A 72,089-nucleotide genomic window follows, 5' to 3' on the forward strand; every position below is an offset into this window, starting at 1 on the left:
GCTTGCCTGATGTCCTTGTCAGCGACAATGGGCCGTGCTTCATCAGTGCTGAATTCAAGGATTCATGACCCGCAATGGGATCAAACACGTCACATGTGCCCCGTTCAAGCCCGCATTCAACAGCCAGGCAGAACAGGCAGTTCAGACCATCAAGCAAAGCTTGAAACGCGTGTCGGAAGTCTCCCTGCAGACCCAGTTGTCCCGAGTGCTGCTCAGCTACCGCACCAGACCCCACTCACTCACCGGGCTTCTCCCAGCCGAGCTGCTCATGAAAAGGGTGCTTAAAACAAGGTTCTCTCTTGTCCACCCTGATCTCCATGATCATGTGGAGTGCAAGCGGCATCAACAAAGTGCGTACCATGACCGCGCAAATTTGTCACGCGATATTGAGATCAATGATCCTGTGTTTGTGCTCAATTATGGACATGGTCCCAAATGGCTCACTGGCACAGTCACAACCAAAGAGGGGAGTAGGGTGTTTCAGGTCAAATTGGCCAATAGACAAAGGTACAGAAAACATTTGGACCAAATCAAATTGCGGTTCACCAACAGTTACGAACAACCTGAAGAAGACACCACCAACTTTGACCCTCTTACACACACACAAGTGGCAACTGACAACATGGTTGACCACGAAGCTGAACTCACCATCCCCAGCAGCCTGGCAAGGCCGGCTGCCAAGCAGCCTAGTGAAGAACTAACCAACTCATCTACACCCGCATTTGTACCGAGACGATCGACAAGGGAGCAAAAAGCCCCAGATCGTCTCACCTTGTAAATAAGTGTACTATTGACTTCACGGGGGAGTGATGTTATGTATTTTATCCCTTGTAACCTGTAATACCCTATCACCAGAGGGCCTACCTGTTGGAGTCCCAAGGGATCGCAGCATTTCTTGGGAGCATGGTATATAAGCAGGCCACCCTCAAGATACCTGCACTCTGGAGTCTTATTAAAGGAGCTAAGGTCACACTTGCTCATTGTACATAGTACTCAGTTTCATCCTTTATTAGGAGTGTACCAGGAGTCACATTCATAATGAATAGAATTAATATAAACTGTTTCCCTTAAAATGTAGTACAGCATATAAATTCGGTCAATGGGTCTGTCTCTCTTTGCTTGCCTTTCTTTTCATATGCTCTCGTGCATAATCTGCGCTGATATTTCAGAGCAGCACCGAAAGAGTGCTGCAATATCTAAGGGTTTTCAGGTGCTAAAGCAAGACCTTGTCTGCTTGCTTTGAAGAAGAGCAGGAAGTTCTCCTGATGTTTTGGCCAACATTCCTTCCACAACCTTCCTTCAAGGAATATGGAGATAGGGCAGGAAAGTGGAGTTGAGGTCGAAGATCAGCGATTATCTTATTGAATGGGCTGAGCAGGCTCGATGTGCTACTCCTGCTCCTAATTCTTATGTTCTTAAATTCTTAACCAGTACTGCCAAAAACAGAATAACTGGCCATTCATTCATTTGCTGTTTGTGGAATCTTGGTATATGCAATTGACTATTGTATTGGGCTATTTATAGTGATTGTGCTTCAAATGTGATCCATTAGTTATAAAGTGATTTGGGGTGTCCTGAAGAAATGATAAGTCACTATGTAAGTCCTCTCTTTCTTATCATGTGTTTGTATGTTCATACCTGACCTGCACTATACTGATCTGGATGTGATGATTCTGATGAAAAGAAGTTCCTCAATATTGACATATTTGCGCTTGATTAGTACGAGAATTACATTACACATTTCGGGAAGTTTTACAAATATCAGTACCTAATGATACTTTGCACAGCCAGGTTGAGGTCTTCTTGCTCTAGCTAGTACTTCTTTCATTCTTGATTTGGCTTGGAATCTCCATCAAACTGGTTATCCTACTCAATGTTGACCCCCAGAATAGTTGCTTGTATTACTTGTAACAGGAATTAAAACCAGAAGCAAAATTTGTCTACAAATAATTATTTTAGAAAGCTAAAGTGACTAAGACTTTTTGGAGGGAAGCGACTAAACTGTTGACTTTGGCATTACATCAATTTGGTTGCTGGGAAATGTTCTTGTTCTTCCCATGTGTGCTGGCCTTGCTTATAAATTCCTTTATTGGTCAATAATACCATAAAAGCTGAGAATGCATTGTTTTGACAAAAAAGTCATCGATCTCAAATGTTAACTCTGTTCCTCTCTCCACAGATGCCGCCTGACTTGCTGAGTATTTCCAGCATTTTATGTTTTTATTTTAGTACTGGTGGGAAATGAATTCATAAAGAATATTTACTCTTTTTCTAGCAAATGTCCTTGAAATTTCGAGTGTATAAAGTGTGGGAAGGAAAGAGATTACAGTATCCAATTGGATAAATTGACTTAACCAGTTTAAAATAGAAACGGTCAATACAAATGATATATAGAGTGCTGGCGCTGAACTTGCTCCATTAAAAGGGAAACTGTATTTTATTGTGATTTTTGTTTTCAACCCTTCTAAAGATTTTATTAAAGAATGCAACTTTAGTGATACAAAGTGCTATTTCCTCCTGATTTTCTTCCACTAAACATTAATCACTGCCAGATGAAAAAATAAAAATCTGATACAATTGGCTCGAGCCAAACAAACACTGATCCAAATTTAATTTTGATGCATTCACTCCCATGCACAGAATTTCTAATCCAACTGAGAGATGGGAAGGATGAGTGGAGGTTTGGGATGAGACACTTAAAGTAAAACATATTATAAAGTGGTGTAATATATTTTGAGCTATGCAAAGTATTTTGATGAATACCAAAGCAAGCAACATTTTTCAATTTGTACCATATTCTATGTTTATGATGATGTCAACTTGTTTTTAGTGTATCAACAGATCTGTTCATGAGACACACAATTTAATTATGTTCCTTAAAAGTTACTTCAGCTTGAGTCTTTATTCCGCTCTGTAGTGAAACAAATATTGGTGCACAATATAAATAGCTGCCATTTTTTTTTGCCAATTTAAAAGAGTTTATAGTCATTGGTATTATGAATTTGTCATAACTGTGCAGAGAGAGACATCCATTAGGTACATGGAACATCAAATTAGTTTTATTGATTATCTGACACACGCTGTTTTCACAGGAATACATTTAATGAGCAAATGCTGTGTGGTTCATACGATGAATTAAAATTAGATTGGAATGTCTAGCTCATACTTGCCTGTGCCAGTGAAGGTGACCGCAGTGTTCACTTTCTAAGCCACCTAGTTTTCAGACCCATGCTGGAGAAACTGTGGACATCAGGCAATCCAGTTATTTTTCAACTCTAACTGCTTGACTCATGATGGCACTATGCCATGAGGTTTCTAACATCTCTGCAGCAGTTGATATTTCTCATATGCTCAACATCAAAGGCCAATTTCATAAGCAAGTCTCGCTGCGTATGGACCAAAGTGTAACTTTAATTGCACAATGTGCGGTAAAATATCATTGTCCAGAATTGAATAGAACACCCCTGTTATTGTAATTTGCTGAGTGGAATTGATTTGAATCCTCTCATGTCTTTTCATAATAAGAATAATCAATCTGGCAGACTATGGGCTTGATTTTCGAGGGGCATGTGACCAGTTTTTCGTCGCGTTTTGACGATCCGTGGTGAAAAACCAGGCGCTCAGCTGTTTCTCGGCCGGTCGTGATCCTTGACTCGGTTTTTGCGGCAGGACTTGGAAGCACCACCGGGGAGAGCTGCGCCGGGGTGTAAAGACTCGGATTGCGACAACGTCTGAGTTTCGAGACTCACCCGATCCGTCCGCTGTGCCTGATGACCGCCAGGGAAAACACGGCAGTCCAGCCCTGCCGGCAGCAGTAAGTTGGAAAACCTGAAAAAAAGGTAAGTTATAGTTTTTTAAAATATTTTTGCAGCAATTTGTTAGGTAAGGGTGTTGGTAATATTTTTTGAATTTTTTTGTTTGTTTCCCCCTCCCAAGGCCTCTCTCGGAGTACTCCTGGCCCTGCACTAAAGGTAGCGAGGATCCCGTTTTTGCGCCCAGAAAATAGTGCAACGCCTCCCTTAGCGCTGTGCCTCTGGCGCAGACCCCAAATGCTGAAATTTAAGCAATTAATCGCTAATGCTAATTGGGTGGTAATTTTCACGCATCGCCTCCGTTTTCGCCCCAAAATGGAGAAAGCTGAAAATCTAGTCCAATGTGCCTTAGATTATAATCGATGAATCAGGATTATTAAAAGTAAAATGAAACAGCAGAAAGGTTTCATTAACTCACAACAAAGCACACAGTTCCTAGTTGAAAATCTACTGACTAAATCTCCCAGTAAAACTGCATCTGGATGAGTGCCCCAACACTAAACTCATACATGAGGTTGAGTTCACCTAAGTGAGAAAGTAAGATAATGGGATTAAAGGCAGATAAATCCCCTGGACCTGATGGCTTGCATCCTCGGGTCTTAAGAGAAGTAACGGCAGGGATAGTGGATGCATTGGTTGTAATTTATGAAAATTACCTGGATTCTGGAGAGGTCCCAGCAGATTGGAAAACTGCAAATGTAACGCCCTATTTAAAAAAGGAGACAGACAAAAAGCAGGATACTATAGACTAGTTAGCTTAATATCTGTGGTTGGGAAACTGTTGGAGTCCATTATTAAAGAAGCAGTAGCAGGACATTTGGAAAAGCAAAATTTAATCAGGCAGAGTCAGTATGGATTTATGAAGGGGAAGTCATTTTTGACAAATTTGCTGGAGTTCTTCGGGGATGTAACGAACAGGGTGGATAAAGGGGAACCAATGGATGTGGTGTATTTGGACTTCAGAAGGCATTTGACAAGGTGCCACATAAAAGGTTACTGCACAGGATAAAAGTTCACGGGGTTAGGGATAATATATTAGCATGGATAGAGGATTGGCTAACTAACAGAAAACAGAGAGTCGGGATAAATGGTTCATTCTCAGGTTGGCAACCAGTAACTAGTGGGGTGCCGCAGGGAGTAGTGCTGGGACCCCAACTATTTACAATCTATATTAACGACTTGGAAGAAGGGACTGAGTGTAACGTAGCCAAGTTTGCTGATGATACAAAGATGGGAGGAAAAGCAATGTGTGAGGAGGACATACAAAATCTGCAAAAGGACAAAGATAGGCTAAATGAGGGGGCAAAAATTTGGCAGATATAATGTTGGAAAGTGTGAGGTCTTGCACTTTGGCAGAAAAAAAATCAAAGAGCAAGTTATTATTTAAATGGAGAAAGATTGCAAAGTGCTGCAGTACAGCAGGACCTGGGGGTAATTGTGCATGAAATGCAAAAGGATAGTATGCAGGTACAGTAAGTGACCGGGGAAGGCCAACGGTATCTTGGCCTTTATTGCAAAGGGGATGCAGTATAAAAGCAGGGAAGTCTTGCGACAGCTATATAAGGTATTGGTGAGGCCACACCAGGAATACTGCGTGCAGTTTTGGTTTCCATATTTACGAAAGGATATACTTGCTTTGGAGGCAGTTCAGAGAAGGTTCACCTAGGTTGATTCCGGGGATGAGGGGATTGACTTATGAGGAAAGGTTAAGTAGGTTGGGCCTCTATTCATTGGAATTCAGAAGAATGAGAGGTGGTCTTATCGAAACGTATAAGATTATGAGGGTGCTTGTCAAGGTGGATGCAGAGAGAATGTTTCCACTGATGGACGAGTCTAGAACGAGAGGGCATGATCTTAGAATAAGGGGATGCCCATTTAAAACAGAGATGAAGAGAAATTTCTTCTCTGAGGGTTGTAAATCTGTGGAATTCGCTGCCTCAGAGATCTGTGGAAGCTGGGACATAGAATTAATTTAAGAGAGAAATAGACAGTTTCTTAAACGATAAGGGGATAAGGGGTTATCGGGACTGAGTGGGGAAATGGAGCTGAGTCCATGATCATATCAGCCATGATCTTAGTGAATGGCGAAGCAGGCTCGAGGGGCCGTATGGCCTCCTCCTGTTCCTATTTCTTATGTTCTTAAGTCTTCATGTATTCATTTTCAAATCAAAGAACACGAAGGTCTGCAGGTTATATTCCTCTCCCTAAGCATGAAGATGAATCAAGAATCAAATGATACAATGTCACCTGGCTGGCTGAATTATCTGCTAAAAGCATATTCACCTTTCCCAAAGGATCAGTTCAGAAACTGTTATGTATGGAGAAAGAGTCAGACTGAACACTGTGAACTCAAAGTCAAGTGTGACGTTAGTCTTTTATTGCAGATCTCCAGAGTGCCTCTCCAACCTTTGAGGCCTCCTTAAATACCTGTGCTCCCAAGGGATTTTGGGATTCCAGGGGATGGGCCCTCTGGTGGCTGTACAGAGTAAATACAAGTTTACATATATAAGAACACTCCCCGTCAAAGTCAATAGTGTAACTATTTACATTGTGAGTCGATCTGGGACCCTTCTTGCCCTGGTTGATCGTCTCAGTGTGAAAGCTGGTTTTGTTGATTCATTTGGTGGGCCCTTGCTGAGCTGCCTGGTGTGTTGGGTCCTGCTGGGCTGCTGTGGATGATGGGTTCTGCTTTGTGGTCAACCGTGGTGCCGGTTGCCACTGGTGTGTATGTTGGGGGATGAAAAAAGGTAGGGTCCAAGGTGGGTTGCTCCAGACAGTCTGTGAATCTGAGTTTGATTTGGTCCAAGTATTTCCAGTGAATGAGTCTATTTGAAAGTTTGACCTGAAACACTCTGCTCCCCTCTTTGGCCACGACAGTGCCGGGAAGCCACTTGGGACCTTGTCCATAATTCAATACAGGATCATTGATTTCAATCTCGCGTGATACATTTGCTCTATCATGGTATGCACTTTGTTGAAGCCGCCTGCTCTCTACCTGTTCATGTAGATCAGGATGAACTGACGAGAGCCTTGTCTTAAGTGCTCTTTTCATGAGCAGTTCAGCAGATGGGATCCCAGTGAGCGAGTGGGGTCTCGTGCTGTAGCTAAGCAGGACTCGGGATAGGCGAGTCTGCAGTGAGCCTTCAGTTATTCTCTTCAAGCCTTGCTTGATGGTTTGCACTGCTCTCTCTGCCTGACCATTGGATGCTGGTTTAAACGAGACAGATGTGACATGTTTGATCCCGTTACGGGTCATGAATTCTTGAACTCAGCACTGGTGAAACATGACCCATTGTCACTCACCAGAACATCGGGCAGGCTGTGTGTGGCAAACATGGCCCGCAGGCTTTCAGTAGTGGCAGTGGACATGCTAGCCGACATTATCTCACATTCAATCTACTGGAGCACGCGTCTACAAGCACAAGGAACATTTTACCCAAGAATGGGCCTGCATAGTTGACGTGTACCCTAGATCATGGTTTGGAGGGCCAAGACCATAAACTTAGCGGCGCCTCCCTGGGTACATTGCTTAACTGCGAGCATGTATTACATCTGTGAACGCAGTACTCTAAGTCCGCATCGATACCGGGCCACCACACGTGGGATCTGGCTATTGCTTTCATCATTACGATGCCTGGGTGGGTACTGTGGAGGTTATTGATGAAGGTGTCTCAGCCCTTCTTGGGAACCACTACACGATTGCCCCCCAGAAGTCAGTCTGCCTGTATAGACATTTCATCTTTGCGCCGCTGGAATGGCTTTACCTCTTCCTGCATTTCCACTGGGACACTGAACCAGCTCCAGTGAAGCATACAGCTTTTGACTAGGGATAATAAGGGGTCCTGGCTCGTCCAGGTTTTGATCTGTCGGGCAGTGACGGGTGATTGCTCACTCTCAAATGCTTCCATAAGCATGGCTAAATCTGCGGGCTGCGCCATTTCCACCCCCGTGGTGGGCAATGGCAGCCTACTGAGAGCATCGGCGCAGTTTTCTGTGACTGGCCTGTGGCGGATGGCATAGTTGTATACGGACAACGTGAGCGCCCATCTCTGGATGCGCACCGATGCATTGTTAGTTATCCCTTTACTCTCAGAAAACAGGGATATGAGTGGCTTATGGTCAGTTTCCAATTCAAATTTTAGCCAAAACAGGTATTGATGCATTTTCTTTACCCCATAGACACACGCTAACGCTTCTTTCTCAATCGTGCTGTAGGTTCTCTCAGCCTTAGACAGACTCCTGGATGCATAAGCAACCAGTTGCAGTTTCCCGAAATCATTAGCTTGTTGCAATACACACCCGACGCCATATGACGATGCATCACATGCTGGTACCAAACGCTTACATGGATCATACAACACAAGAAATTTGTTTGAGCATTACAATTTTCTTGCTTTTACAAAGGCATTTTCTTGGCTTTTGCCCCAAACCCATTTGTCCCCTTTTCATAGTAAGACATTCAGTGGTTCTAACAGTGTGCTGAGACCCGGTAAGAAGTTAGCAAAGTAGTTCAGGAGCCCCAGAAACAACCGCAGCTCCATCACGTTCTGTGGCCTCTGTGCCTTCTCGATTGCCTCCATCTTCGCGTTGGTGGGCCTGATATCGTCCGCTGCAATCTTCCTTCCCAAGAACTCCACTTCAGGTGCCAGGAAAACGCACTTCGAGCGTTTTAACCTGAGCCCCACGCGGTGAGTCGACCTAGTACCCCCTACAGGTTCTGCAGATGCTCGACTGTGTTCCGACCTGTGACCAAGATGTCGTTCTGGAAGACCACGGTGTGCGGGACCGACTTCAGTAAGCTTCCCATGTTTCTCTGGAATATCGGCGCTGCTGTTTGAATTCCAAACAGGCATCTGTTATAAATAAAAAGAACCTTTGTGCGTGTTGATGCAGGTGAGACCCTTCGATGATTCCTCCAGTTCCTGCGTCGTGTAGGCTGAAGTCAGATCCAGCTTCGTGAACGTCTTTCCTCCCGCCAGTGTTGCAAAGAGGTCGTCGGCCTTTGGTTATGGGTATTGATCCTGCAGGGAGAAATGATTGATAGTTACTTTCTAATTGTTACAGATTCTGATGGTGCCGTCTCCCTTGAAGACAGGAACGATCGGGCTGGCCCACTCGTTGAACTCCATTGGTGAAATGATGCCCCCTCTTTGCAGCCGGTGTAGCTCGATCTCTGCCCTTTCTCTCATCATATACGGAACTGCTCTCGCCTTGTGATGAATGGGTTGCGTCCCCGGAATTAGGTGGATCTGCACTTCTGCTCCTTGGAATTTCCCGATGCCTGGTTCGAACAGCGACGGAAATTTGTTTAAGACCTGGGCACACGAAGTGTCGTCAGCAGGCGAAAGCGCTCGGACATCGCTCTAGTTCCAGCGTATCTTTCCCAGCCAGCTCCTGCTGAGCAGCGTGGGACCATCGCCCGGTACCACCCAGAGTGCTAGCTTGTGCACCGCTCCATCATAGGAGACTTTTACAGTAGCACTGCCGATTACGGGAGTCAGTTCTTTCGTGTAAGTTCTTAGTTTCGTATGAATTGGAGTTAAGACTGGCCTTGAGGCCTTGTTGCACCACAATCTTTCGAAAGTCTTTTTGCCCATGATAGACTGGCTCGTGCCCGTGTCCAGCTCCATTGACATCGGGAGTCCATTTAGTTCAACATTCAGCATTATTGGGGGACAATTCTTAGTAAATGTGTGCACCCCATATACCTCTGCCTCCTTGGTCTGAGGTTCTGGTTTGTTGTGATCCTCCGTGGACCTGTCCTCTTCTGCAACATGGTGGTTTGCATGTTTAACAGGATTAGCAGCTCGCCTGCACATACGCTGGAGGTGTCCCATTGCTCCACAGCCCTTTCAAACATACCCTTTGAATTGGCATGAATGGAAACGATGATCACCCCTGCAGCGCCAACAAGGTGTTAATGGCCTTGCATTCATCACCCTTGATAGTGGACTCTGAGAAATGTGCGGAAGTGCAGCTGCAGGCATATGTGACCTGCCCTGTATGTTGCGATTCGAAAACAACATCACTTTGTTCACAATACTTGGAGCAGCACTTGTGTGCTGAGAGATTTGCTTAGTATTGTCACTGGTGGCAATGAATGCCTGGGCTATCGCTATGGCCTTACTTAAGGTTACGGTCTCTACAGTCAAAAGTTTGCGAAGTATGGTTTTGTGGCCAATGCCAAGTACGAAAAAGTCTCGAGCATGTGCTCCAAATGTCTTTCAAATTCGCCTGCAAGACGTCTTAGCTCGACGACATAACTTGCCACTTCCTGGCCTTCAGACGTTTTGTAGGTGTAGAACCGATACCTCGCCATCAGAATGCTTTCCTTCAGGTTCAAATGCTCTCGGAGTGTGCACAAATCATCGTATGATTTCTCTGTAGCTTTCTTTGGAGTGAGCAGATTCTTCATGAGGCCATATGTTGGTGCCCCACAGATGGTGAGGAGGATCGCCCTTCGTTTGGCAGCGTTCTCTTCTCCATCTAGCTCGTTGGCCACAAAGTATTGGTCGAGTCGCTCCACAAAAGTTTCCCAATCATCTCCTTCCGAAAATTTCTCCAGGATGCCCATTGTGATAGGGAATTTGGATTCGCTATCTGTATCTCGTCACCAGTTGTTATGTGTGGTGAAAGAGTCAGACTGAACACTGTGAGCTCAAAGTAAAGTGTGACCGTAGTTTTTTATTGCAGGTCTCCAGAGTACCTCTCCAACCTGTGAGGCCTCCTTAAATATCTGTGCTCCCAAGGGATTGTGGGATCCCTTGGGACTCCAGGAGATGAGCCCTCTGGTGGCTGTAGAGAGTAAATACAAGTTTACATAATTAACAGAAGCAGCAACCACTTCAGGGCCCTAATGAGTATCAAATGCTAATTGTGATACCTGCTTATTCTAACTCTTAGTCAAGCACTTTGCTGCATTGTTGGAACTGGTCAGTTTTCACAGCAGGTGACTGAGGCATCTGATCTGTCTTTAAACTCCAGCCAGATATGTGAATGTGGATTCTCTACCAACACAGATAAGCCAGGTCTGAAATAATCAATTTAAAGAGATACTTTCATAAGCTTCAGAATAAAAAAGTAAAGACTCTTATGATATTAAACAAGATAAGTGTCAAATTTGTCATAAACTTATCTAATTGTTGACTTTCCAAATTGACTTACATACTTGCATATATAATATAAAAAGTGCAGTTACAGCACATGTTTATTTGAAAGTGTAATATTCTTGTGCGAGTTAATCTTGCATAACTCTCTTGTGACATGACAAGGATGGAGGGTGGTGATTGGTTCTTCCATATTAATTGAATCACTGGACAGGGAATGAATTTTAAAGAAAGCTAATAACGAATTTAATTTGCTTCAATTGTTGATTTTCTCATTTTAACTGAATTTATAATTATGGTATATATTATTTAATTTTGTTTAATTATAATGAATCTTTATTATACTGATTTTACTATTGTATACTCCTTATTGTATTATTTACAATGAGGCCGAAATTGGTGGCCATACCGCCGCAGGAGTATTGTGTGCAGTTTTGGTCTCCTTACCTAAGAAAGGATATACTTGCCATAGAGGGAGTGCAGTGAAGGTTCACCAGACTGATTCCTGGGATGGCAGGACTGTCTTATGAGGAGAGATTGGGTCGACTAGGCCTGTATTCACTAGAGTTTAGAAGAATGAGAGGGGATCTCATTGAAACAAATTAAATTCTGACTGGGTTGGATAGACTGGATGCGGGGAGGATGTTTCCCCTGGCTGGGAAGTCTCGAACAAGGGGTCACAGCCTCAGGATACGGGGTAGGAAATTTAGGACCGAGATGAGGAGAAATTTTTTCACTGAGGGTGGTAAACCTGTGGAATTCTCTACCACAGGAGGCTGTAGAGGCCAAGTCACTGAATATATTTAAGAGGGATATAGATAGATTTCTAGCAACAAAAGGCATCAAGGGGTATGAGAAAAAAGAAGGAATATGGTGTTGAGATAGAGAATCAGTCATGATTATATTGAATGGCGGTGCAGACTCAAAGGGCCGAATGACCTACTACTGCTCCTATTTTCTATGTTTCTATGTGAGTGCAATCAAAGGTGCAGAACTGAGCCAGGCAGACCAGAAAGTTCCGAGTGTGAGTATGGTCTTTGCCAAATTTGCTGATCTCAGCTGGGACAGTAGCAGAGGTCCTAGAGTTAGCCTTAGTGCCCTGAGTTGGAAAGCAACAACTTTCATCTATATACCATCTTTAACATAGTAAAGGATCCCAAGACGCTTTACAGGCTCGTAATCAGACAAAAATTGACACCGAGTCAAAGGAGATATTACCTCTGGTGAAGTAGATGTTAAGGACATCTTAATGGAGGAGAGAGAGGCAACGAGATTTAGAGAAGGATTTGCAGAGCTTAGGACCTAGACAGCTGAAGGTATGGCCGCCAATGTAGGGGGAAGGAAATCGGGGATACACAAAAGGCCGGAGTTGGAGTAACACAGAGTTCTCAGGATTGTAGGGCTGGCGGAGGTAGGGAGGGGCAAAGTCATGGAATGAGCTCAGGAGAGGAGAAAATCATAGGCAAAAAATGAGAAGAAAAATAAATTCAATTGCAACTTATCTTTCTTTGTTACGCTTTGCCTCTTACCCAAACAGGATGCTGAAATTAAAAATGTATTTAAGTAGTGCACAGAATTACCATCAGTGATTATTGAACTAATTTCTATATGAACCAGTATGCATTAAATAAAAGTTTATTTTTTCTGAAAAAGTAGCAGTGATCAATAGAGGAGGAAAATCCGTGACTACACAGTTTGTGAAAGTTTCAAAACTAAAGAGGATTGTTCTGTATTATTTATAATTATGAAAATGCAAGGGCACATTCGACTGTACAAATGTGTTGCTTTTGTTATTTGGTATTAAAAAGAGAATAAGAGCTTGCTTTTTAAAAATTTGTCTTAATCAGGCCCCTTCTGGATCTGTGCCACACTGGTGTTTGCAATCGCAAGAAGTGGCAACCTTGCCAATTTCCTCAGTCACCGTGGCCTGATTTAGGACCGAGATGAGGAGAAATTTTTTCACTGAGGGTGGTGAACCTGTGGAATTCTCTACCACAGAAGGCTGTAGAGGCCAAATCACTGAATATATTTAAGAGGGCGATAGATAGATTTCTAGAAACAAAAAGCATCAAGGGGTATGGGGAAAAAGCAGGAATATGGTGTTGAGATAGAGGATCAGTCATGATCATATTGAATGGTGGTGCAGACTCGGAGGGCCAAATGGCCTACTACTGCACCTATTTTCTATGTTTCTATACCACCCGCGGACTGCCAACATACCGCCCAAAATCGCAAAATTCATCAAAAAATACCTTCATACCGCCCAGTGGGAAATTCATCAGCGACATACCGCCGGGCGGTATGCATACCGTCCTCCCACACGTAGCACCCTACAGACCACCCAAAAGTCCGACATTGGTAGCACACCATCGACATACCACCGGAGCTGCATACCGTCTGAAGAAAGGTGGTTTTATGCCGATGGTGTGTCGGCGGTATGTAAACTACAATGTTCCTCCCCCACCACCCCCCAGTGATCTACTCCTCCTCCCAGCAATCTATTTCTCTTCCCCCTCCTTCCCCCCGGCGATCTAGTCCTCCCCCAGAGATCTAATCCCCTCTAGAGAGATCTAACCCCCCCAGAGAGATCTAATCCCCCCCAGAGAGATCTAATCCCCCCCAGAGAGATCTAATCCCCCCAGAGAGATCTAATCCCCCCAGAGAGATCTAATATCCCTGAGAGCTCTACTCCCCCCGGAGATCTAATACTCCCCCCAGAGAGATCTGATTCCCCCCAGAGAGATCTGATTCCCCCCAGAGAGATCTGATTCCCCCCAGAGAGATCTAATCCCCCCAGAGAGATCTAATCCCCCCAGAGAGATCTAATCTCCCCAGAGAGATTGACCCCCCAGAGATCTAATCCCCACAGAGAGATCGACCTCCCAGAGATCTAATCCCCACAGAAATCTAATCCCACCCCCAGAGATCTAGTGCCCGGGGCGGGGGCCGGAGGTCGATAGAAGAGCGCGCCTGCACAGAACTCTGGGCCCAAAGAGTCCCGAGTCACAGACACCTTATCCTGCACCGCTGGAGCAGACCATCCATCGCACTCCGCTGATGCACCGCTCAGGACCGCCCGGACCAATGTTGCCAGCACTCCATCCCAGCGGTACCGAGTGGTGAAGATTGACCGACCACCATGAGCCCGCCGAGAATTGGGTGGTCCACCAATTTCGGACCTAACTTAATTTGGCTTACTTTAAAAAAAAAAAATTGGTCTGTGTCTATCTGCGTGTGCATTTTGGCTGCTGCTTCAGACCTGAGCCTTTAACCTCTTTTTACACTTCATTCTCCCGCTTTTTCTCTCTTTCCCTCAATGGTCAATATCTAACGTGTTGTAAAATTGTTGTGACGTGCCTTGGGACGTTTTACTATGTTAAAGGCGCTATATAAATGAGAGTTATTATTGGCAGTTTCGAGAAAGAATTGACTGTTAGGTAATATATGAATCTACTCTGTAATCTGTAGGTGTCTGTGCTCTTTTTTATGAGTACCATTCTCTCTTAGGCAGGTGACAAAGACAATAATTTAGGCTGTGGTTCATGACTGCAATGTTATGGGCTAAACTTTCCTATTATTTTCGGCGGGTTCTCGGTGATTTTCTCGGCGGCACAGCTATTTTTCTGCCCGGCGAAAGTTTTCCCATTATTTTTTTAGTGGTATCGCTCAAATCTGAAACCGCCCACCGGGACCAAACTGCCGACGTGCAACAGCGAAAAAATTGCCAGGGCATAAGTTTGACTTCAACGGAAGCCCGTGCAGTTCGCCGAGGGAACCGTCCTGTAAAAGCTGCTTAAACAGGGCAGTAGGTGAGTATTCTGCAAAGAAAGGTAAGTTAAAGGTTCTTTATTTATTTATTTTTTATTTTAAAACGGCGATTGGTGTGAAAGTGTCTTGGGAATGCTTTTTACGTATTTATTTTTTTAGTGAAATTTAAAAAAAAAGTTTTCCTCCCTCCCTAGGCCCAACCGCAGCCTCAGACTAAATTTTAAAAAAAAAGTTTTACTTAGTTTTCCCTTAACCGCCGAGAAAACCACCGAGAATAAAGGTGCAACGCTCATTTTCTTGCCTGGCGATTAGTTTTAATTAGTTTTAACATAAGCGTGTAAATTTTCGCCAGCGTTACTTACCAAACGTTAGCAGTTTTTCTGAGTGGGCAATCGGGCATTGAGGGGCTCTCAGGAAAGTCTTGCCCTAAGTCTTTAAATTGGGCTTGCACTACCATCAGAATAGTAATGGAATGCACATGTGACACCTTGAAATAGGATTTCAATGCTTACACTGGCCTCAGACACTGTGCACTTCTGTAAATACTTTGATCCTTGTTGTATCTTACCTCTTGTGAAAATACTGCAAATTCTTGACACATTGGAGACTAATAATGACAGCAGGATGATGGAATTGTGGAGCATGGTGGTGCACATGAACAAGATTATGTGGCTATTCTTAAATATCATTGGGAACTACAGTCCATGCCAATATACAATGCACTATAATGGGTATGCATAATGTAAATTTGATGTTTCTTGACAGGGTAAGTGTTAGATATGGGAATGTATTGAAGCATTTTAATGGTTCACAGCGGTGAGGGATTGCGTATGATATACAAGAAGACAACAAAAAAAAATAGATCCTTCTATGAACAAAAAATAAATGGATTGCAGTTTGAAACAAATTTCAAATGATAACTTTTAAAATCTGCATAGTTTAAGTACTACTTTTGATGGGTGAAAGAAAAGATGGGGTGGAGAAGAAGGGGAAGATCCTATCGACTTTTGGAGGAAGTAACTTCTCAAAGAATATGGAAAGTCCTATGATGTAGTAGACCTAGGACGGTGGATGGCTGTTGGTATTCAAAGGCTGTGCTGTACCTCTATGCTCTATAAAGTGAAAGTATAATAAGTTACACCAATTGTACAAATTGAGATATTTAATTAAAAAAATATATTTAAAATATATATAAAACATAGAATTAGCTGAACCTACACTATATCTGAATTAGGGTGTGCTGGCTCTAGTGAGTGTCCCTTCTTTCATTGGGCTGGCTCTGTCACTGGGTTTGTAAAAGTGCCAACAGATGTCATTAGTGATTTGCTAATCTTTTGGGGTTAACTGATTTAGAAATTGTGGCTCTCCACCCATTTGCGACACTCTTTTTTTTTGCTGTGAGATCATCTTTCCCTATCTCTCTGCTTCATGTCATTCCACTGGGTCTGCAGATTTATGCCCTTCCTTTGCACTTTCAACCATGCATTCAATCAATGGGCCAGAAATGTGCAGATTTTTGAGCAGGCGTGAATTTTGTTTCTGTAATCAGCAGTTATTCCTGGTTTTACAGAATATTGTTGACAACGGCTAATTTCTATTAAAGTGACTTCTTCCTACAGGAAGGACATTAGCACCGTCAGCACAGTTGCTGCTTTCATCAACCATTTTGTGTATGCATTGCATTATTTATCCCATTGCTTGAGTTCATCTCTTTATATTGTGTGACAAATTGTTATAGATTTCAATCTAATCTGCATCCTGTTTGAATGTCACACATGATTAAAAAAGCTCACATATGTATCAATACAGTGTGCATCAATCCTGAGAAGAAAATTACAAAATACGCCTCACTGCAGATGTACAACACATTGAAATGTGCACCATGTGTCACACAATTGTTGATGCATATACAAAATTGTGGAACTCACACCACCATATATTTTAATTGACGTGCTCCAAATACACAGGATTATTTCTGACACAATGCTTATCATTCACTAATTTTCACTTTTCTCCTCAAAGCCAAGCTGACTAGTTGTCGACTAGATTAATCAATCATGCTTTCATCAATGGGAAATGTAACCACTCAATAATGCATTGCATTCCAAGCATAACCAATCAAATGGTGAAATAATACATCTGACCCAGGTACATACAGGTTGGACCTCTGTGGTCCGGCACCCTCGGGACCTGACCAGTGCTGAAACTGAAAATATTACGAACCATGGGAGGTCACGTCTAGCTTAGGCTTGCCGGTCCTGTTGACGGCGTCCGGGCTCCTATGTGTGTGCGCGTGCTGGCAGCCTATGGGCAGCTCTCTCAGCACCTGTGCACACACTCACTGACTGACAGCCGCTCCAGCCAATCGCCGCACACACTCACTGACTGACAGCTTCTCCCAGCCAATTGCCACACGCACACCGCTTTCTGAAACATCGTTTAAAGTTACAAACCCACGGCACAGCCCCTGGCCAGCGCCTTGCACACTCAGGTTGCACAGATAACACATTGCAACACTCACTGAGATGGCACAGATAACTACAGACTGCAAAACTCACTGAAATTGAATTTCAAATTCACAGGCTGCGGAACTCGGGCCTCGCTTTCTCTCTCCGTGTAGAAACCTCCCAGCCACATTTATTAATTAATGGCGGTTTGCTGCTCATTTTTTTAATAAACCCTCCTCTCCCTCAGGCCCAACTAATGCCGAACCATGGATGTTACCGGACCAGAGAGTCCCAGACCAGAGACGTCCAACCTATATAATAAATCTTTTATACAAGCATAGAACTTAAATAGAAACTCTTAATCAGGTGCAGTGCCATTTAACAAATAGGGACCCGATATACTGTGTCATATATCGTAATAATTTGCAGCACTGGCAGAGGTTGGGAAGCAGAACACTTTGTTCTCACAAAAAGTTGTGAGGATATGGAATTCACTGACCTGAATCCCATGCAGAATTAACTGAAGCGGTTTAAAAGGAAATAAAGGCTTACTTGGAAAATTAGAGCTATAAAGGCTATAGAGAGGAGACGAGACATTAGGATTATCGAGACAAGCTGCCATGGCTAATAAAATGGAAGAATAAATTTGATAGACTATATAGTTACTCCTATTTCTATGCCCTTACAATCAGGAAATATTATGCAGAATGGGAAACAGATTAAAACAACACAAATGAATACCTTCAAAAAGGAAACTTATAAAAAAAATGTAGCCAATTATAAACTACCCACCAGTTATCCAGTTTTATTGCTCAGAATATTTAGTATAAAGATAAATTTTGAGAAGCTCCATTCTCAACATGGAGCTTTGATTAATAGGAGCACCAATGCAGAATGAGGTTTGGAATTTGTAATCATAGAATCATAGAAATTTACAGCATGGAAGGAAGCCATTTCGGTCCCTTTGTGTCCATGCCAGCCAACCAAGAGTTATCCAGCCTAATCCTACTTTCCAGCTCTTTATCCGTAGTCCTGTAGGTTACAGCACTTTAAGTGCACATCCAAGTATATTTTAAATGTGGTGAGGGTTTCTGCCTCTACCACCCTTTCAGGCAGTGAGTTCCAGACCCCCACCACCCTCTGGCTGAAGAAATTTCCCCTCATATCTCCTCTAAACCTCCCCCAAATTATTTAAAATCTATGACCCCTGGTTGTTGACCCCTCCTCCAAGGGAAACAGGTCCTTCCTATCCTACTCCTATCCTATGATGTTGATTATCTGGTCATTTAAAATCATCACCAAAAGTCAGGAGCACCGTGACTCAGACACATAGGGCCAGAAATTGCAGCCTCACCGTGTCTGTACGAAGTGCACACGGACCCAGCGAGGCCTCGCAAAAGCTGGTTCTCGGGCTATTTGCCCAACTCTTGCCCAGCGAATGTCCTTCAAACTTTTACTTTTACCAGCATAAAAATTAAATTTAAACATTTTATATTAAAATCTCTGTCCATTAAGTTAAGTTTATTTTTAACCCTATTAAAACACATTAAAAAAAAATTCAGAAAAATATATATTTTTTCTAAAACATTTAGTTACATTTAATTTCAATTAATTTTAAATATGTGAGGTGTTTTATTTATTTATTATGCTGTGCTTCGGTGTTTTAGGGGGGGTTTCTCATTGATAGTAATGGGAACTCATGCAAACAGCTTCCATTTTTATCAATGAAAATACTGCATAGTGATTGATGGTCCAGGCCCATGTGACACCAGCATGTACGTATGTGTGTGAAAGACATCTCCCCGTGCATTGCGCAGCGAATTTAGGCCTCCGACCGGAATCCTACATTCCTCCGGGACCAACACGTACTTTCATAGATTTTTATCGGGTCGGAGGCATTCGTACGAAGGAAGCCTCCATTTTTCACCTTCCAATTTTCCCCCCATTGACACCTATGTCTAATTCTCTTAGCTGTGCTCCCATCAAGCAATGCAGAGTGTCGACAGTGGGGCCTTACGAGGTTGATCCTATAATTCATTAACTGCCTAATTATGCTTGAAGACAGATATGTGTTTTATATTTCTAACCATGTTTGTATAATATACATTTATATGTTTTTTTACTTGTCCTGTTGTTTAAATTGAAGTGCTACATGAATAATTAAATACTATAGATACAAAACTTTGCAATTGGCTATTTTTATCTGTATTTACTAGAATTCCTGATTGAAGTACCATGTATCTCAAAAAATTAGGTAAGCACTCTCATTAAGAATAGCTAGTTAACTTAAAATAGTGCTGACAAAAATAATATAATCAAAAGATTTGTTCTTGTTTTTTCTATTTTCTAATATATAAGCAAAACCAACAACTTCTATTTTTTGAAGGAAATCGTTCCAAGGCATTTCACAGCAGCGTAATCAGAAAAAAATTGATTATGAGCCAAAGAAGGAGATATTGGGAGGGGTGTCTAAAACCTTGGTCAAAGAGGTAGGTTTTAAGGAGGGTTTTAAAGGAGGAGAAAGAGGTGGAGGGCCGAAATGGCTGGAGAGATTTAGAAAGGCAATTCCAGAGCTTAGAGCCGAGATGGAAGATGGTTGGCTGGCCAGGAGAGCATGGGAAAAGTCGAGTGTAGAGGTAACAAAAACATGGATGAGGTTTCAGTAACAGCTGGGCTGAGGTAGGGACTGAGTTGGGCGATGCTAGAGGTGTGATGTAGAGCATGTGGGGTCAGAAGCCCATCTAATAGCCCAGAAATTGACCCATTTACCGCCACCTGTGCCGCAATCTAGTGAAAAAATGGTGTCCGCCATTCTAGCGCACTTCTGTGGTGCATGACTCAGCGGCCACCATCTTGATGAGGGCCTTAGCGCTGCTGATAGCAATGTGGCACTGGAGATGTAAATTAAGAACGGGTGACATCAATCAGCGTGCAATTCCAACTTAAAGTTTTTGTAGTGCCAACTAGTGGGCTACTGATATAATAACAATAAAACCATGTGCTCTGCACAGTTCTACCTGGGACCAATGTTGTGCAGATCTCTGTTTTTACTGTGTCTCAAGATATCTCAGATTGGTGATGAGGATGCGATTTTCAGCTTCCCTAGCTGAAATTTTTGTTGGATGATAATCCTGCCAACCGATGGAGAGACTGTTAAAGGTCCTTTGTTTTGCAGAAAAGCTTAAAAATCCGAGGTAAATTTCGAGCACACGTGACTGAACTGTTGACGTTGCCAGAGTCCAGATGGCCGTGCCAATGGGAATAATAGGGCGCTTGGATGAGTTCCATCATGACTGATTGACTTTTGGAGCATATGTGGAGCAGCTAGAAATGTTTTTCACCATGAGTAGTGTCATCGAAGGCCCCGATGATGTAAACCACAACCTGCTGATCTAAAACGCAGTTTTTAGAAATGAAAGAGGCTATTTTTTTTAACTGAAGCAGGCCCCGTGGTGTATGAAAATAAGAAAAATGTGCTTGTTCCCACGAAGCCGGCCATGCCACTGATGGAGATTCTAACCAAATTAGACCAGCATTACAGTCCTGAGCCCCTAGAAATTGCTGAAAGTTATTGTTTTGGAACACGTGATCAATTAAATGATGAGAGTATCAATGAGTACATTGTAGCTTTTAGAAAGCTATCCATTCATTGTCATTTCAGAAACTTTCAGAACTGTACTTTGCATGACTGCTTTGTTTGTGAGTTCAAAAATGAACGAATCAGAAGTAAATTGTTGACAATCCCAGACTTGACTTTTGTTGTAACTTGTCAGGCAGCTATGTTAATGGATATGGCCGATCAATACTCCCAAGAATTTCATGCCCTTTCCAATCATCAGACAACCGAGGTGAATTGGCTGCTGGCTAAAAGTAAAAGGCAGTTGGGCCCCAAGGCCTCAGCAACTGCCCAAGGTAACAGTGCATTGAAGTCATGCTATCGGTGCCTGGGACAACACCTCGCTTAAAGCTGTCCATATGTGAAGGTAGAGTGTTTCTATTGCAAGAAAACTTGGCATCTTGCAAAGGCATGCCAACAGAAGAGTAAACCAACTGGCAATGCTCGAATAGAAAGTGGCAGACACTACATAGCATTGAAGAGAAGCAGCAGGACAAGGAGTTTCTGGAGATTCACGTCATCAGGTGCACAAAGGTATCTAACAGTGATTCGCGAGTCTGGTCATCCAAGTAGATGTTGCAGGAACCAGGATACCCATGGAAATCAACACAGGTGCATCCGTGAGCTTAGTACCGGAATTGCTATATCACGACAAGTTGCGTGATTATCGACGAGAGAAATCGAAGATAGAGTTGCAAGGCTACTCAAGAGAGCTAATCCTTATGGTAGGATGTGTCACCATACCAGTGAAATACAAGGATCAGCATCAGAGCTTACCTCTCATAGTCATGGCAGGAGACAAGCCTGCCTTGATAGGTAGCAATTGGTTGGGATCACTGAAACCAGATTGGAATTAGATTTTTTGTGTGGAAGTGAAATTTGCATCGAAAGATGATATCATCAAGCAGTACTTAAAGTTGTTCTGCGAAACAGGTAGTCTGATCCAATACTTCAAGACAAGTGTCAGAATGCAGAAGGACGCAAGACCAGTTTACTGCAAGCCACGACTTGTGCCATACACACTCAAGAAAAAAGCTGAGCAAGAACTCAAAAACTAGAAACTGAGAACATTATCTCTAAGGTAGATTTGTGTAATTGGGCTACACCCATTGCTGTTGTACCTAAGTCAGATGGTAAGGTAAGATTGTGTGGTGATTATAAGGTAACTGTAAACCAGGTTCTAGAGTTTAAGCTACCCAATATGTTGCCAAATGTGGCAGATTTATTCACAATGCTGACAGGTGGCTAGATCTTTTCAAAGTTAGATCTAACAAGCATCTACCTACAACTTGAGTTCGATGAAGAGTCCAAGTCATGCTTGACTATAAATACACACCTAGGCCTATATCAGTTCAATAGGCTACCATGTGGTGTGTCATAAGAACATAAGAATTAGGAACAGGAGTCGGCCATCTAGCCCCTCGAGCCTGCTCCGCCATTCAAAAAGATCATGGCTGATCTGGCCGTGGACTCAGCTCCACTTACCCGCCCACTCCCCATAATCCTTAATTCCCTTATTGGTTAACAATCTATCTATCGATTTGAATACATTCAATGAGCTAGCCTCAACTGCTTCCTTGGGCAGAGAATTCCACAGATTCACAACCCTCTGGGAGAAGAAATTCCTTCTCAACTCGGTTTTAAATTGGCTCCCCCGTATTTTGAGGCTGTGCCCCCTAGTTCTAGTCTCCCCGACCAATGGAAACAACCTCTCTGCCTCTATCTTGTCTATCCCTTTCATTATTTTAAATGTTTCTATAAGATCACCCCTCATCCTTCTGAACTCCAACGAGTAAAGACCCAGTCTACTCAATCTATCATCATAAGGTAACCCCCTCATCTCCGGAATCAGCCTAGTAAATTGTCTCTGTACCTCCTCCAAGGCTAGTATATCCTTCCTTAAGTAAGGTGACCAAAACTGCACGCAGTACTCCAGGTGCGGCCTCACCAATACCCTGTACAGTTGCAGCAGGACCTCCCTGCTTTTGTACTCCATCCCTCTCGCAATGAAGGCCAACATTCCATTTGCCTTCCTGATTACCTGCTGCACCTGCAAACTAACTTTTTGGTCCAGGGTGTCCTTGGAGATGGAGCACGCGGTGTCCACCGGTATGCTCGTGGCCTTCCGCGAGAGGCGGGCACCGGATGGACTGGAGTGCATCATCACGCCCGGCAACCAAATTTTAATTTGATTTTATGTTTTTTAAGTTAATTTGTTTTAATTGCCGGTGCTTTTAGTGTCCCCCTCCCCTTTTATAGGGGGCACTTGGAGAAAAATTCAATTCTGTGCCCAAAAAAAAAGGCATTGTAAATGTTGGTGTTTCCCCCAGATCGGGTGGCACGGTTTAATGTTTTTGTTTACTCCTAAAAGAGTTTCATGCACAAGGACCCCCAGGTCCCTCTGCACCGCAGCATGTTGTAATTTCTCCGCATTCAAATATTCCCTTTTACTGTTTTTTTTCCCAAGGTGGATGACCTCACATTTTCCGACATTGTATTCCATCTGCCAAACCTTAGTCCATTCGCTTAACCTATCTAAATCTCTTTGCAGCCTCTCTATGTCCTCAACACAACTCGCTTTCCCACTGATCTTTGTGTCATCTGCAAATTTTGTTACACTACACTCTGTCCCCTCTTCCAGGTCATCTATGTATATTGTAAACAGTTGTGGTCCCAGCACCGATCCCTGTGGCACACCACTAACCACCGATTTCCAACCCAAAAAGGACCCATTTATCCCAACTCTCTGCTTTCTGTTAGCCAGCCAATTCTCGATCCATGCTAATACATTTCCTCTGACTCCGTGTACCTTTATCTTCTGCAGTAACCTTTTGTGTGGCACCTTATTGAATGCCTTTTGGAAATCTAAATACACCACATCCATCGGTACACCTCTATCCACCATGCTCGTTTATATCCTCAAAGAATTCCAGTAAATTAGTTAAACATGATTTCCCCTACATGAATCCATGTTGCATCTGCTTGATTGCACTATTCCTATCTAGATGTCCCGCTATTTCTTCCTTAATGATAGCTTCAAGCATTTTCCCCACTACAGATGTTAAACTAACCGGCCTATAGTTACCTGCCTTTTGTCTGCCCCCTATTTTAAACAGAGGCGTTACATTAGCTGCTTTCCAATCCGCTGGAACCTCCCCAGAATCCAGAGAATTTTGATAGATTATAACGAATCATCTGCTATAACTTCCGCCATCTCTTTTAATACCCTGGGATGCATTTCATCAGGACCAGGGGACTTGCCTATCTTGAGTCCCATTAGCCTGTCCAGCACTACCTCCCTAGTGACAGTAATTATCTCAAGGTCCTCCCTTTCCACATTCTTGTGACTAGCAATTTTTGGCACGGTTTTTGTGTCCTCCACTGTGAAGACCGAAGCAAAATAATTGTTTAAGGTCTCAGCCATTTCCACATTTCCCATTATTAAATCCCCCTTCTCATCTTCTAAGGGACCAACATTTACTTTAGTCACTCTCTTCCTTTTTTTATATATCGGTAAAAGCTTTTACTATCTGTTTTTATGTTTTGTGCAAGTTTACTTTCGTAATCTATCTTTCCGTTCTTTATTGCTTTCTTAGTCATTCTTTGCTGTCATTTAAAATTTTCCCAATCCTCTAGTTTCCCACTAACCTTGGCCATCTTATACGCATTGGTTTTTAATTTGATACTCTCCTTTATTTCCTTGGTTATCCACGGCTGGTTATCCCTTCTCTTACCGCCCTTCTTTTTCACTGGAATATATTTTTGTTGAGCACTATGAAAGAGCTCCTTAAAAGTCCTCCACTGTTCCTCAATTGTGCCACCGTTTAGTCTGTGTTCCCAGTCTAATTTAGCTAACTCTGCCCTCATCCCACTGTAGTCCCCTTTGTTTAAGCATAGTACGCTCGTTTGAGACACTACTTCCTCACCCTCAATCTGTATTACAATTCAACCATACTGTGATCACTCATTCCGAGAGGATCTTTTACTTGGAGATCGTTTATTATTCCTGTCTCATTACACAGGACCAGATCTAAGATAGCTTGCTCCCTTGTAGGTTCTGTAACATACTGTTCTAAGAAACAATTCCGCATGCATTCTATGAATTCCTCCTCCAGGCTACCCTGTGTGATTTGATTTGACCAATCGATATGTAGGTTAAAATCCCCCATGATTACTGCCATTCCTTTTTCACATGCCTCTATTATTCTCTTGATTATTGTCCGCGCCACCATGAAGTTATTATCTGGGGGCCTATAAACTACGCCCACCAGTGACTTTTTCCCCTTACTATCTCTAATCTCCACCCACAGTGATTCAACATTTTGTTCATTAGAGCCAATATCAACTCTCACAACTGCCCTGATATCAACCTTTATTAACAGAGCTACCCCACCTCCTTTCCCTTCTTGACTATCCTATCCTTCCGAATTGTCAGATACCCCTGTATGTTTAATTCCCAGTCTTGGCCATCCTGCAACCACGTTTCTGTAATGACCACCAAATCATACCCATTTGTGATGATTTGTGCCGTCAACTCATTTACTTTATTTCGAATGCTGCGTGCATTTAGGTAAAGTGTTATAATACTAGTTTTTAAACCATGATTTTTAGTTTTGACCCCTCCTGCAGCCCCTTTATATTCATACATATTGTTCCTTCGTATCACCTTGTGGTTTACACTTACCCCAGTGCTACTCTGCTCTGTTGCCTCCTGCCTTTTGCATTCTTTCTTGGGGTCCTGTTCATCTGAGCTCTCACCCACTCTAACTAGCTCAGAGCCCTCTCCTGGGTTCCGAATACTTCTCGCATTGAGGCACCGAGCTTTCAGGCATGCCTTTTGATTACACTTTGACCCTTTAGAATTTTACTGTACATTGGCCCTTTTTTTTTTGCCTTGGGTTTCTCTGCCCTCCACTTTTACTCATCTCCTTTCTGTCTTTTGCTTCTGTCTCCATTTTGTTTCCCTCTGTCTCCCTGCATTGGTTCCCATCCCCCTGCCATATTAGTTTAACTCCTCCCCAACAGCATTAGCAAACACTCCCCCGAGTACATTGGTTCTGGTCCTGCCCAGGTGCAGACCGGCTGGTTTATACTGGTCCCACCTCCCTCAGAACCGGTTCCAATGCTCCAGGAATTTGAATCCTTCCCTGCTGCACCATTGCTCAAGCCACGTATTCATCTGCGCTATCCTGCGATTCCTATCTGACTAGCATGTGGCACTTGTAGCAATCCCAAGATTACTACTTTTGAGGTCCTACTTTTTAATTTAACTCCTAGCTCCTTAAATTCGTCTCGTAGGACCTCATCCCTTTTTTTAAACTTATGTCGTTGGTACCAATGTGCACCACGACAACTGGCTGTTCTCCCTCCCTTTTCAGAATGCCCTGCACCCGCTCCGAGACATCCTTGACCCTTGCACTAGAGAGGCAACATACCATCCTGGAGTCTCGGTTGTGGCCGCAGAAACGCCGATCTATTCCCCTTACAATTGAATCCTCTATCACTGTCGCTCTCCCACTCTTTTTCCTGCCCTCCTATGCAACAGAGCTAGCCACCGTGCCATGAACTTGGCTGCTGCTGCCCTCCCCTGATGAATCATCCCCCTCAACAGTACTCAAAGTAGTGTATCTGTTTTGCAGGGGGATGACCGCGGAGGACCCCTGCACTACCTTCCTTGCACTGCTCTTCCTGCTGGTCTTTCATTCCCTAGCTGGCTGTGGACACTTCACCTGCGGTAAGACCAACTCGCTACATGTGCTACTCACGTCATTCTCAGCATCGTGGATGCTCTAGAGTGAATCCACCTTCAGCTCCAAATCCGCAACGTGGTCCGTCAGGAGCTGTAGGCGGATACACTTCCCGCACACGTAGTCGTCAGGGACACCGGAAGTGTCCCTGAGTTCACACATGGTACAGGAGGAGCATATCACGTGACCGAGCTCTCCTACCATGATTAACCCTTAGGTACGCTTAATTTGGCAACAACAATGTTAACAGGTTACTTACTGATATAAAGAAGAAAAAGACAACAATATTAACGGGTTACTTACTGATATAAAAAAGAAAAAGAAAAGCTACTCACCAATCACCAGCCAATCACTTACCCCTTTGGCTGTGACATCACCTTTTGATTCCTTTCTACTTCTTTTTTGCTTTTTCTCCCGGCTGGAGATGTACAAGCTGGACCTTTATAGGCCTCACCACGCACCCCGGACTCGCACTGCTCGAACTACCACTCCTCCTCCGACGTTGGGCCTTTTGTAGGCCTCACCACGCACCCCGGACTCGCACTGCTCGAACTACCACTCCTCCTCCGACGTTGGGCCTTTTGTAGGCCTCACCACGCACCCCGGACTCGCACTGCTCGAACTACCACTCCTCCTCCGACGTTGGGCCTTTATAGGCCTCACCACGCACCCCGGACTCGCGCTGCTTGAACTGCCACTTCTCCGACGACGTTGGGCCTTTTGTAGGCCTCACCACGCACCCCAGTCTCGCACTGCTCGAACTACCATTCCTCCTCCGACGTTGGGCCTTTATAGGCCTCACCACGCACCCCGGACTCGCGCTGCTCGAACTACCACTCCTCCTCCGACGTTGGGCCTTTATAGGCCTCACCACGCACCCCGGACTCGCGCTGCTCGAACTGCCACTTCTCCGACGTTGGGCCTTTTGTAGGCCTCACCGCGCACCCCAGACTCGCACTGCTCGAACAGTCGCTCCTCCTCCGACGTTGGGCCTTTTGTAGGCCTCTCCATGCACTCCGGACTCGCGCTGCTCGAACATATCCCAGGGGGTAAGGAACCACATTTTGCAAGAGATTGAAGGGGTCGTATGTTATTTAGATGACATATTCATTTCAGCACCAAAAAGGCAAGTCCATGATAAGCTGTTGAATGAAGTGCTCAAAAGGCAAGAGAAGTGCAGAGTACGAGTGACTGCTCGCAAGTGTGAGATGTTTCAAAACTCAGTGGAGTACTTAGGGCACAGAGTAGACAAAGATGGTTTACATCCAACCAAGGGAAAGCTGGATGCAATCAGAAATGTGCCCACTCCAAGAATGTTTCTGAACTTCCATCATTTTTGGGTCTTTTGAACTATTATGGGAAGTTCTTCCCAAATTTGGCTGCAGTGTTACAGCCACTGAATGAACTATTGAGAAAACAGGGCCCTTGGAAGTGGTCTAAAGAATGCAACATAGCATTCAAAGAGTGTAAAAGCCAATTGGTAGAGAGCACAATATTAGGTTACTATGCCATATCTAAAGAGATCAAGCTAGCGTGTGATGCCTCGCCGTATGGAGTTGGGGCAGTGATCTCTCATGTACTAGATAGTGGGGAGGAGAGACCAATTGCTTTTGCTTCATGCACTCTCAGTGCCAGTGGATGGACTTATGTGCAGATCGAAAGGATAGCCTTGGCATTAATTTTTGGGTTCAAGAAGTTGCACAAATACTTGTTTGGTCATAAGTTTACCATCATTACTGATCATAAACCCTTGACAGCAATCCTCCATCCAAAGTCCCCAGTTCCAACCTTAGCCACAGCCCGAATGCAGATATGAGCTTTGATTTTGTCAGCATATACATATGACATTGAGTACAGATAATCAGCTGATCACAGTAATGCTGATACTGATGTCAAGGTTGCCATCCCCATCACAAGTTATACCTTATAGGGAAGAAGTGTTTTATTTATCATATATTGATAAGCTACCCAGTCACAGTTGAAGAGATTGGTAGGGCAATCAAAAATGTCCCACTTATGTCAAGGGTGTATGATTACATAACAAATGGATGGCCAAACCACATATCCGAGGAAGATATTCATCCATACTTTATGTGTAGGATTAAATTGTCAGTGCATAAAGATTGTATCAGGTAGAGAGCAAGAGTGGTTATCCCAAATATGATCAGGTCTAAATTGTTAGGAGATAGAAACATAGAAACATATGTGCAGGATTAGGCCATTCGGCCCTTCGAGCCGGCACCACCTTTCAATAAGATCATGGCTGATCATTCACCTCAGTACCCCTTTCCTGCTTTCTCTCCATAACCCTTGATCCCTTTAGTCGTAAGGGCCATAGCTAACTCCCTCTTGAATATATCTAATGAATTGGCATCAACAACTCTCTGCGGTAGAGAATTCCACAGGTTAACAACTCTCTGGGTGAAGAAGTTTCTCCTCATCTTGGTCCTAAATGGCTTACCCCTTATCCTTAGACTGTGATCCCTGGTTCTGGACTCCCCCAACATCGGGAACATTCTTCCTGCATCTAACCTGTCCAGTCCCGTCAAATTTTTATATGTTTCTATGAGATTCCCTCTCATTCTTCTAAACTCCAGTGAATACAAGCCCAGTCGATCCAGTCTCTCCTCATATGTCAGTCCTACCATCCCGGGAATCAGTCTGGTGAACCTTCGCTGCACTCCCTCAATAGCAAGAACATCCTTCCTCAGATTAGGAGACCAAAACTGAACACAATATTCCAGGTGAGGCCTCACCAAGGCCCTGTACAACTGCAGTAAGACCTCCCTGCTCCTATACTCAAATCCCCTAGCTATGAAGGCCAAAATGCCATTTCCCTTCTTCACCGCCTGCTGTACCTGCATGCCAACTTTCAATGACTGATGTACCATGAGACACAGGTCTCATTGCACCTCCCCTTTTCCTAATCTGCCGCCATTCAGATAATATTCTGCCTTCATGTTTTTGCCACCAAAGTGGATAACCTCACATTTATCCACATTATATTGCATCTTCCATGCATTTGCCCACTCACCTAACCTGTCCAAGTCACCCTGCAGCCTCTTAGCATCCTCCTCACAGCTCACACCGCCATCCAGCTTAGTGTCATCAGCAAACTTGGAGATATTACTCTCAATTCCTTCATCTAAATCATTGATGTATATTGTAAATAGCTGGGGTCCCAGCACTGAGACCTGCGGCACCCCACTAGTCACTGCCTGCCATTCTGAAAAGGACACGTTTATCCCGACTCTCTGCTTCCTGTCTGCCAACCAGTTCTCTATCCACGCCAATACATTACCCCCAATATGATGTGCTTTAATTTTGCACACCAATCTCTTGTGTGGGACCTTGTCAAAAGCCTTTTGAAAGTCCAAATACACCACATCCAATGGTTCTCCCTTGTCCACGCCTCAAAAAATTCTCGAAGATTTGTCAAGCATGATTTCCCTTTCATAAATCCATGCTGACTTGGACCGATCCTCTCACTGCTTTCCAAATGCGCTGCTATTTCATCTTTAATAATTGATTCCAACATTTTCCCCACTACTGATATCAGGCTAACTGGTCTATAATTACCTGTTTTCTCTCTCCCTCCTTTTTTAAAAAGTGTTGTTACATTAGCTACCCTCCAGTCCATAGGAACTCATCCAGAGTCGATAGACTGTTGGAAAATGATCACCAATGCATCCACTATTTCTAGGGCCACTTCCTTAAGTACTCTGGGATGCAGACGATCAGGCCCTGGGGATTTATCGGCATTCAATCCCATCAATTTCCCTAACACAATTTCCCGACTAATAAGGATTTCCTTCAGTTCATCCTTCTCGGATAGACCCTCGGTCCCCTAGTAGCTCCTGAAGGTTATTTGTGTCTTCCAGTATTTGTTCAGTTGGTCTGCCGTTTCTTTGTTCCCCATTATAAATTCACCTGATTCTTACTGCAAGGGACCTACATTTGTTTCCACTAATCTTTTTCTCTTCACATATCTATAGAAGCTTTTGCAGTCAGTTTTTATGTTCCCAGCAAGCTTCCTCTCATACTCTATTTTCCCCCTCCTAATTAAACCGTTTGCCCTCCTCTGCTGAATTTTAAATTTCTCCCAGTCCTCAGGTTTGCTGCTTTTTCTGGCCAATTTATATGCCTCTTCCTTGGATTTAACACTATCCCTAATTTCCCTTGTTAGCCATGGTTGAGCCACTTTCCCCGCTTTATTTTTTACTCCAGACAGGGATGTACAATTGTTGAAGTTCATCCATGTGATCTTTAAATGTTTCCATTGCCTATCCACTGTCAATCCTTTAAGAATCATTCGCCAGTCTATTCTAGCCAATTCGCGTCTCATACCATCAAAGTTACCTTTCCTTAAGTTCAGGACCTATTCTCTGAATTAACTGTGTCACTACCATCTTAATAAAGAATTCTACCATGTTATGGTCACTCTTCTCCAAGGGGCCTCACATAACAAGATTGCTAATTAGACCTTTCTCGTTACATATCACCCGGTCTATGATGGCCAGCCCTCTAGTTGGTTCCTCAACATATTGGTCTCGAAAACCATCCCAAATACTCTCCAGGAAATCCTCCTCCACCATACTGCTACCAGTTTGGTTAGCCTAATCTATATATCGATTAAAGTCGCCCATCATAACTGCTGTACCCTTATTTTTCGCATCCCTAATTTCTTGTTTGATGCTGTCCCCAACCTCACTACTACAGTTTGGTGGTCTGTATACAACTCCCACTAGTGTTTTCTGCCCTTTGGTATCACCTGGGAATGTACTTGACCAAGAATTGTGCATGCAGTTACTTATGGTGGCCAGGTCGAGGTAAAGATATTGAGTATATTGTTAGTCAGTGTATAACATGTCAATTGATAAGCAAGAAAGCACCAGTAATACCATTACAGCCATGAAAATGGCCTACCAGGGTGTGGCAAAGATTACATGTAGATTTTGCTGAGCTCGAAGGACAGCAATTGTTTATAGTGATAGATAATCATTCAAAGTGGGTAGAGGTGTTATGGCTGTATAAAATAACAACAAGCAAAACATTAGACAATTTGTGAAGATTATTTTCTTCATATGGCGTCCCAGAAGAAATTGTGTCTGATAATGGGCTGCAATTTTGTTCCGATGATTTCACACAGTTCATGAGCAGAAATGGTGTGAAACATACCAAAGTTCCACCGTACCACCCTTCTTCAAATGATGCACACAGAATGCACAGTACAAATTGTCAAATCAGCCCTCATCAAGCAAATGTTGAATCCAGTGAAATATCAGTTGTCTTTGCACCACAAACTAGCACATTTTCTGATTATTTATCAGAAAACTCATAGCACTACTGGCCGAAACTCAGCAGAGTTGTTTCTCAAATGTTAGCCATGAACCAGGTTCTCGTTGTTAAAGCCAAACTTGGCACATCAGTAGAAGAAAAACAATCATGACAGAAAGAGAGTAATGATGAAGGTAGAGTTAGAGAGTGTGAAGTTGAATCAGAAGGTTAGAGTGAAGAACCATCATCATAAATGGTTAAAGTGGTTTCCAAGAAGAATGGTGAAGATATGTGGCCCATGCACATATTTAGTTAAGGCTAGGTTTGTTCACATTAATCATATCTTACCTACAAATGTGGAAGAAGATGAAAGTTGGGATGATTCAATTTATTCTGATGAGTCAGATAGTTTTGTTACAAGTAGAGTACCAGTAGCATATCCTACATCAGAGGTACCAGAAACAAATCCACGAGAAAGCCATAATTTAATTCTGAGTCTGAGTCAGGTAGACAAACAATCTGAAAGTGTAGAGTCCAAATGTAGATCAAGATCAGCCCTTGGAGAAAAACTTTCCTCAGGCTCGCCGAGAATGAGTCAAATTCCTACAACAAGATCGGAAAGTTCTGTTCAAGAAAGAAGGTGCAAGAACATAAGAACATAAAAAATAGAAGCCAGTGACCTCTTTATTAACAGCACTAGCTGCAGTAACACAGGTGTCCACAATGTGGAGCTACAGGCCCCTTGAGCCTGCTCCGCCATTTAATACAATCATGACTGATCCGATCATGGACTCGGGTCCACTTCCCTGCCCGCTCACTATAACTCCTTATTCCCTTATCAGTTAAGAAACTGTCTATATCTGTCTTAAATTTATTCAATGACCCAGCTTCCACAGCTCTCTGCGGCAGCGAATTCCACAGATTTACAACCTGAGAGAAGAAATTCCTCCTCATCTCAGTTTTAAATGGGTGGCCCGTTATTCTAAGGTTATGCCCCTGAGTTCTAGTCCCCCCTATCAGAGGAAACATCCTCTCTGCATCCACCTTGTCAAACCCCCTCATAATCTTATATGTTTCAATAAGATCACCTCTCATTCTTCTGAATTCCAATGAGTAGAGGCCCAACCTACTCAACCTTTCCTTATAAGTCAACCCCCTCATCTCCGGAATCAACCTAGTGAACCTTCTTTGAATTGCCTCCAAAGCAAGTATATCCTTTCTTGTGGACACCACGTTGGGGCCTGATACCGGGACGAAAGTCACCAGGTGGGCTAATAATCATTAGTCTCTAGCGCTAATCTTTCAGTCCTTCCAGTGCCACCATTTTCAGTGCCTGTTAACCTGTGACCGTGGTGGCATTGGCAGTTTTCGTGTTGCACACACATTTTTAGCCCTGTCTTCCACCCTATCACAAACCTTCCCTTTTGTTCTTGCCTCCTCCCTTTCCCTCACCCCCTTTCCCTGCACCTGTACTTGCTTAAATCCTGTTACATCTGTAACATTTTCCAGTTCTGACAAAGGGTCACAGATTTGGAACATTATCTCTGTTTCTCTCTCCGTAGATGCTGCCTGACCTATTGCGTATTTCCAGCCTTTTCTGTTTATATTACAATATAACTATGTCTGGGCTTGGAGTAGGTACAAGCCTAGTGTTAGAATGGCAATGGGAAGCGAGGGAGATACCAGTTTTCAGTTGGTTTTATATGTCAATTGCGGCACAGTCACAATGGGCTGAAGATCCATTTTAATTTGTGTTATTATATATCATATGCTCCTTAAAGTAGAGCAAAACTCTAAGGACCTTGAGTATTAAGTTCCACAATTTTAACGCTGCATTTCAAATGTTGAGATAGAACCTGATTCAGAAGATCTGTATTCAAATCCCACTCCAGAGTCTTGAGCACAAAAATCTAGGCCGACATTCCAGCGAGGAAGTGCTGCACTGTCTGAGGTGTTATCTTTCGGATGAGATGTTAAGCCGAGGCCTTGTTTGCTCTCTCAGGTGGACGTAAAAGATCCCATGGCACTATTTTGAAGAGCAGGAGAGTTATCCCCAGTGTCCTGGCCTATATTTATCTCTCAATCAACATAATTAAAAAACAGATTAACTGGTCATTGTCACATTGCTGTTTGGGGGAGCTTGCTGTGTGCAAATTGGCTGCCATGTTTCCTCCATTACAACAGTGACTACACTTCAAAAAAGTACTTAATTGCCTGTAATTTCTTTCTTTTCTTCTTTCTTTCTTGACGCCATTTGACCCATCGTGTATGTGCTGGCTGTTTTGCAGGAGCAAACCCAAAACTAATCCCACTGCCCTGCCCCCTCCCTAAAGCCCTGTATCTGCCTTTGATAGAAATAGTTATCAATTTTTCCCTTCGAAGATGCAGTGGTCTCTGCTTCAGGCGTTCCCTGTGGTAAAGCATTCCATGTTCCAACCATTCTCTGTGCCACGACATTTCTCCAGACCTCTCTCCTCACTCACAGAGTGATAATTTTAAATTAACAACTCTCCAATCAGTGTAAATACCTTTTAGTCTATCGAAACCCTTCATAATTTTAAAAGCCTTTATTAATTCTGCTACTAACCTCTGCACAAATGGAAATACCTGTAGTTGCTAATTATAATTATAGATTTCCATCTCTGGCATCATCTTAGTTATATGTTCTCTGTGGCATTAACATATTTTCTTTAATGAGGCAGCAAAAACTTTAACTTTAGACCTTGAGCAAATTTATCATTACTTTTTAAATCAGTTATATCACATCTCTTGTTTTGGATGGTTCACAAACACACCTTTGTTAGTTTTATTCACTTTGGTATTTAATTTGATTGTTTTTATCTTTTCTCCAAACTTTCATTATTGTGTGCCTTTTTCAGCATAGTTTTAATTTGTCCTTTTGCTGTCTACTCTTCTTAGGACTGGTCAGAGAACCATAGTATCCTTTTTACAGATCTGTCCCTTCCCATGCTGCTTTTGGTTATTTTAAATTCTCCTTCATTTGCTGTCCCAGGTTTTTATTCAATTTCTCTTTTTTTCTGTACTAATTTCTTTCACATTTCTTCTCTTTCTCAAAACGGCAAGGTCACACAGAGGTGCAACTTGTAATGTCTGTAAGCTTATGTTTGTAGCGCCACACTGTGGATGTGGACATATTGTATACTGCAACTGCAGGGTTAATAATAAACAGAACCAGGCAGATTCCGGAGGCTTCCAAGAGAGCTGCCTGCCATGTTAGGAGCTGTGTGTACTGTGCTCTGTGAAGATATCACAATTGGCGAATGAGATGGGATTTTTCGGGCGATTTAAAACTTAAATTTTGTTGGTGAAGGATTCAGCCAGCCGACAGAGAGACTTTGGAAGTTTCTGTCTTTGGAAAAAGCTACAAAATCTGAGGTAAAATACAGCACACGGTCTGAATAGCTAGAGATTAAAATGGCAGGGGTAATTGGACATTTGGGGGAATATAGACACGACCGGGACCGTTTTAAAGCATATGTGGATTGGCTATTTCACTGCAAATAACATAATCGAAGTTCCAGACAATGCAGTCCAGAACCAGGCTGTGTTGGAACGTAAGAAAGCAATCTTCTTATTGGTGGTGGGTCCAGCATTATACGAAACCCTTATAAACTTGCTTGTGCCTGACGAGCCAAAGGACACAACGCTTAAAGAGATTTCACGAAGCTGGAGCAGCACTATAACCCCAAACCGTTAGAAATTGCTGAAAGCTATCGTTTTGGGATTCGGAATCAAAAGTCTGATGAAAGTATCGGTGATTACATCATAGCATTAAAAAAGCTATCGATGCACTGTAATTTTGGAAACTTTCAAAACAGAGTATTATGGGATCGTTTTGTTTGTGGGGTGAAAAATGATGCAATCAGAAGGAAGTTATTGACGACGGATGACTTGACTTTTGAGATTGCTTGTCAGATAGCGAGGTTGACGGGCATGGCCGAACAATATTCCCGAGAATTAAATAATAATTACGGTCATCAGTCAACCGAGGTAAATCACCTGCAAGTTCAAAGTAAAAGATGGTGGGGGCCCAAAGTCTCAGAAACTGGAAATTCTAACAGAGCGTCGAAGTCGTGCTATAGGTGCCTGGGACAACACATTGCTCAAAGTTGTCCATACGTGAAGGCAGAGTGTTATTTCTGCAGGAAGACTGGGCATCTTGCGAAGGCATGCCGACTGAAAGGTAAACCAGTTTTCAAAGCTATGAGTCCAGCGTTCAAAGCTATGAATAGAAATCCCAAGAGACTACACAGCATGGAAGAACAACAACAGGACGAGGAGATGTTGGAGTTACACGTCATCAGGAGCACGAGGTTAACAGACAGCGATTCGGAAAGCATCAAAATTCACATAGATGTTGTGGGATTCAAGATACCAATGGAAATTGACATGGGTGCATCCTGAGTGTAGTACCGGAGTCACTATATCGCGACAAATTGCGTGATTTTCAACTGGAGAAATCCAAGATAGAGCTGTGAGGCTACTCAGGAGAGAAAATTCCTGTGGTAGGTCGTATCACCGTACTGGTGAAATATAAAGATCAATTTCAGAACTTGCCTCGAATAGTAGTGAAGGGAGACAAGTCTGCCTTACTAGGAAGAAATTAGTTGAGCTCACTGAAGCTGGATTGGAGTAAGATTTTCTGTGTGGAAGCAAGATTTTCATCAATGGATGAGGTTATCAAGAAGTATCCGAAGGTGTTCTGCGAAACGGGCAGTCTGATCCAAGGCTTCAAGGCGAGTGTCAGGGTACAGAAGGACGCTAGATCGGTTTACTACAAGCCACGTTTCCGTACCATATGCACTCAAGCAGAAAGTTGAGCAAGAACTCAAAAGACGAGCGACTGAGAATATTATTTGTAAGATAGATCGATGTAATTGGGCTACACCCATTGTTGTTGTACCGAAGTCTGATGGTAAGGTAAGATTGTGTGGTGATTATAAAGTAACCATAAACCAGGTTCTAGAGGGTAATGTCCCCAGTACATTGCCGAATATAGAAGATTTGCTCACAACACTGACAGGTGGTCAGATCTTCTCAAAACTGGATCTTACGAATGCCTACTTACAGCTTGAACTAGATAAGGAGTCCAAATCATGTTTGACTATAAATACTCATCTAGGCGTATATCAATTTAATAGACTACCGTTTGGATTGTCTTCCACCCCTGCCATATTCCAAGGGGTGATGAACCAGATTTTGCAAGGTATTGAAGGGGTAGTATGTTATTTGGATGACATACTAATTTCAGCACCAAATAGGCAAATTCATAATAACATATTGAATGAAGTACTCAAACGGCTAGGGAAGCACAGAGTACGAGTGTCTGCTCGTAAGTGTGAGTTATTTAAAAAAACTCAGTGGAGTACTTAGGGTACAGAGTAGACAAAGATGGTTTACATCCAACCATGGAAAAATTGGATGCAATTAGAAATGTACCCACTGCCAGGAATGTCACTGAACTTCGTTCATTCTTGGGTCTTTTGAACTATTATGGGAAGTTCCTACCAAATTTGGCTACAGTATTACATCCACTGAATGAACTGTTGAAAAACAGGTCCATTGGAAGTGGTCAAAAGAATGCGATACAGCATTCAAGGAGTGTAAAAGCAAATTGGTAGAGAGCACCATGTTAGTTCACTATAACATATCTAAGGAGATTAAGCTAGCATGTGGTGCCTCTTCATATGGAGTTGGGGCAGTGATCTCCCATGTATCACGTAGTGGGGAGGAGAGACCAATTGCTTTTGTTTCACGCACTCTCAGTGCCAGTGAGAGTAATTATGCGCAAATTGAAAGAGAAGCGTTGGCATTAATTTTTGGGGACAAGAAGTTTCCTAAATACTTGTATGGTCGTAACTTTACCATCGTTACGGACCATAAGCCCCGAACAGCAATCCTCCTTCCAAAGTCCCCAGTTCCAACATTAGCTGCAGCCTGAATGCAGAGATGTGCTTTGATTTTGTCAGCATATATATATGATATTGAATACAGATGTTCAACTGATCACAGTAATGCTGATGCAATGTCTAGATTGCCTTCCCAATCACAAGTTACACCCGATAGGGAAGAAGTGTTTTATTTTTCATACATTGATGAACTGCCAGTCACAGCTGAAGAGATTGGTAGAGCAACCAATCGTGACCCAGTGATGTCAAAGGTGTATGATTATATTGCAAATGGATGGCCAAACCAGGTAACAGACACACATCCATTCTTCATTCGTAGCGATGAATTATCAGTTGATACAATCTTTATCATATAGGGTGCAAGAGTGGTTATACCAAATAAATTCAGGTCCAAATTATTAGGAGACCTCCATGACCAGCACCTGGGAATATGCTTAACTAAGGGTTTTGCATGCAGTTATTTATGGTGGCCAGGTCTTGATAAAGATATTGAGTATATCATGAATCAGTGTACGACATGTCAATCGGTGAGCAAGCAACCACCACCAGTACCATTACAGCCATGGAAATGGACTCCCAGGGTGTGGCAAAGGCTACATATTGATTTTGCTGAGTTAGAAGGACAACAATTGTTCATTGTGATTGATAGCCATTCGAAGTGGGTTGAGGTGTTTCCAATGTGGAAAATAACAACACGTAAAACATTGGACATTTTGCGAAAATTATTTTCTTCATTTGGCCTCCCTGAAGAAATTGTTTCGGATAATGGACCACAATTTCGTTCAGAAGAATTTGCACAATTCACAAGCAAAAGTGGTGTGAAACATACCAAGGTTCCACTATACCACCCTGCTTCGAATGGTGCAGCAGAGCGCACTGTACAAATTGTAAAACGTGCCCTCATAAAATAAATGTGAGATCCAAATCCAAGGAAACGACAGTTGTCATTGGATCACAAATTGGCTAATTTTTTGATTACATATCGAAATATCCCTCATACAACTAATGATAGAATACTAGCAGAGTTGTTTCTCAAATGACAGCCACGAACAGGATTCTCATTGTTAAAGCCAAATTTGGCACAGTCCGTAGAAGAGACACAATTAAGACAGAAAGAGAATCATGATAGAGATAGAGTAAAAGAGAGAAGTGTGAAATTAAACCAGAAGGTGAGAGTGAAGAACCATCACCATAAATGGTTAAAGTGGTTACTAGGAAGAGTGGTGAAGATATGTGGTCCTCGCACATATTTGGTAAAGATGTTTGATAATGGACAGGTTAGGTTTGTTCATATTTATCATATTTTACCTACAGACATAGAAGGAGTTGAAGGTGGGAATGATTCAATTATTTCTGACTCATCAGATAGTTTTGATACACCAGTAGCAAATCCTAAATTCAATGTACTGGAAACAAATCCAGGAGAGAATCAGAATGAAAGTCTGAGTCCCAGTCAGGAAAACAAAGAGCCTGAAGTTAGAGTGAGTTCAAATGAAAATCAAGGAAATTCCGTGGAGGAAAACGTTCCTCAGGATGAGCCTCGAATGAGTGTGAAATCGACACCAGGCTTGGAAGGTTCTGTTCGAGAGTGAAGGTATCCTCTTTGAAACAGAAAACAAGTGGTAAAGTTAAATTTGTAAATATGGAAAAAAAAAACATTTTTATATCCTGTGTTATGTATAAACATGAAAGTCATGTATGATGTTTGTTGTAATAACTTCTTCATTAAGAAGAGAGAAGTCTAATGTCTGGAAGCTTGTAATGTTTGTAGCTCCACACTGTGGATGTGGACGTATTGTGTACTGCAACTGCAGGGTTAATAATAAACAGAACCAGGCTTCCGAGAGAGCTGCCTGCCAGATTAGGAGCTGTGTGTGCTGTGCTCTGTGAAGATATCACATAACTAATCAAAGTTAGCCGCGGCCTTGATTACTTCAACATTATATTAATTTAAATTTTCTGTCTACAGCTACAAATTGTAAACCTAAAAGTCATCTGATGATGAAAATACTGTGAAGTAATTTAATTCCGACCAAATGTCGAATACATGCTCCAATGCAGTGAGTTCAAGTTCTTTCTCACACCCGGGGGTGGAATTTCTCCTGTCAGTAATTTGACTGAAGAAGTTAGTGTTAGTACAAAACAGGAAATGTACTTTTGTAGTCACTGTGATTTTTTTAGGAAAGTTAATGACAGGAGGAATTCTACCACCATCTCCCTGCCGCCCCCCCCCCCGCACCCCGCAGATATGTCTAAAATTGCGCTTCTTGACCTATTTCTAGTGCCCCTGTTATCTTCGTGTTTTCTTTCTGGTAATGCATGTTAATGTGTTAAACTATCTCCACTTACAACTGTTTTAACAGACTTTGCCTTTCTTAATTACTCCTTTTTAATGAAATCCCAAATCAACTGCAAAGAGCTATTGTATCCTAATGTGTTCTGCCCTTTTATACAGCGCTCTATTCCATGAGCTATTCTTTTTACATTGTTCATTAAGCTCCCACCCTGCTCATTTATACTATACTGCTTGTTATTGATATAATGTAAAAATAATCAACATATGAGAGTCAAACATTTCGGCCTCGAAATTCAATCGCATCTGAAGACTGGAGCACAAGAGCCGAGGGAACATAACAACATAGGAACAGGAATAAGCCATCTAGCCCCATTGAGCCTGTTCAGCCATTCAATGAGGTCATAGAATCATAAAGTAGAATCATAGAATAGTTACAGCACAGAAGGAGGCCATTCGGCCCATCGATCCTGTGCAAGCTCTCTGCAAGAACATTTCAGCTAGTCCCACTCCCCTGCCCTTTCCCCATAGCTCTACAATTTATTTTCCTTCAGGTACTTATCCAATTCCCTTCTGAATTCTACCTCCGCCACCCTTTCAGGTAGTGCATTCCTAACCACTCTCTGCATAAAAAAAAAAATTCCTCATGTCGTCTTTGGTTCTTCTTCCAATCTCCTTAAATCTGTGACCTCTGGTTCTCAATCCTTCCGCCAATGGCAACAGTTTCCGTCTATCTACTCTGTCTGGATCTCTCATAATTTTGAATACCTCTATCAAATCTCCTCTCAACCTTCTCTGCTCTAAGGAGAACAACCCCAGCTTCTCCAGTCTATCCAGGTAATTTAAGTCCCTCATCTCTGGAATCATTCTTGTAAATCTTTTCTGCACCCTCTCCAAGGCCTTCACATCCTTCCTAAAGTGCGGTGCCCAGAATTGGACACAATACTCCAGTTGAGACCGAAGCAGTGTTAGAAACATAGAAAATAGGTGCAGGAGTAGGCCATTCGGCCCTTCTAGCCTGCACCGCCATTCAATGAGTTCATGGCTGAACATGCAACTTCAGTACCCCATTCCTGCTTTCTCACCATACCCCTTGATTCCCCTAGTAGCAAGGACTTCATCTAACTCCTTTTTGAATATATTTAGTGAATTGGCCTCAACAACTTTCTGTGGTAGAGAATTCCGCAGGTTCACCACTCTCTGGGTGAAGAAATTCCTCCTCATCTCGGTCCTAAATGGCTTCCCCCTTATCCTTAGACTGTGTCCCCTGGTTCTGGACTTCCCCAACATTGGGAACATTCTTCCTGCATCTAACCTGTCTAACCCCGTCAGAATTTTAAACGTTTCTATGAGGTCCCCTCTCATTCTTCTGAACTCCAGTGAATACAAGCCCAGTTGATCCAGTCTTTCTTGATAGGTCAGTCCCGCCATCCCGGGAATCAGTCTGGTGAACCTTCGCTGCACTCCCTCAATAGCATGAATGTCCTTCCTCAGGTTAGGAGACCAAAACTGTACACAATACTCCAGGTGTGACCTCACCAAGGCCCTGTACAATTGTAGCAACACCTCCCTGCCCTTGTACTCAAATCCCCTCGCTATGAAGGCCAACATGTTTTGTAAAGGTTCATCATAACTTCCTTACTTTTGTACTCTATGAATTTATTTATGAATCCCAGGATCCCGTATACTTTTTTAACCGCTTTCCCAACCTGCCCTGTCACCTTCAATGATTTATGCACAACAACCCCAGGTCTCTCTGTTCATGCACCCCCTTTAGAAGTGAACCCTTCAGTTTATATTGCCTCCCCTCGTTCTTCCTTCCAAAATGCATCACTTCACACTTTTCTGCATTAAATTTAATCTGCCACGTATCCGTCCATTCCACCAGTCTGTCTATGTCCTCTCGAAGTCTATCACTATCCTCCTCACTGTTCACTATACTTCCAAGTTTTGTGCCAGCTGCAAATTTTGAAATTGTGCTCTGTACACACACATCCAAGTCATTAATATATATCAAGAAAAGCAGTGGGCCTAGTATTGACTCGGAGTCCGGGGAGTGAGAGTTCACGGGAGCAGCGGGACGTCGAGGAGGCTAGCGGCCTATAAAGGCCAGCTAGTGCAGCTGCAGCAGGGAGAGAAGGCAAAAAAGAAGTTGAAAGAAATCGAAAGGTGACGTCAGAGCCAAGGGGGTAAATGATTGGCTGTTAATTGGTGAGAAGTTTTTCTTTGTCTTTTCCTTTATCAGTAAGTAACCTTTAGCATTGTTGTTGCCAAATTAAGTTAATCTAAGGGTTAAGTCATGACAGGAGAGCTCGGACACGTGTTATGCTCCTCCTGTAATATGTGGGAAGTCAGGGACACTGCCAGTGTCCCTGACGACTATGTGTGCGGGAAGTGCATCCTCCTGCAACATCTGATAGACCGCATTGCGGCCCTGGAGCTGCGGATGGAGCATCCACGACACTGAGGAAGACGTGAATAGCATGTTTAGCGAGTTGATCTTACTGCAGGAAAAGGTTACACAGCCTGAAAGGGAATGGGTGACCAACAGGAAGAGCAGTGCAAGGAAGGTAGTGCAGGGGTCTGCAAAACAGATACACCGCTTTGGGTACTGTTGAGGGGGATGACTCATCAGGGGAGGGCAGCAGCAGCCAAGCTCAAGGCACCGTGGATGGCTCTGATACACAGGAGGGCAGGAAAAAGAGTGGGAGAGCTATAGTGATCGGGGGTTCGATTGTAAGGGGAATAGATAGGCATTTCTGCGGCCGCAACCGAGACTCCAGGACGGTATGTTGCCTCCCTGGTGCAAGGGTCAAGGATGTCTCAGAGTGGGTGCAGGACATTCTGAAAAGGGAGGGTGAACAGCCAGTTGCCGTGGTGCATATAGGTACCAACGATATAGGTAAAAAATGGGATGAGGTCCTACAAGACGAATTTAGGGAGATAGGAGCTAAATTAAAAAGTAGGACCTCAAAAGTAGTAATCTCAGGATGGTTACCAGTACCACGTGCTAGTCAGAGTAGGAATCACAGGATAGCTCAGATGAATACGTGGCTTGAGGAGTGGTGCAGAAGGGAGGGATTCAAAATCCTGGGACATTGGAACTGGTTCTGGGAGAGATGGGACCAGTACAAACCGAACGGTCTGCACCTGGGCAGGACCAGAATTTGCTAGTGCTGTTGTGGAGGAGTTAAACTAATATGGCAGGGGAATGGGAACCTATGCAGGGAGACAGAGGGAAATAAAATGGAGGCAGAAGCAAAAGATAGAAAGGAGAATAGTAAAAGTGGAGGGCAGAGAAACCCAAGGCAAAAAACAAAAAGGGCCACATTACAGCAAAATTCTAAAGGGGCAAAGTGTGTTAAAAAGACAAGCCTGAAGCCTCAATGCGAGGAGTATTCGGAATAAAGTGGACGAATTAACTGCGCAGATAACAGTTGATGGATATGATGTAATTTGCATCACGGAGACATGGCTCCAGGGTGACCAAGGCTGGGAACTCAACATCCAGGGGTATTCAACATTTAGGAAGGATAGACAGAAAAGGAAAGGAGGTGGGGTGGTGTTGCTGGTTAAAGAATAAATTAATGCAATAGTAAAGAGGGACATTAGCTTGGATGATGTGGAATCGGTATGGGTGGAGCTGCGGAATACCAAAGGGCAGAACCCACGAGTGGGAGTTGTGTACAGACCACCAAACAGTAGTAGTGAGGTTGGGGACAACATCAAACAAGAAATAAGGGATGTGTGCAATAAAGGTACAGCAGTTATCATGGGTGACTTTAATCTACATATTGATTGGGCTAACCAAACTGGTAGCAATGCGGTGGAGGAGGATTTCCTCGAGTGTATTAGGGATGCTTTTCTCGACCAATATGTCGAGGAACCAACTCGAGAGCTGGCAATCCTAGACTAGGTGATGTGTAATGAGAAGGGACTAATTGGCAATCTTGTTGTGCGAGGCCCCTTGGGGAAGAGTGACCATAATATGGTAGAATTCTTTATTAAGATGGAGAGTGACACAGTTAATTCAGAAACTAAGGTCCTGAACTTAAGGAAAGGTAACTTCGATATGGTATGAGATGTGAATTGGCTCGAATAAACTGGCAAATGATACTTAAAGGGTTGACGGTGGATAGGCAATGGCAAACATTTAAAGATCACATGGATGAACTTCAACAATTGTACATCCCTGTCTGGAGTAAAAATAAAACAGGGAAGGTGGCTCAACTGTGGCTAACAAGGGAAATTAAGGATAGTGTTAAATCCAAGGAAGAGGCATATAAATTGGCCAGAAAAAGCAGCAAACCTGAAGACTGGGAGAAATTTAGAATTCAGCAGAGGAGGACTAAGGGTTTAATTAAGAGGGGGAAAATAGAATACGAGAGGAAGCTTGCCAGGAACATAAAAACTGACTGCAAAAGCTTCTGTAGATATGTGAAGAGAAAAAGATTAGTGAAGTAAAAAATAGTTCCCTTGCAGTTGGTTTAAGGTGACTTTATAATGGGGAACAGAGAAATGGCAGACAAATTGAACAAATACTTTGGTTCTGCCTTCACGAAGGAAGACACAAATAACCACCTGGATGTGCTAGGGGACCAAGGGTCTAGTGAGAAGGAGGAACTGAAGGAAATCCTTATTAGGCGGGAAATTGTGTTAGGGAAATTGATAGGATTGAAGGCCGATAAATCCCCAGGGTCTGATCGTTTGCATTCCAGAGTACTTAAGGAAATAGCCTTAGAAATAGTGGATGCATTGGTGATTATTTTCCAACTGTCTATCGACTCTGGATGAGTTCCTATGGACTGGAGGGTAGCTAATGTAACACCACTTTTTAAAAAAGGAGGGAGAGAGAAAACGGGTAATTATAGACTGGTTAGCCTGACATCAGTAGTGGGGAAAATGTTGGAATCAATCATTAAGGATGAAATAGCAGCACATTTGAAAGGCAGTGACAAGATCAGTCCAAGTCAGCATGGATTTATGAAAAGGAAAGCATGCTTGACAAATCTTATGGAACTTTTTGAGGATGTAACTAGTAGAGTGGATAAGAGAGAAACAGTGGTTGTGGTGTATTTGGACTTTCAAAAGGCTTTTGACAAGGTCCCACACAAGAGATTGGTGTGCAATATCAAAGCACGTCGTATTGGGGGTAATGTACATACGTGGATAGAGAACTAGTTGGCAGAGAGGAAGCAAAGAATCAGGATAAACGGGTCCTTTTCAGAATGACAGGCAGTGACTAGTGGGGTGCCGCAGGGCTCATTGCTGGGACCCCAGCTCTTTACAATATACATTAATGATTTAGATGAAGGAATTGAGTGTCATATCTCCAAGTCTGCAGATGACACTAAACTGGGTGATGGTGTGAGCTGTAAGGAGGACGCTAAGAGGCTGCAGGGTGACTTGGACAGGTTAGGTGAGTGGGCAAATGCATGGCAAATGCAGTATAATGTGGATAAATGTGAGATTATCCACTTTGAGGGCAAAAACACGAAGGAAGAATATTATTTGAATGGCGGCAGATTAGCAAAAAGGGAGGTGCAACGAGACCTGGGTGTCATGGTTCATCAGTCATTGAAAGTTGGCATGCAGGTACAGCAGGCAGTGAAGAAGGCAATTGGTATGTTGGCCTTCATAGCTAGGGTATTTGAGTATAGGAGCAGCGAAGTCTTACTGCAGTTGTACAGGGCCTTGATGAGACCTCACGTGGAATATTATGTTCAGTTTTGGTCTCCTAATCTGAGAAAGGACGTACTTGCTATTGAGGGAGTGCAGCGAAGGTTCACCAGACTGATTCCAGGGATGGCTGGACTGACATATGAGGAGAGACTGGATCAACTGGGGCCTTTATACACTGGAGTTTAGAAGGATGAGAGGGGATCTCAGAAATGTATAAGATTCTGATGGGACTGGACAGGTTAGATGCGGGAAGAATGTTCCCGATGCTGGTGATGTCCAGAACCAGGGGACACAGTCTTAGGATAAGGGTTAGGCCATTTAGGACTGAGATGAGGAGGAACTTCTTCTCTTAGAGAGTTGTTAACCTGTGGAATTCCCTGCTGCAGAGAGTTGTTGTAGCCAGTTCATTGGATATATTCAAAAGGTAGTTAGATATGGCCCTTATGGCTAAATGGATCAAGGGGTATGGAGAGAAAAAACAGGAAAGGGGTACTGAGGGAATGATCAGCCATGATCTTATTGAATGGTGGTGCAGGCTCGAAGGGCCGAATGGCCTACTCCTGCACCTACTTTCTATGTTTCAATGCTTCTATGACCTCTGGGGAACACCATTTTATACCTTCCTTCAGTCCAAAAAAACAACCATTCACCACTACTCGATGGGCTGGACTTTCTACTCGGTGGCCATCGGCCCCAAAAATGGGCCTTGTTCCAGCAATGTAGGACAGCTCAGCCTTGCTGATCGCTGGTACATGGCCCGTTTTTTTGGGGCGATTTTCCACTCTGCCTTAGGCTGGCGATGTAGACTGGGCAATCTGATTTTTCACCGATGTTGTGTTCGCCCACCGAACGAGGAAGTCAAAAGCTTCCCTAACAACGGCCTTCTGTGCATGTGTGAGATTTATTTTTCGGCTGACTGGTTTTACTGTGTTTTGGAGGGTCAGGGATCATCACCCATGCTCAGAAGTTACAGGGTGGAGGAGAAAGAGGGAGAGAGAGAGAAGCAACTGTAAACCACTGAAGGAAGCAGAGAAATGTCTGAAGTGCATAAATCTCAAGTAGCGGCGTTGGAGGGAGAGAGGAAAAGGGCAAAGCCCTTTAACGACAAGGCTAACGAGGCGCTTGTGAATGAGGTGATTGCGCGCTGGGGGGTCTTAACTCGGGGTGCACATGGCAAACCCCCATCGCGTGCATATCGTAAAATCTGGTCCGAGATTGCTGCCGTGGTGACCTCGGCACCTCATGAGGCAAGGGGCTCGGACCAATGCCATAAACGCTGGAATAGCCTGGTGGCTGCAGCAAGAGTAAGTAGTATTTTATTTTACTTATGGAAATTGTGAGTATAACATTGAATCTCCTGGATGGAATTGTAGTTTATGTTTCATACATGTATTACATAAACTCCATGTTAAGATCCCGACAGGGCTCTGAGTTCTGGGACTACTTAGAGAGAGCTTTACTCTGTAAATAACCCCATGCTGTAGCTGTCCGTAAAGTGTTTGATGGAACAGTGTCGAGTGGGTGTCAATCTGTATTGGACCTGTGTTGTAACTGTCCTGGGAGTGTTTGATGGGATTGAAGTCTCTCTGGCTGCTGCATCATAGAGAGATGTATATGTTTCAAGCTGTATCATGTAACGTTTTAACTGTTGTGACTTCTAGTCAATTAGCTTATGCGATGCTTTTTTCTCGTTTGCAGAAAAAGATATCGAACAACAGGGCAGAGCAGAGGCGTACTGGGGAGGGCAGAGGGGCTCTGCTCAGTTGACTCCACTGACGGACCTGGAAGAGCTTGCGGCCGCGCTCGTAGGGTCGGAAACTCGTGCGGCCACCACACGCGGTCTGGCAGAGCCCAGCGATGCATCTCGTGCGTAATGTATCAATCAGTATTAAAGAGTAATGTACTCTGATGTTCTGTAAATATAATGCAATACGGAATATACGAATTATGTCATGTCATGTCATGCATGTAGCCTTTGTGCATAAGAAGCAGTCGCTGCAGCTTTCTGGTGTAGTGAAATGTATTGATATGTAAAGTTTCTCGTTAATGTACACCGTTATGCTCCAAACTCTTTAATAATCTCTAATTTGCTTGTAAGGTCACCCTGAAACCATGGTTCAACCAGCACCTTCACCTACATGAGACGTTGAAGAGGAGGAGGAGGAGGAGGAGGATCAGCAGCAGCAGATGCCTACTGAGCCTGATGAGGAGGAGGACGACACCAAAGTGCATCATTTTGCGCACGCCGACCCCACGGAGGTCAGGTCAGCGAAGTTAGCAATCGCCTCCGGATGATCATTGGAGGACTTGATGTCCCTCTGCGCGGAGACGGTCGCGATCTTCTCCAAGGGTTCACACAGTTCACACAAGATTTCTCACAGGTGTCTGCCTTGCTACCCGAGCTATTGGAGGTAGCACAGCAGACCCTGGAAGGGGTACGCGAACAGACCACTGCAACAAATGTCCTTCGGCATGCGTTGCTGGCTGGACACGGCACTGCACCCCAAGGTGTCGTGTTACGTCCTGGTGACACCTCGAACACTCAAGTGAGTACGGAGGATACAGTTCCTCTGGACTCGGAAGATGAGCCACCACCATCGTCTTCCACTCCAACGCCACCACCACGGCAGGAAGTCTTAGCGTTGCCTGCTGCAGGCCAGCGACGTCTCCGGTCTGCGGGAACCAAAACGGGCGGGAGGGCCTAGGATGCGGGGGGGGGGGGGGAAAGGATCTGGAGGGAGACATGGCCACAGGTAGGGAGGGGGGCGGTGGGGGCTTTCATGTTTAAAAAGTTTTTCATGTTTAAAATGTTAAAATGTTAATATTCATATATAGTTGTGGGGGGGCGGGGTGGGGGGCCGGGGTGGTGTTGGTGGGTGGGTGGGGGTTGTTGAATAAAAATCGTTTTTTCACAATTAAAAGTTTTATGAATCTAACGATTGTTGTGCATTGTCTTACAATAACAATAATATAACTTTAGCTCAGTTAAGCACTAATGAAAATGTTGTACTACAATGGACATGCAAGGCCAGTACAGGCGAGACTAAAACGAAACTCAATGTAACTCAACGCAAATGCAACTTTTGTTTAACCATAACAGTAAATGTAAATTTCACTGTCCCCAATGCAAGTTCATGCAAAGCATTCATTTATGAGCTGCTGATGCAACAGCTTTGCAGCCACGTAACTCCCACGGGATAATGCTCTTCTGGGTCTTCTGCGGGGAGGGGGCCGTGGGACCATGGCTTCATCGACAGGCTGATTGTCCTCCCCGAGGTCCTCACCAGCCTCCTCCTCCGCCTCTTCCTCTTGCTCCTCTTGCTCCTCACTGGCTCTTCCGTCTCCCCATCTTCTGGCATTAGTTGTCCTCTCCTTATAGCTAGGTTATGCAGCACGCAACACACCACAATAAACTCAGTGACCTGGTCAGGATGGTACTGTAGGCTGCCACCAGAATAGTCCAGGCATCTGAAGCGTTGCTTTAGGACTCCAATTGTCTTTTTGACGATGTTGCGTGTCGCTATGTGGCTTTCATTGTAATGTTTCTCTGCTTCAGTGACGGGATTACGCAGTGGGGTTATCAGCCAACTGGCAAGGCCATATCCCTTATCCCCCAGCATCCAACCGTGATCTTCTGGCTGATTGAGAAACAGGTCAGGGATAGCACTCTCAGGTAGGGTGTGCGCATCATGGATGCTGCCAGGAAATGTAGCATTTACTGTCATGATTATTTGATTGTGGTCGACAACAAGCTGCACATTTAGGGAGCGGAATCCCTTTCTGTTACGAAACACCTCCATGTTCTTTAAGGAGGCTTTCAAGGCAATGTGTATGTAGTCTATTGCTCCCTGTACCTTGGGGAAGTCTGCTATTCTCGAGAAACCCAAAGCCCTCCTGGTTTGTGCCTCCCTGGACATAGGGAAGCTTATAAAGTCCATCCTGCCAGCTTATAAAGGGCTTCGGCCACCAACCGAACGTAGCAGTGTGTGGCATGCTGAGCGATATGACAGATGTCACCAGCTGAAGCCTGAAAAGATCCAGATGTGTAGAAGGTTGGACTGCAGTAACCTTCACCTCAATGGACAGTGTGGTTCTGATAGTGCTGGAAGGCTGCAGATCCCTCTTGATCAGCTGGCAAATCTCATCGATGACCTCCTTCCAGAAGTGCAGCCTCCTAAGATACGGGTTTTCAGACAAGTTGAGGTAAGATTGCTTTTCCAAGTACCTTCGTTGGCTGTACGCTCACCTCCTCTGTCTCTGTCCACGCATTACTCTGCCACCTCTTCGATTGATCCTTTCAGAAACCAGCTTGTGAGCAGTTACGAGTAATGGTGCAAAAAGCATAGGCCCCATCACAATCAATAATTATTTTCACTTGCTATAAATGCACTGGTCACTAAAGAATGTCAATCTATTAAACTACTGTCTCTATACAAGCCTCAGTCTAACACTGTATACCAATCTCAGTCTAATACTTTATTCCAGCCCCAGTTTAACACTAGGCCCCATCACTTTCAATAATTATTTTCACTTGGTAAAAATGGCACTTTTCACTAAAAAATGCCTAATCCACTAGGCTACTATTAGTAAAATTAAATAAAGTTAATAATCTGAGTAGACCTATCTATACAGGATCCTTAAATAACTCACAACTATCTAAGCACGATCTGCTAGCTGTCTCCACCCTTCCTCCGATCTTCAAAATGGCGTCCGTAATGCCCATTTCCTTCAGTAAAGCGCGGGAAAAGCAACTATTACCCAGCGGTGTTCTTGGCGAGCGATCAACCTGGCCTTGTGATGGCGATGTGCTGAAACTTCAAATCGACCATGTGTGGGCGATCAGCTCGGCGATCAGTTTGGTGAAGTGAGACGAAACTTGGGGGCTTATTTTTCCAGCGATCTTCCTGGCCTAGTTACCACTTTTTGCTCAAAATGGGCGATAGAGGTCCGTTTTGGGCGATATTTGGGCCATAGATGGGCGATGTGAAGTGGAAAGTCTAGCCTTATGTTTCCTGTCACTTAGCCAATTCCGTATCCATGCTGCCACTGTCCCTTTTATTCCATGGGCTTCAACTTTGCTGGCAAGCCTGTTAGGTGGCACTTTATCAAACGCCTTTTGGAAGTCTATGTACACCCATCAACCGCATTGCCCTTATCGTGGGCTGCCCCGACCTCTGAGAACACCACCGCAGGTCGGGGCTATAAATAGAGCTGGAGCACTGGGCCATGGAACATTGTGGGCTCCCCGACCTGTGTGAGAACACCACCGCAGGTCGGGGCTATAAATAGAGCTGGAGCACTGGGCCATGGAACATTGTGGGCCTCCCCGACCTGTGTGAGAACACCACCGCAGGTCGGGGCTTTCAATAGAGCTGGAGTGCCAGGCCCTGGAACATCTTGGGCCGCCCCAAATTGTGTGAGATCACCGCAGGTCGGGGCTATAAATAGAACTGGAGCGCCGGGCCCTGGAACATTGTGGGCGAACGTGTGGCGAATGAGGGTACGGGGCCTAGAAGAGCCGAGGGGCCAGGGGCAGCACGGGCCTGCCCACACTGCGATATGTGTGCGCACTAGGTCCGTGCAGCACAGCAGGTCTCTAGTCGTCCTGGTTCAACCCTTGCCACTGAATAAAGGCCTAGCTCTGTCGAGCCTGTGTGGTGGCTGCTGTGTAACAGTCACCACACATTAAAAAAATCCACGCACAGGCATCTTCCACCCCTCAACTGGAGTTCGAGACTGAAACATCGGGTCCTTCATTGAAACATCTGAACTCTCGTGGAAGCAAGTCATCCTCATTCGAGCGTCCACCTATGATGATGATTGCCCTCATCAACCTTCTCTGATACCTTATCAAAAAATTCAATCAAGTTAGTTAAACACGATTTGCCTTTAACAAATCCATGCCGACTTTCCTTAATTAGTCCATACTTGCCTAAGTGACTCTTAGTTTTTTCCCTGATTATCGTTTCTAAAAGCTTCCTCACTGCCGAGGTGAAACTGACTGGCCTGTAGTTGGGTTTATCCTTACATTCTTTTTTGAGCAAGGGGTAACATTTGTAATTCTCCAGTCCAATATTCAAGGTAGATTATGGCTAGTACAGCCGCAATTTCCAGCTTTACTTTCCTCACTATACTAGGATGCATGCCATCAGTTCTGGCGACTTATCCACTTTAAGTAAAGCTAGCCTTTCTAATACCTCCTTATCAATTTTTATCCTATCCAGTATCACACTACCTCTTCTTTCACTATGACTTTGGCAGCATTATTTTCCTTGGTAAAGGTGCAAAGTACTCATTTAATACCTCAGCCAAACCCTCTGCCTCCATGCGTAGGTCTCTATTTTGGTCCCTAATAAGCCCCACCCCTCCTCTTCCTACCCGTTTACTATTTATGTGGCTATAGAAGATGTTTGGATTCCCTTTTATGTTAGTTGCCTATCTATTCTAATAAGAACATAAGAATATAAGAAATAGGAGCAGGAGTAGGCCATTTGGCCCCTCAAGTCTGCTCTGCCATTTAATAAGATCATGGCTGATCTGATCATGGACTCAGTTCCACTTTCCTGCCCGCTCCTCATAATCCTTTATTCCCTTATCGCTCAAAAATCTGTCTATCTCCGCCTTAAATATATTCAATGACCCAGCCTCCATAGCTCTCTGGAGCAGAGAATTCCACAGATTTATAAACCTCTGAGAGAAGAAATTCCTCCTCATCTCAGTTTTAAATGAGCAGCCCCTTATACTGATACTCTCTCATTGCCCCCCTCTTATTTCCTTTTTTACTTCCCCTTTGAAATTTTTATATACAGCCTGGTTCTCACTTGTATTATCAACTTGACATCTGCATTCCCCCCTCTTATTTTGCTTCACCTTACTCTCTGTCTCTTTCGCCATCCAGGGAGCTCTGGCTTTGGTTGCACTACCTTTCCCCCTCGTGGGAATGTACCTCGACTGTAACCGAACCATCTCTACTTTAAAGGCAACCCATTGCTTGATTACAATTTTTCCTGCCAATCTTTAATTCCAATTTACCCGGGCCAATTATCCATTCTCAACCCACTGAAATTGGCCATCCTCCAATTAAGTATTTTTACTCTAGATTGCTCCCTGTCCTTTTCCATAGCTAGTCTTAGCCTTATGATACTGTGATCACTATTCCCGAAATGTTTATCTACTGACACTTGCTCTACTTGACCCACCTCATTCCCCAGAACCAGATCCAGCAATGCCTCTTTCCTCATTGGGCTGGAAACATACTGATCATGAAAGTTCTCCTGAACACACTTCAGAAATTCAAACCCCTCTCTGCCCTTTATACTATTACTATCCAAGTCTACATTAGGATAGCTGAAGTCCTCCATTATCACTACTCTTTTGTTCTTGCACCTCTGTGTAATTTCCTGCAAATCTGCACCTCTATATCCTTCCCACCAGTTGGCAGTCTATCGATTACACCTAGTAATGTAATGGCACCTCTATTGTTTCTCAACTTTAACCCAACTCGTGGCTGATCTGCGACCTAACTCCATATACCCCCCCCCCCCCCTTTGGCCCATATCCCTTAATACCTTTGGTTAACAAAAAGCTATCAATCTCAGATTTAAAATTATCAATTGATCTAGCATCAATTGCCATTTGTGGAAGAGAGTTCCAAATGTCTGCCCCTTTGTGTGTAGAAATGTTTCCTAATTTCACTCCTGAAAGATTTGGCTCTAATTGTTAGACTATGTCCCCTAGTTCTAAAATCCCCAACCATCAGAAATAGTTTCTCTCTATCTACCCTATCTGTTATCCTTAATATCCTGAAAACTTCGATCAGATCACCTGTTAACCGTCTAAATTCAGGGAATACAACCCTAGTTTGTGTAATTTCTCCTCATAACTCAACCCTTGATGTCTGGGTATCATTCTGGTAAACCTACAATGCACTCCCTCCAAGATCAATGCATCCACCCAAAGGTGTGGTGCCCAGAACTGCTCACGATACTCCAGGTGAGGTCTAACCAGGTTTTTACAGCTGCAGCATAGCTTCTATCCCCTTGTACAGATTGAACCTCCTTATCCAGAACTCCCTATCCAGAACCCCCCATCAACATAGGCAGTCCCTCGGAATCGAGAAGGCCTTGCGTCCACTCTTAAAATGAGTTCTTAGGTGGCTGTACAGTCCAATAAGAGAACCACAGTCTCTGTCACAGGTGGGACAGATAGTCGTTGAGGGAAGGGGTGGGTGGGACTAGTTTGCCGCACGCTCTTTCCACAGCCTGTGCTTGATTTCTGCATGCTCTCGCAATGAGACTCGAGGTGTTCAGCGCCCTCCCGGATGCACTTCCTCCACTTAGGGCGGTCTTTGGTCATGGACTCCCAGGTGTCAGTGCGGATGTTGCACTTTATCAGGGATGCTTTGAGGGTGTCCTTGTAATGTTTCCTCTGCCCACCAGAACCACCTCTCATCCAGAACCATTCCCGGCCACCAGGCCCCGGGTGGCACATGTGCAGAACTCCGACATGAACAAATTGAAGTCCTTCCTCACTGCCGACTCCTGCAATCGCTGGCCTGCCCCCGCCCCTGCCCCCATGATCTCTCTGCCGCACTCCGAGTCCCAAGCCAGCCAGCCCAGATATCCCCTTGCTCAGTACCTGTCCCATCCAATTTAACGTGACCACTCCTCGTCCAGAAAAATCCCTTATCTAGAACAGGCCAGATCCCGAGGGTTCCGAATAAGGGAAGTTCAACCTGTATTCAAGTCCTCTAGATATAAAGGCCAGCATTCCATTAGTCTTTTTGATTATTTTCTGTAATCTTGCTGCATGTGCCTGTTCATGGGGTCGCAGAGAACACGTGAAATTGGTGCTGGCAGCTTATTAAAACGACTCAGGATTGCAGCTAGCACTGCTATTCATTGGCTGCATCCCTCTTTAGTGGGTGGAATGGGGGGAGGAATTTGAGTGTCACTGATGCCACTTAAAGTCAGCCAGCCCCTCTTAAGGGAAAGGTGCACTGTGGCTGCAGACAGCAGGAAAATTTCACAAGTGGAAAGATGCCTGTAAGAGATCCAGTGAGTCCAGCCAGCTTCTTTGATACAGTGCTGGACATCCTGTTCCAGGCGGTGGACAAGAGGAGGGACAAAATGTCTCCAAGCACCACCTCCACCACCAATGGGAGGAGGCTGCTAAGGAACTAAATGCCAGGAGCTTAGTTCCCAGGACATAGCTGCAATGCTGAAAGAAGTTTAATGACCTCAGCAGAGTTGTCAAGGTAAAACTCTTACCTCTCAGTTCAGCTACTCTCCTCTCACACTTGCATCACCTGCAGCTCCACTACTTACTACACTTCCCTCCCCTCTTCACTCTCCTACACTCATTGCACCACACTTAGCTCAAGCTCCTTCTCCTCCTACCCATGCACTGTGCACTTCCTACTTCTCACCATTCGTTCAACCCTCACTTACTTGCACCTCACATCTTACACACTACATTCAAACTATTCTTCCATGACAGGTGCATTCTGTAAACATCTCACAAAGCTGTCACTAACACACATTCAAGCAGGACAAAGTTGCGCTCCTGTGAAGCACCTTGGGACGTTTTACTATATTAAAGGTGCTATATAAATGCAAGTTGTTGTTTAGTTATGAGTTTCAATTCTGTATATATTGTAATTTATGGGCATGACACTAGGAAATGACTTTGAATGCTGATTGATTGTTGGAACCCAACTGGTTCACTATTAAGCTTCAGGGAAGAAAGCCTGTCATCACCTACCTGTGCTGGCCTACATGTGACTCCAAATCCACAATACGCAGTTGACTCAATGCCGTTAGGGGAACTAGGATTGGAAATAAGTATTACCCACATCCTAAGAACACAAAAATGAGGATTGTTCTGTTTATATATTTTATTTAAGGATGTGTTACCCTCTTTCTATTTTCAGTGGGTCACATCATTTCTGTAGCTGAGAGGTTGGGTGTGTAATCTTCCATATTTGAGGCTCCTACTAGGAGATGCATAAAAGTTGCCTGGCGTTGACTTTCCCTTTGAATTTTCCCTCTTTGAGATTGGAAACTCAGTGAGATCGACCTTGTACCCAACACTCCATGACATTTGTTTTTCAATTGCACAATCTAATACCCATTATTTTTAAAAGTCAAGAGTTACACCTGATACTCTAGCAGCGACTATCTATTTCCTGTAGTCTAGAGGTTGCTACATATTGGATTTCCCTTATGTTGTAGTAATGGGTACGCATTCATATTCTTTAGCAGTCGAGTGCATGTATGTCTGTGTCCTTTGTTGGTCTGGTATATGCGTGTGTATAATGGTGGTCTGTGTAACTAGGATTACAAATTCCCAACCTTTAAGGTTTCTGAAGCTCAAAGGGAAACCACCTGAATATGTTACTCTAACAAGAATAACATGTATTGCAATGTAGTAATAGAACAATTAGTGGAGGGCGATAGTCTGAGAGTTTGCAATTTATTTTCTTAAACAGCTAATTTCAGCTAATCAACTAACAGCACTGATAAATTAAACACTTTTTCCTTTTGTGGCCATTACTAACCTCAGGCCCTCTTACACTTTGTTCATCAGACTTATCTGACACAATTAATTCAGTCTTTAGTCTTACATACTGCATTTATTGTATGTAATTCCAACGTCGATAAAAAGTTCGAATCAGGTTTGCAGCCAGTCATGCTCAACATTGCAGTGCTGTCTATAAATAAATGGATTTGTTTGGTGTATACGGACAGCATCATTTTGTTCTTTTAGCATCTGTCAGATGGCTGCTGAAAGCTGCTAAGACCTTGCTGATTCCTCAGTGCCACTGGAGAATACATGATGATGCAAGTACCCATCCTGCGTTAATACATCAACCTGTCTCTCTTGCCTCAAGAGGCAGCGTCCAATATCAGCAGCTGTTTAGCTTTCCTTCATTTTGTCATTACATACAAGTTTAAGTAGATCACCTGCCACCCGAAAAACCCAATTTCCCTGCTATATATGACGACCCCGCCTTCTGCCCTCAATCACAAATGTAGAATACACTATCCCCATGTATGACCTACTTAGTTTGAATACAGAGTGAAAATATCTCAATTTTCAGAATGTACTTTACTCTTAAGATAAAATTTCACTCATAAAAAATCTCTTTTTAATTTTGTCCTACAAAACTACCCCTGATTTAATATATTTCTCTTTTTATTGCACAAAAGTACAAGGTGCTGCTTCTCATTTATGATCTAGGTTAGATTATGTTTGTTTTGTGGGAAGATGGGGTTATTTTAATGTTAATGCTGTTGCAAAATGGTGTGATTATTTGAGGACCATAATTTTTAGCATTGAATTTTGTTGTCCATTAATGTTATTTAAATTAAATATAATTTTTGTAAGGGCATGAAGAGAAATTGAAAGCATCTTCTTTAAATTAAAATATTTCTTCAACCAAGCTGACCAGAATCTTTATCACTGTTTTGATCATCTACTCTCGATTACTAATTGAATGACCACTACCTCGGTATATGGTAGAGAATACCATAATTCAAAATGATGTTAAAAAAAAGAGTGAGAATGAAACAAAAGATCCAATTAATTAAATTTAGAAAGGAAGAATAAACATTTCACACTAAATATGTGCTTTATTTGATCAACTTGTCACAGCTCTGCTCTGTAGAAATTGGGTCTTCATATAATCCCAATGCTGTACAGCCAGTAGTGTTATGGGCTTTCTGCCACATTGTCACCAGCTGTTCCTTTATCAGTCCCAGCCCTTAATATCATCCATCACTTGCTTCATAGCAAGGTGCCTTTTAGACACTCTGCCATCATTCAGAAAGTAGTGACCCGTGATGGCAGGAAACCCAAGATTTATGGATCCTTTGGCCAGAAACAAAGTGACTTGTAAAATATAAGGAGGTCTGCTACACCTGCAGTATGATGCTATGAAGACCAATCTTGTGGTCCAGCAATGGTTAATCCCTAGTTCTGGGGGAAGCATAACACATTTATCTAACCCAAGGTTACATCTGGGTTGAAACATTTCTGAACATGATCTCACCAGACAAATGCATGCAACATTTAAGACAATTTCATGGCTCGTGTTGGTAATTTTATGCCATTCTGACTTTGTACCATTCAGAATGTATTAGTATCACATTTTTGGATTTTTGACTATTTTTCCATAGAAAGTATTTGGAAATGAATTATGTTTAAGTGGTGCATTTTAAATGTATGAGGTTTTGCGTTGATTCTCCTTGCAGTCATATGCTGTAGCTGCTAAAACAAAGAGGAATATATATGTTGAAGAGCTAAGCATTGAATATATGTTTTGCAACAACTGGGGACAATATTCATTAACTCATTTCACAATTCATACAAATATCCATACCTATTATCGTTGGGAGTATCTATTCATTTGAGCACAGCATGGAATCTATATTGAGAATCCACTCATATTGAAGTGAGGTAACCAGTTTTATTGACAAGTCTACTGGCAAATTATTTCAATGGAAAAAAAAATCAGGTGAGGTGTAAAACAGGTTGCCGATTTGCTATTCCCTGCTTTGTACGACTGCTGAAGACCAATTTCACCCAGTTATGGCCCTGAAATTCTGGTCGGAGGCTTCTTTCGGATGAACGCCTCTGACCAAATCATTTTTCCGAATTTACCTGGTGGTCCCGGAGGCACCCGCGATTCCGGTGGGGAGGCCTTCTCTTCCTGCGCTGCGAAGCGCGCTCCCGTCCTTCAGGTTCGGACGCAGAAGGTGCAGTCACGTGTGACAGCACAACCAATCAGGTACAGTATTCCACAGCTTTCTCATTACTAGGAATGAGAACTCCGTATCTATGAGTTCTCATTGCTATTAGTGAGAAAAAACAAATAAACACACTAAACACCATAATAAAAAATAAAAAACACACCTCACATAATTAAAATTAATTGAAATTAAAGTTAATAAATGTCAGAAAAAAAATTTGATTTAAAAAAAAAAAGTTTTTAAAATTATGGTTTAAAATAAACTTACCGTAGTGGTCAGGGTTTTTAAACAATAAAATGTGTTTTTTAATATTTTATTTTATTATGTTTTTGTGTGTTTTAAAACTCTTACGCCTGTAAAAGTAGGCTATGCACCTGCTTTTATCAGGCGTAAGAGTTTTCAGGACATTTGCTGGGCAAGATATGGGTAAATACCGCAATCTTGCCCATGCGAATGTCCTTACTCCTGAGATGCGGAGGATCTGTTTTCAGCACATGCGCATTGTGTGCTGAAAACCGTCTTTTGGCGATGCCTTCCCAGGTCCGTACACACTCCATACGGACCTGGGGAGACCGCGTTTCATTAGAAAAAGGAATAGTGCTAGAGGTCTGGTGGAAAGCTAATGTGATTCCTATATATAAAAAGGCAGATAGCACAGGTCTTGGGAACTATACATCAATTAGCTTAACATCGGTGGTAGGCAAGATAATGGAATCCTTACTCAAAGACGTAATAGAAAATCATCTAGAAACTGAAAATATAATAGAGTAGCCAGCAGGATTCCAAAATCATGCTTGATCAATCTTATTGAATTCTTTGAAGAAGTAACAGAAAGCTTAGATAAGGCTAATGCAGTAGACGTAGATTTCCAAAAAGCCTTCAATAAAGGTACCCAATAGTAGACTCAAGACTAAAGTCAGAATATATGGAGTCAGGGGACAAGTAACAGAATTGATGGCAAACTGGCTACAAAACAGAAGACAAAGAGTAGGGGTTAAAGAAAGTTATTCACATTGGCAAATGATGGGAAGTGGTGCTCCACAAGGATCGGTGCTGGGATCACTATTGTTCACCATTTACATAAATGATTTGGACTTGGGAATCGGAAGTATAAAGGCAGGCAAATCAAGATTGGCAGACGATACAACATCTCCCACTTCAATACCTATAACTGCATCTGGGAGGTCACTTAGGCTCTCTGCACCAGGAAAAGGGATTACATTGGTTTCTCTCTCAGCAGAGAGAGGCAGGACGAGTATACCTGTGGCTTCACCAGGATAAGGTTTTAGGATTTCCCCATGGTGCAGGGCGCCATTGACTGCACACACGCGGCTTTTCGGGCACCGTATAACAATCCTGAGATCTTCCGTAATTGCAAATGCTACCACTCACTTAATGTACAGTTGGTGTGTGGCCACGCACAATGAATCTTCAATGTCAATACCCGTTATCCTGGCAGCAGCCATCATGCCTTCATCCTGCATCAGTCGTTTGTGCCAGGAATCTTCCAGCCATCACAGCAAGCTCGTGAGTGGCTGCTCAGAGATGGGGCTCTCCAACTGGTTCGTGACTCTCCTTTGCAACCTCAACACTCGTGCTCAGCACTCATATAATGAGAGCCTTGCCTCCACTTGGAACATCATCGAGCAGACCATTGGGATACTGAAGCAATGGTTTCACTGCGTTGATGACTTGGGAGGAGCCCTCTAGTACTCATCAGAGTGGGTGTTCCATTTCGTGGTGGTCAGCTGCATGCCTCACAAATTGGCCATCATGAAGGCCCAGCCCTTACCAGCAGGGATTGCATCATCACCTCGGGAGGAGGACAAGGAGGAAGAAGACGAGGAGAATGAGGAGGAGGAGCGAAAGGGAGGAGGCAGGCCTCCAATCGTCGATCCTGATGGGCTGTCTGTTCGCGGCTTATCAGACTCTATTTCGAATGAATGAAACCCAGATCCCCATTGCTCACCACATCTCCATCACACCATCCTTGTCGCATGGAATATCACAGCATTCTCCTGGTCACAATGCTGAAATGAGACACCACAAAAGATTCCAAACAAAAGTAATAAATTTATCAATAATCACATAACACATATTTACAATAATACTATTAACTAATCATCCTTGTGCAATCCCTTAGTGTCTGTCTTTCGTGTGGGTTTTCCAAACCTAGTGCTCTTATGAGGTGTTCCCCCAATGGCTGTAGCATGGCTGGTGGAAGGCTTGTGAGTTTCCATGAGGGAGACTTCAGATGGCCTTGCAGGATGACCTCGAACAGCTCTATACCTAGAAGGCCCGGCTGTAGACTGCACTACCTTGGCATGGGTGGCAGCAGTCTGGGCTGACTAGCTAACAGGCAGAGGCAAAGGCAATGGCAGAGTAACAGTGGTGGGAACAGGAATGCAGTCATCCTGAGAAATGGCAGAAGGTTCCTGCTCCACTGATTCACTGCCACTCACCTGGAGCGGTGCCTCAGCATTCTTAGCAATCTGTTGGAGCACAGATTGATGTCCTGCTGCGACACCCTGCAAGCTCAAGTCAATGGTGGTGAATTCAGCCATGCTGGCAGCAGTCAGAGCTTGGGTGGCCTCAAGCTGAGACTGTATGACAGCAATCTGAGCATGGGTGGCCTCATAGTGAGACGTCATGAGAGCAGTCTGAGCTTCTGCTGCAGCACTAAGACATTGGGCCGCTTCCACCTGTGCTGCAATGGAAGCTGTGACATCACCCATCACGTGTGTCATCACGTCTGCACTGCCACGGCCTCTCTGGGAGTGTACCATAATTTCCAGGCTAGAAATCCTGGGGGCCATGCTCTGCATAGAACCCCCTGCAATGTTGTAGGTGGACTACGCCACGCTCCTTGACATTGCCGAGAGGATCTCTGGCAACCTTGCCATTGTACACATCATTTCTGTGTACATGTACATCACCCTTCTTCTATATATCTCCCCATTGAGGTCCTTATCTGAGTTCTGTGAAGCAGAACTCGCATGCGAACTCGCCCTCTGGGGAGCTGGCCCCTGAGCTACCCTTTCCCCCTAGCGTTGCTGCAGCCCACTCGTGCCTGGTGCTTCACCCTGTGCCGATCCCACTTCTACACGAGGCTCTACAGTTCGCGCAATGCCAGTTTCTGAGCTGGTGTCCACGAGTAACACCAGCTGGTGTCTCCCACTGTCTAGGGTCTGCCATGATGATTTGTCATTGTCTGTTGTTTGTCTTTAAGATTCTTTAATTTGCTGTTGGGGCAGCTAAAGACTCATTACCCTGATAATAAGGTGCTATAGCATTAATACACCTCCTATTAAATAGTGAACAAAGCCTGTGGCAATCATGACTGTGAATTAGACTGGCCCTGATATTGGTCCAGCTGTTGAATTTAAAGCCAATGAGCATCAGTTTTAGTGCTGAAATCATGTTAATGAAGAGTGAGCATGAATTTTGCATGCGAACCAGACCATTTTCAGATGGCGCAGCTTAATCTCATTTAGTTTTAACACTGCTCATTTATTGGCAATATCCAATTTTTAGGCTATAAAATGATAATGGGAGGATGTTTCCCTTGACTAGGGAGTTGAGAACTAAGGGTTACAGTGTGAGAATAAGGGGTCGGCCATTACTCCATTCACATGATGGAAAAAGCTTATAATGGGATATCTAGTTTGGCTCCTCACCATCATAGGCAATCCCTTGACGTCGAGGATGACTGCTTCCACACTAAAAATGAGTTCTCAGGTGACTGAAAAGTCCAATGCAGGACCTACAGTCTCTGTCACAGGTGGGGCAGACGGTGGTTGAAGGAACGGGTGGGTGGGGTGCCTGGATTGCCGTGCGCTCCTTCCACTGTCGCCGCTTGGCTTCAGCTTGCTCTCGGCGAAGAGACTCGAGGTATTCAGCGCCTTCCCGGATGTTTTTCCTCCACTTTGGGTGGTCTTGGGCCGGGGCTTCCCAGATGTCAGTGGGGATGTTACATTTTTTCAAGGAGGCTTTGAGGGTGTCCATGAAGCATTTCCTCTGCCCACTTGCGGCTCGCTTGCCATGTCAGAGCTTTGTGTAGAGCACTTGTTTTGGGAGTCTCGTGTCAGACATGCGGGCGATATGGCCCATCCAGCGGAGCTGATTGAGCGAGGTCAGTGCTTCGATGTTGGCCTGAGTGAGGACACTGACGTTAGCATGCCAATCTTGCCAATGGATTTGCAGGATCTTGCAGAGGCAGCATTGGTGGTACTTCTCCAATGATTTGAGGTGCCTGCTGTACATAGTCCATGTCTCTGAGCTATATAGGAGGGCGGGTATCACCACTGCTCTGTAGAACATGAGCTTGGTGGCAAGGTTGAGGTCCTGGTCTTCAAACACTCTCTTCCACAGGTGACTGAAGGCTGCATTGGCACACTGAAGGTGGTGTTGGACATCTTCGTTGATGTCTGCCCTTGTTGATGTCTGCCCTTGTTGACAGTAGGCTCCTGAGGAATGGAAAATGGTCCATGTTGTCCAAGGCCTCATTGTGGATTTTGATAACTGGGGGGCAGTGCTATGTGGTGGGAGCAGGTTGGTAGAGAACCTTTGTCTTACGGCTGTTCAGTGTAAGGCTCATGCTCTTGTACACATAGTTTGGCTATCCATTTGTTGGCCTCCTGAAATGCCAAATGGAGAAATGAGCTGCCTCCCTCAGCAGATCTTAGTGGACAGGTTGAAGTGATTGTGATATATTCTTACCACATCACCAACACAGCACACTACACAAGATGGCTCTAATACAGAAACTGTCATCATGTGACCCTGCCACATGATCCTTTATTATTTACATCTGTAGTTGCATTACCAAGGTAGTCCACTATGTGTAGCAGTAGTCCACTAGCGGGAGCTCCATTATACTTCTCCCTCCTTAATGAAGTAAGTACAACAAAATAATTATTATACATAACTTGCATGGTTATACACAACATGGGCGTTATTTCTGGCGTGGTGGTAAAAATGGGCTTCCAGATCGCCAGCTTCTCGGCCATTCTCAAAGTACCTTGTATCCATTTTTGAAAATGGGCGTTACCTCTCAGCCCTCTCAGCCTCACTGACCTTCTGCCGTAAAGTTTCGTCGTCCTTAGCACCGGCATGGCAGCGCTTGATTCCCACGATTCAGGAGGTCAAGGGTCATCATTACATGCACAGAAGAGGAGAGGGAGCTGAGAGGGACTGAAAGTGTGTGTGGCTGTGGTGTGTGCTTGTTTGGCTGTTGTGGGAGGCACGAGGGAGATTCAGCAGCAGCAAAAAGCCTACCAAGCACCAAGAACATAGTTGGCACGAGTTTTTGTCTAACAAATAAGATATAACATGGAAGGAATGATGGAGGCCCTGGAGCTGGTAGCCAGGAACATTGGTGGCAGAGGGCTCCCAATGGTCCCGGAGCGCGGCATTACACCCCAAGATGCCACACCCCCATTGACAATCACACATGAGAGCCAGGAGCAACATCTTGCTTCTGGCTCGGAGCACATTCCCACCTCGGGACCGTCCTCTCCTATATCCGTCCAAGCAGCGGGTCAGCTGTCATCCCCCCCAATGAAGCATCACCTGAGGAGCTCCTCGGCCAGGTGGGGAGGAGAAGCGGAGAGTGGGGGGGGGGGGTGTGTGGTGGGGGCTATGGGTTGGTTTTTACAGAAATACTTATGATTTCACACAACTGTTCAGCTTAAATGTTTTTTATTTAACAAAACCTTGTTGCACATTGGCTCAGATAGCTGCACCGTTACACATTGGTGATTCCTTAACATCAAAGGGTATAATGACACTTAACTTCAATCAGCTTAAACTTTTATCTGCCACCAAGGTGATGCCCACCATTGATGTATGACCTGCACACCCAGCAGTATGTCAGCTTTGTAAATACCACCAATGTTATTTCAGGCAAAGCACTCATTGATGAGCTCCTGACGTAAAGCTCTTGCAGCTATCATGCTACCATGGGCCTTTTCATGTGGTCTACAGGGGGAAGGGGGCTTGGCTTCAGTGTCAGCCTGATTGTCTGAGCAGATGTCAACGTCTGCCACCTTGTCCTCCTCTTCCTCTCTCTGGTGAGGTGGACTGTCAGACTTATCAGGCAATTCTTGTCCCCTCCTGATAGCCAAGTTGTGCAGCATGGAGCACACTACCACGAATTGAGCTACCTGCTCAGGGTGGTATTGGAGCTCACCTCCTGAGTAGTCCAGGCATCTAAAGCACTGCTTAAGCACTCCAATCGTTTTCTCCACGATATTGTGAGAGGCTCTGTGGCTCTCGTTGTATCACCTCTCGGCTTCGGTGTCACACAGGGGAGTCATCAGCCAGGTGACGAAGCCATATCCTTTGTCACCAAGCATCCAGCATCGACCTTGTGGCTGATGGTTAAACAAGTCAGATACAGGGCTCTCACGCAGGATGTAAGCATCATTGATGCTGCCTGGAAATTGAGCATTCACTGCCATTGTAATTTGCTAGTGGTCGCCAATGAGTGGACATTCATGGAGTGAAATCCCTTGCGTTTCCTGAAAACCTCTGCATCCTGAAAAGGTGCCCGCATCGCGATGTGCGTACAGTCTATTGCTCCCTGCACCTTGGGAAAGTTTGCAATTCTGGAGAATCCGAGAGCCCTCTCAGTCTGTGCCTGAAAAGAAAAACCCACTATCGAATCCCCTACCACTTTTGCTCTCCCACTGCTCTTCATATCCCCCTGTGCCACGGACTTGGCTCTGGTTGTACTCCCCAGAGGACCCATTGACCTTACCAGTGCTCAGAGCTGAATACTGGTTGTAGAGTGATATGCTCTAAGGAGACTCTTGCAATAACTGCCTAGTCCTCCTTTTCTGTCTGGCGGTCACCCATTCCCTCTCTGGCTGCACATTCTTAAGCTGCAGGGTTGACCACCTCCTGAAACATGCAATCCACAAAGCTGTGTAGCGGATGCATCACAGTGACGCCTGCTGCTGCTCAAGCTCCAAAACCTAGAGCTCGAGCTCCTCCAACTGACAACACTTCCTGCACACGTATTTCTTCAGGACATGGGAAGCATCCTGGATTTCCCACATGGTGCAGGATGTGCATTCCAGGGGATTAAGCTGCCCTGCCATGCCTCTGTTTAATTGACTATTAACTACTATACAGAAATTTAAGACTCTGATGTATCTAATTAAAGTTATTAATGTATATTATTAACAGTTCCTAATTTAATATAGTATTTACAGTTACTAATTTAATATACTATTCTGCTAGCTCCTGCTTTATCCCGAACCAGCTATTTAACCCTGGCTCCTAACTTGAAGAAAAAAACGGTGAAACCTTAACCAACAATCAGTTGCCAGCAATCCTGTGAGGTCACGCCTGATTTTTGTTTTATCTCGCCGTTGCTCTCTGTTTATATTCTCGCTGCTTCCTCGCAGGTCTGTACAGTGCTCGGCCACCCACTCGCAGTTTATATTCTCACTGGTCCTCGCTGCTTCCTCGCAGATCCCTCTGCGCACATGTTCCTGTCTTTCTCCCTCTGACGTAGATCCTGGAGGGCGAGATCCACTGCCAGTAGAACCTCCATAACTTTTCGCAAATATTGTAGTTTGAAGCATTTCAAAAACAATGAAGGAGATTTGTACTTGCTAGAACACTCCTTGAATTGACCAGAAAAAACTCTTGCAGTAGCAGGAATTAGCACCCCGTCACTCAATCTTCAATACCCTGTCAAGTGTGAGTGATTGGTGAGGATCCCTTTAAATAGTATCGCTCGAGCCGGCTTCCTGCTGCATACTACCTCTACCTGTCGTTGCATTCTCCAGCCAGTAAGTTCAATGGCCAAAATGAAGTCCTCTACCAGCAGGGGTTCAGGGGGCCCTCTAGACTTCGATGACAATTTGAGCAGATAGATGAAGCAGTCAGTGCCAGCAGTACTGCCCCAAGGACCTGGATCCAGTGGTGAAAGAAATGAAATGACCTCACACGAGTGGTCAAGGTCAGTGAATGCATCTTCAAAAACCATCTCCCACCAACTGCACCACTAGCCACCAACTGCACCACTAGCCTCACACACTGTTCAATGCTCCACACCCCCATCACTCACCTACATTTATCAATCACAACTCATACCTCACATTCATAACTTTACCTCACCCTCACACACTTACCACCGCTGCAAGCCTCACACCCACATTTCACACCTTGCACACACTTCCAGCTATTCAACCATGACAGGCACATTACCCAAACACATTACATCACACTGACTGACACACTTCCCTATCTCATGTAGGGCAAGATGGTTCACAACTGCAGACAGCAGCAACAAACCTTGGGGGACGGGCAAGCCTGCATATCCTGATCCAGCTGGAGGCGATCATGCTCGACATTATGGAGGGGCCATCACTGAGGCTGTGGCGATCGGCGAGGCATAAAACATTGAAGATAACCTTATGCTCATACCGAATCCTTGTTCTCACATCCCACTTCCCCCTCATCCCACAATCTCTTCTCATTTACAAGCTGGTATAACCATGCACATCTTGCTTTCCCTCTCTCCCCTCAAAACAACCGTACCCATGTGCCTTTCTCCTTTCAGATAGCCAAGAATTCCAAACTTCCCAGCCAATGCAGGAAGAGCAAGAGGAGAATGCTGGAGAAGAAGAGACACTGTCTCTTGTAACTGGTTTCCCTTAGGTGTTTTCGATGCACCCCCACGTTACAATAGTTCTAGACCTGGGAGTGATTACTGTACTGAAGAAATGAATGAGTCACGGTCTCAACCGGCAATGCTTTATTCAAGTTAAAACACACCTGCACCCAGTTAGAACACACCCTGGTAGTGTAATAGAAATATACACAGTACAACACACAGTCTGCCCTGTCTAGACAGGCCCCTATCGCAAAGTACCCAATGTCTAAAACCTCCCCCTTAAAACCCTTACTAAGATTTGGTTGGGAGAACACACGATAGCCCCTCACACCCTGGCTGTGATCTTAAAATTGCATGGGCAGAGATGATGCTCACCGATTCGTTGGCTTACTCGCTGCTTCTCCTGGTGAAAACATTTCTGGTATCTTCTCTCCGTCCCACGCGGAGTGCTCAGTTCTTGTAGAGGCGAAGCAGCGAGAGCACGAGAGAGCTGTGGCCACATGACCCATTTTATATGTGAAGTCTGTTTGCCTTTTCTGGCCCAATAAAGTTTTTCCTTGTTTCGAGACTTCCTGTTTGTGTGGCTTCTTCTGGCCCAGTAAAGTTTTTCCTTGTTTCGAGGCTTCCTGTTTTGAGTCCAGTGATGGGTTTTTGCTTCCGATCGGTCTGGGGCTAATGGCCTTCTATTGTTCTGGTTTCCCGCCTCTCGGGGTTATCTCATCCAGGTAATGGCTCTGATCACTGATCAGTTCATCTGATCTAACTCTGACGAGTTCACATTGCTTAACAATGGACCCTCCATTTGCCCATTACCTGTGGTGAGTTGCCTTATCCTGGCCATTGTCTTCCCAGACCACCCCTGCCCATCATTTCAAGTCCAACATGGAAAAGTATCTGGGCCCCTCCCACAAACAGGCTTCCAATTTTTTCTGCAGTGAGAAAATATTAAAATGCAATGTTCAGATAATGTCCAATTATTCTTGGGGACCCGATGCCTACAGTTTCAATCTCACACTCGCAAGCACCAGTGCAGAAACTTGCACATTTCCATTCAAAACTCCTCAGATAATGTAGCAGTCCATGCCAGGTTGCAGCAAGGCCTAGACAACATTCATACTGGACTGATAAGTGACAAGTAACATTCTTGCCACACAAGTACCAGGCTATGACTGTCTCCAAAAAGAGAGAGTCTAACCACCTCCACTTAACATTCAACAGTATTACCATCATTGAACCCCTCCACCAACATCCGGGGGGGTCACCATTGACCAGAAACTAAATTAGACCAGCCACATAAATACTGTGGCTACAAGAGCAGGTTAGAGACTGGGTATTATGCAGTGAGTGACAGACCTCCTGACTCCCCAAAGCCTTTCCACCATCTACAAGGCACAAGTCAGGAGTGTAATTAAATACTTTCCATTTGCCTGGATGAGTGCAGCTCCAACAACACTCAAGAAGCTTGACACCATCGAGGACAAAGCAGCCCACTTGATTGGCACACCATTCAACACCTTAACCATTCAATTTCTCCACCAACAGTGCACAATGTCTGCAGTGTGTACCATCCACAAGATGCACTGTAGCAACTCACCAAGGCTTCTTTGACAATACCTCCCATGCCCACTACTGTGTTCCTAACACAGATGAGACTGCACACAGGGAGGTTAAAGTAACAGTGACCTCAGTCTTTATTAAGACACTCCAGAGTTAGGAACAGGCCTTAGGGGCCAGCTTAGATACAGTGCTCCCAAGGGATGCTGGGATCCCTTGGGACTACAGGGGATGCGTTCCCTGGTGGCGGAACATGGGAGTGCATGCTTTACAGATACACAACATCACTCCCCCCCCCAAAGTCAAAGTGAAAACTATTTACAAGGTGAGGCGGTCGGGAGCCTTTCTTTCCCTGGTGGACCGCCTTGGTACAAATGTCTGTTCTGGTGTGTTGACTGTGCCCTTGCTGGGCTGGCGTGTTGTTGGCCCTGCAGGGCTGCTGGGTGAGTCTGGCCTTGCTGGGCTGTTGGGCATGATGGATTCAATTTCCTGGTCCGGAGTGGTGTCATTGATCCTTTGGATGTGTGTTGTGGGCTTGAAAAAGGTGGTGCCTGCTGTGGATTGTTCAGGGCAGTCTGTGAACCACAACCTTGTTTCGTCCAGGTGCTTTCTGCAAATTTGTCCATTGTCTAGTTTGACTACAAACACCTTCTTTAGCTATCACCGTGCCCGCGATCCACTTGGGACCATGTCCATAATTTAACACATACACAGGGTCATTCAAATTAATTTCCCGTGACACAGTGGCGCGACCATCGTTTACATTTTGTTCCTGCCACCTGCTCTCTACCTGATCATGCAGGTTGGGGTGAACCAGCGAGAGTCTGGTTTTAAGTGTCCTTTTCATGAGTAGTTCAGCCTGTGAGCGAGTGGGGTCTTGTGCAGTAGCTGAGCAGTACTCGGGACAGGCGGGTGTGAAGTGAGCCTTCTGTGGCTCGTTTAAGGCTCTGTTTGATTGTTTGTACTGCCCGCTCTGCCTGCCCATTGGAGGCTGGTTTAAATGGGGCCGAGGTGACATGTTTGATCTCATTGCGGGTCATGAATTCTTTAACTTCGGCACTGGTGAAACATGGCCCGTTGTCACTGACCAGTATGTCAATCAGGCCGTGGGTGGCAAACATGGCCCTCAGGCTTTCAATGGTGGTGGTGGCGGTGCTTCCCGACATTATTTCACATTCAATCCATTTTGAAAAAGCATCCACCACCACCAGGAATGGGCCCGCATAGTCGACATGGATCCTCGACCATGGTCTGGAGGGCCAGGACCACAAACTTAGTGGTGCCTCTCTGGGTGCGTTGCTCAACTGAGCACACACACGGCATTGTCGTAAACAGGACTCTAAGTCAGAGTCGATACCAGGCCACCACACATGGGATCTGGCTATCGCTTTCATCATTACTATACCCGGGTGTGTGCTGTGGTCCGAGATGAACATCTCCATGTCCTTTTTGGGTAGGACTACGCGGTTACCCCACAACAGGCAGTCTGCCTGAATGGACAGCTTGTCCTTTCACTGCTGGACTGTCTTGATTAGCTCTTGCATTTCAACGGGGATGCTGGCGCAGCTCCCATGCAGTACACAGTTTTTTTTACTAGGGACAGCAGAGGATCTTGACTGGTCCAAGTCCTAATCTGGCGGGCCGTGACAGGTGATTTATCATTTTCAAACGCTTCCATGACCGTCAACAAATCTGCGGGCTGCGCCACCATCAACAGGTTTGCAGGCTGCACCATTTCCACCCCCGTGGTGGGCAATGGTAGCCGACTGAGAGCATCCGCACAGTTCTCAGTGCCTGGCCTGTGGCGGATGGTATAGTTATACGCTGATAGCGCGAGTGCCCACCTTTGAGGCATTAGTATTTATCCCCTTGTTTTCAGCGAACAGGGATATGAGGGGCTTGTGATCGGTTTCCAGCTCAAATTTGAGGCCAAACAGGTACTGATGCATTTTCTTTACCCTGAACACACACGCTAATGCCTCTTTCTCAATCATGCTGTAGGCCCTCTCGGCCTTCGACAAGCTCCTGGAGGCATAGGTGACAGGTTGCAACTTCCCCGCAACGTTAGCTTGTTGTAATACACACCCGACTCCGTACGACGACTCATCACATGCTAGCACGTCTCTTACACGGGTTATACAATACAAGCAGCTTGTTGGAGCATAAAATGTTTCTGGCTTTCTCAAAAGCAATTACTTGTTTTTTTTCCCATACCCAGTTCTCACCTTTATGCAATGACACATGTAGGGGTTCTAAGAGAGTGCTTAATCCAGGTAGGAAGTTACCAAAATAGTTGAGGAGTCCCAGGAACGACCACAGCTCCGTGATGTTCTGTGGCCTGGGCGCGTTCCTGATAGCCTCTGTCTTGGCGTCTGTGGGCCGAATGCTGTCCGCCATGATCTTTCTCCGCAAAAACTCCACTTCTGTTGCCAAGAAGACGCATTTCGACCTCTTCAGCTGCAGCCCTATGCGATCCAGTCGCTGGAGGACCTCCTCCAGGTTTTGTCGGTGCTCAACGGTATCCTGACCCGTGACCAATATGTCATTCTGAAAAACCACCGTGCATGGTACCAACTTGAGTAGGCTCTCCATGTTTCTCTGGAAGATTGCTGCAGCTGACCGAATTCCAAACTGGCATCTGTTGTAGATGAACAGTCCCATGTGCGTGTTGATGCAGGTGAGGCCCTTCAATGACTCCTCCAGCTCCTGCGTCATGTAGGCTGAAGTCAAGTCGAGCTTGGTGAAAGTCTTGCCTCCTGCCAGCGTCGCAAATAGGTCGTCTACCTTCGGTAGCGGGTATTTGTCCTGTAGCGAGAAACGATTAATAGTTACTTTATATTCGCCGCAAATCCTGACCGTACCATCACTTTTGAGTACTGGAACAATCGGGCTGGCCCACTCGCTGAATTCCACTGGGGAGATGATGCCCTCGCATTGCAGCCTGTCCAGCTCGATTTCCACTCTCTCCCTCATCATGTGAGGTACCGCTTGCGCCTTGTGATGAATGGGTCGTGCCTCTGGGACCAAGTGGATCCGTACCTTCGCCTCGGAAAAGTTTCCAATGCCTGGCTCAAAAATGGAAGGAAATTTGTTAAGAACCTGGGTACATGAGGCCTTATCGACATGTGATAGCGCTCGGATGTCATCTCAGTTCCAGCGGATTTTGCCCAACCAGCTCCTTCCAAGCAGTGTGGGGCCATCGCCCGGGACAATCCAGAGTGACAGTTCATGCACCGTGCCCTCGTAGGTGACCTTTACCATGGCGCTGCCCAGGACAGTGATGAGCTCTTTGGTGTACGTTCTCAGTTTCGTGTGATGAGGCTCAGGGCTGGTCTGAGTGCCTTGTTGCATCACAGTCTCTCAAATATCTTTTCAGTCATGATGGATTGGCTAACAGCAGAGTCCAGTTCCATGGCTACGGGTAAGCCATTCAATTTTACATAGGTGGACATTTTGTCAAAAATGTGTGCATTTCG

At 44.4% G+C, this 72,089-nt stretch overlaps 1 long non-coding RNA gene across 1 annotated transcript; it reads left to right on the forward strand.

Annotated features, from left to right (window-relative positions):
- Positions 1–3,606: 3,606 nt before the first annotated feature.
- On the forward strand, positions 3,607–48,373 carry LOC139275997 (uncharacterized). The gene is made up of 3 exons (XR_011595801.1): positions 3,607–3,839; positions 47,377–47,544; positions 47,777–48,373. It is a non-coding gene; the product is annotated as an uncharacterized lncRNA (long non-coding RNA).
- The last annotated feature ends 23,716 nt before the right edge of the window (positions 48,374–72,089 follow it).

The sequence above is a fragment of the Pristiophorus japonicus genome, chromosome 1 (assembly GCF_044704955.1).
Source record: "Pristiophorus japonicus isolate sPriJap1 chromosome 1, sPriJap1.hap1, whole genome shotgun sequence".
Taxonomy (NCBI): domain Eukaryota; kingdom Metazoa; phylum Chordata; class Chondrichthyes; family Pristiophoridae; genus Pristiophorus; species Pristiophorus japonicus.